The following is a 65,726-nucleotide window of genomic DNA, read 5'->3' on the forward strand; positions in this document are numbered from 1 at the left end:
ATGCATTGTAACCCCTGTAGTTCGTTGATAGACATGATAACATACGACATCCTTATAGCAAAAATCCGTAGAATATGTAACAAAACATTGCACCAACATTGCTTTGTGTTAAGCGCACATGGAAATCCAAGATTGGAACTTTGATGGTTGCATCAATGTGAAGGCTTGAATGTTCTTCATTTGAAACTTCAAAGATTAAATCTTTATCCTTAGGAAAAGAAAAAGTTTCAATCTTTTTGTCATCTTGAACAATAATAATCAAATCTGAAAATTCGTCCTCTATAGTGCAAGGAACACCTTCCAAATAACTATTAAGCTTTTCATCCAAAAGAATATTGATTCAAGTCATATATCCAATCCCACTTTGGTCGTAGACGTATGGACAATTCCCAAGAATTTCATCGGTTGTCAACTCATCATAAGAATGGAAACGACAATTCATAGTTGGTTTATTATGCAGAAACTGCCCAGAAATTTTGAATAAAAGTTTGAGATCTTAAACCTAAGTAAAACACCTCTAAATTTCATGAAATTTGTCACAACATACCCCTTTGTCTCTAAACACTCGACCAAATTTCATCAAAAAATAATAAGCCAATCGAATGCAGTTTTTATTTTACTACAGTATGTAATCTGTCAGAAAATAGAATTTTGCATCAAATGTTTGCGTTCTCTGTGACTTCGTTACTAATCGGATTGCACTGAAATTTTGACACGACGTAGCCCTGTATGTTAGCTTTCCATAGAACCAAAACAATCACGATTTGGACACCGAACACGCCCTCACGCACCGTCGCAAGGCACCCTGCTCTGATACCACTTGATGTGATTTTTGTTGGCGGTTCGAATCTTTTTGTGTTTTTATGATTTATGGAACAACAACAATAATAAAAGGGATAGGCTCTTAAATCGCAGTTTAAGAGGTTCTCTTGTGAGTCTCGGCTCCAAGATCACACAAAGTCGCGGTTTGTGTATTTGAACTCTCAGTTCTATGCAAGCACAACAAGCTTAACACTTTATTTCTAAACTCAAAATCTGATTTTTATTAATGAATGAAATAGCCTTTATATATACAAGATTCCTAACTTATCTAGTAAAGCTTAAAGGATAAACAAAAATAACCAACAAACTTACCTATCTTTATCTTAAAGGATAAAGATAAATAACAAGCTAATCTATCTAATTATTCTACACGCCTACTTTAAGATAATTATAAAAATAAAACTCCTAATTAGACTCAATGACAAAGGAATTAGACTCCTAAGTATAATAGGATCCTTTATCACTTAAATACTTAAATTAAAGCAATTAAAATTAATTAAACTACATAGTTTCCTAACAGAACTAGGACTTTCGCACAGTGGTTGGCATTGTCTTGCGTACCGTGACCTACGTTTTCGTACTTGATGCTCCTCATATGCATCAGTAACTAAGAGAACAGGTTAATGACTATATGTGGTTATGAAATGAATGGTTAATATTAAATTGAATTGTGGCAATATCTTGTAGCTGGACTCCCTACAAGTGATGAACAATGGGGGGAGTGTGGGACTTGTCCTACGCTCCAACGCAGGCCTACTGTGACGATAGTAGTGTCCTTATATTTTTGACACTCAAGTAGGCGGAAGGTTCCGTTCGATCTTGAGGGTATGCATACTAAGGTGATGTGTGTGAGACGGAACAAAACCGTATTTGCATTTCATCTAACAGACCTAGTGTCTGTTAAGGATTCAGTAGCCCGTATGATTCTAGTAAGATGACGGTGCCCGTTCGATGCCAATTAAAGATTAAAGATATAAAGGTTAAAGGATGTAACATAATGTAGCATCATGCTTAAGATCGTTCATGTGTGCATCATTTATGCTTATATGTATTCAATGGTTCATTACGTACTCAGCATAGTTGATTGTGTGTTATTATGTGTTTGATGAACTGCGATGAACCATTGATGCTGCAGTGGGGAGCAGACTAGGTGTGCTGGTGTTGCTGCATATTCTCGAGCATACGGGGACTAGGCTTTGGTATTTACATTAAAGCATTTTTAAATAAGTATTATTGGTTTTTCTAAGACTTATATAAATGGTTTGTGGTTTGAAGGAAAGGGGTCATTGATGATTCCCGAGTTGTATTTATATTTTAATTCCGCTGCATTTTGGTTTTCGAGAGAATGTTTTAAGTTACCATTAGCTCTTATTATGCCTTGCGTTCCACCGCGGCGGTAACACCCCCAAGCTCGACGCGACGTAGCAGTGGTAGATGCGTGTGGATTTTGGGGGTGTTACACGCTCACTCTCTCTCCTCCTCGCGCTCTCTCTCTCGCCCCTCTTCTTCTTCGTGTGCTACAGCACCGGGCTTATCACCGACGACCCACGCGCGCCCATCGCCAGAGATTGACGCTGCTGCTCAACGCCGTTCACCGAAGCCGGCATCCCACCCCTGCCGGAATTTTCGTCCTCCCTGCTCCTAGTAGCAGAGGTGATGATATTCTTCTTTTAAATTTCTAATTTCTTTAGTTTATTTTAATACAAGCCCAAATTACTACCTAGTGTTAATTAGTTTAAGTTGGGCCTAAAGGAAACAGACTTACATTAATCAAACCATTTCAATTTAATTGTTGCATGTACAATAGCTGGGCTCAAATCTGACTTTTTATTGTATTAGCTAAGCTACTTATATTAGATGGGCTAATTGAGTTAAACTAAAGCTGATTTAGTATTTTATTAAGTTATGTTAGTTTATTTATTAAGTTAATCATAATAATGGGCTTACAATCTGATTTACTTAGCTAAGTCACTTAAGTTAATCTTTTTGCTTTAATATATTGAGCTTTAGTGGACTGATTTAGTTAGTTTCACTAAACAACCTAGCTTATATACTAAAACTATGTTTGGGCTATGATTCCTAAATAACTAAGTTGCTTGAGATAACTAAAAACTAATTAAAAACTAAATCGTTAAGCTCATTGTTTATAATTAAGATTAAGTAGGAGTTAGTTACTTGACTTGTTAGTTTTAAATGACTAAATAATATTAAAATAATGTTAATGGCTCTATTATAACTTTAAGCTTAACTAATTTATTAATGGACGACTAATTAGTTATTAACTATGAACTAGAATAATGATACGTTTTCGAAAGGTTATATAATATGTAGTAATATAACTTTTAATTTTTCGATAATTCTAAAAGTGTAACTGAATGAGTTATTTCATTAATTAATTGTTAAAGACTCACCTTAATTAAAAAGTTATTAATGACCTTTAAGGAGACCTTTACGACGTTATAATAACCGCTATGACCTTAATAAGCGCTAACTAATATTTAGACTTAAAAGCTAAATAACGAAACATTCATTAATAGAAATATTCTTGAATAGATTAAGGAAGATAAAGGATATTACAAGCCTCCCCCGGCTATCAAGGTTATTAAGCAGGAACTCAGGTAACGTCTACTGCTAACACCCGCATTCCCCTTCGAATTATGTTTTATGATCATGATTAATATTATGTTTTATGTATGGATTGTGGGAAATGAAATGTTTTATAATGGTTATGATGATACGATGCTATGAAATAATGATGGTGATGTTATGATATGAAATCAAAGTAATATAACTATTCACGATGATGATGATATGCTTAAAAGCAATGAAACATGATAAATTCAAGTGAAAGACGGTTCTTGGCAAGTATTCTGTTATCCGGGTCGTGCACGTACCTTCCAGCCGGTTAACCACCTTCCGTTTAGTGCGGGTTATTGTCCTTGGGTGGCACCGCGCAAATCTGGGTAAATGACGCCACCTTCCGTCTAGTGAGGGCTTTTGTCCTCGGGTGGCTGCCTTCCATTTACGATTTTACTATGTTCTACGGAGACGTCCCTTCCGTTGTACTAGCCAAGTTACCAAAGTAAAAGATATATGATGATGAACATGATAAAGAAAATAATGTAACCTACTATGATATGTTTGTGAAATGTTTTACTTATTCTCTCCTTCCTGTTTTTAACTAAAATGATGTGAAATGAATTTACGATGTTAGAGTACTATGTTACTGAGCCTCGGCTCACGACGTTTTGTTTTATGTTTTAGGTACCGATGGTGATAACGGGATGGCGTAGCAGTGAGGATTTAATTAATATCTAGATTATATAGACTCCCATGGTTTTTATTTATGTTTATGTCAAAACTCTGATTAGTAACTAATTTCTATTAATCAAGACTAATGTTGGATCTATATTATGCTTCATGTTATAAGATGTTTAAGTTTATGATTTTATGTCGCCTTGTATTTTCCTTATGGAAAGTACGGCGGTAACGCGCCGACTATCTAGGTTTCGCTGCTAATAATCGATTAATTAACTTAACAATGATGATTAGAGGTCGGGGTCTTACAAAATCAGACTCTCTCTTAGTCACCAGCCAAATTAAAGGAGATTATGAATGCAAAGAAGCATCAATAAGCAAATATATGCGTCTGATAAAGGATGAGATTGAGCGCGTAAAGCGGTTTTGTTCTAGACCAAGTACCAAGGTCAGAAAACCATCAGGCTGATGATCTCTCATAGTTGGCTAGCTCAACCAACGGTGATGTACCAAGGATAATATTTTGGGATGTTAAGCCAAAAAAGAGTATTGATCAAGAACAAGTCATGTTTCTTAGTCGAGGGAGAGTATGGATGGAGCCCATTATAAACTTCAAGAAGATAGGCCAGTTACCTTCAGACCATGTGGAGGCCAAGTATGTCAAGACGAGAGACAAGTAGTTTGAGTTGTGGGATGAAACCTTGAACAAGAAATTGTTCAATCGTCCTCTTCTGAAGTGTATTACTAGGGAGGTTGGGCTGGAAGTGCTTAAAGATCTCCATGAAGGAGCATGCGCATCTCACAGTAGGGGAAGAGCCTTAGGAGAAAAGGCCTTGAGAACCGGGTATTATTGGCCCACATTAAAAGAAGATGCTCTTGCTTATTTAAAGAAGTGTGACAGTTGTCAGAAACATGGAAACTTGAATCGGGACTCGTCCAATTATCTATCTCCCATTGTTCCTGCTTCCCTTTGTCAAATGGCGCATGGACATTGTAGGACCTCTCCCTGTGGCCGTTGGACAGAAGAAGTTTGTAATTGTGGGTGCTGACAACTTTAATAAGTAGGTAGAAGCTGAGGCAGTGCGAGGCATAACTACGAACGACGACGTCAAGAGCTTTATTTGGAAGAATATCATAACTCGATTCGACATGCATCAGTCAATCGTCTTTGACAATGGTCCACAATTTGAAACGCCAAATTTGGAAGATTGGTTAGCAGAAAGAGAGATCAAGGCTCACTTTGATGCAGTAGCCCACCCACAAGCCAATGGGAAAGTAGAATCCTTCAACAAGATCCTGTCAAACGACATAAAAAGGAAGCTGGACAATGCCAAGGGACTATAGATTGAAGAACTACAACTGGTGTTATGGTCAATTAGAATCACGACCAAGAACTCTATAGGAGAAACACCTTTCATGTTAGTCTATGGGACTGAGGTTGTCTTACCCATTGAGATTGAAGAACCCACACTATATATGAAAAGATTCAAAATAGGAACAACATATTGAAATTTCCTAATGAATAATACAGGAACAACAAAAGAAAACGGAGGGGTACTTACTTTTCATATCTATTTCTTATTTAACTTCATGTATGAGCAAATCAATTAAGAATAGGTAAGAGTTTGTGTCTAAATTAGTTTTAAAAAAGTTATCTTGAAATAAAATATGTGAAAATCGTTTTTATAAAATTATGCATGATATATACTTACTTTCATATCTATTACTAATTGAATGAGACAAACAAAATTGATAAAGAAATAAATTCAATATGTAATAACCAGAATTTTAAGTAAAATGCTAAAAAAATTGCATACTATTAGAACCTTTTAAAAAGTACCTATATAAATTCCCCATAACATTTGAAACTTATTCAAGCCGACAACCAATTCTCTTAGTTTTAAGACCTTTTCTTTTAACTAAAAGTTTATATCCATTTTTTGATTATTTCCGCTGATTTAGGTCTTCTAAACACAAGTGAGAAGGTCCTAATTTCGCATCATATGGAACATTACATTGCATATGGAAGGGTTAAAATAGCACAATTTCACCCGCCATTTGTCTTCCATTTTTATGTTGCTTTTATTTACGAGCTGTTTTGCATTAAGAAAAAAAATATGGCGACTGAAGATCTTAATTGTGATTATAATAGGAAAGTTGTGTCAAACTTTTTCTATATAATTACAACATATATAACCTTAAACACTCAAAATAAAAGGGTGGTTACACATATTTTTCTACACTCGTTGAAATTCGACAATAATTGTTAGCACTCAAAAGATAAAGGAAAAGTTGTCAAGAATAAGTCAACCTTTGCGTTGACCGCTTTTAACAAGTCAACCTTCATTTATTCCAGTAGCAAGTAAAGCTTGTACATGAATTAGCTTTTAACAAGTTTTTTTACTTATGACCTGAACAACCCCTACAATTTTGATCAGTTTTAATAGGTTTGTATTCTAGAACTCATTAAATTGTTCTCTAGAACATATTTGCACTGCTTGAATTTTATAAAAGCTCAGTGAGAAACTTAAAACCGAACAAAATTATAGGGGTTGTTCAGGTCATAAGTAAAAAAAACTCGTTAAAAGCTAATTCATGTACAAGCTTTATTTGCTACTGGAATAAATGAAGGTTGACTTGTCAAAAGCGGTCAATGCAAAGGTTGACTTATTCTTAACAATTTTTCCAAAGATAAAATCATCATTAAAAGGATATATTGCCCTAAACAAAATTTCTTTAACCGTCTGCCTAATGAGATCGCATTAGACATACTCGGGTGCGTTGGTTCTAATGATCCTTTCGATTTATTAAATTTCAAATTAAGGCATGTCAATTATTATCATTTTTTGTCTTATTAATATCTTCCAATGATAATAATTCTGACTAGTTGAAAAAATTCTTCGTTAGTTGCAAATTACTATGTAGTCTTTTAAATGACGAACATGTCATCAAGAGAATTTATAATGAGAGGATAATCGAGCGAGTATGGCTATTGGATGATACCGCTAAAAGGTTTTTCCTTTTATTCTCTATTTTGCATATTAAAAGCTTCTTAGTACTCGATTCTTGAATCTGTAATTGAGATAGTTCAGATGTAGCTTCCAACATTTGTTCCCCCTCACGTGCCCTATTTTTTGTGTTATTTGACTCAAAGATGATTCACTATCACACATATATCCTACATCAAAAAATTATTATACAAAATAAGAAACATTAGTCCAAAAAACTATTAATATAATTAGTTATATGAATTTCATATTATCAAAAAAATTTATTTTGAAATTTGATTTAAAGTCAATTATCTTCTCTCTGGTGTTTTTTACACTATCTTCCCCAATGTATTTCATCATGTTGTTTAAAGAAATCGTGAATTTAAAACCCTTTATGTCATAGTAAATAAATTATTTATAATTCATATGAATCAATAATGTGAATAAGAAGGAGAAAGATATAACATACTATTAATTTTACATACATGCTCATCCACTTGTCAATAACACTAATTTCGGCTAGGAAGGTCACCACTGTGAAAATTGCATTTTGCTCAATGCAATTATTGTGCAGAACATTAATTTTAAAGAGATTTTTTATTTCCTAAAAGTACTCTGAACTCTCGAGAATTGCATCATGTTGACCAATCTAAAATATCAAAATTTGAAATATAAATAATGCACTTGAATTTGCACATTATACATTAATTTTAAATAACCTCATTTGTAGCATATTCACGTATTAATATACCTGTTGTTGATATTGAAGTAGTTCTTGGGCAGTTGCATGTATTGGTTAACTTTTTTACCTATTTGTCAAAATGTAAGAACGATCATCACCACTTCTATCGAAAACAATCACCTTTATCTTGAACCTAAAACCAAATACATAAGATAATATTATTATTTTCTTTTAACATAAAATTACTTATATCAATTTATATATATATATTATATTATATATATTATATATATATATATATATATATATATATATATATATATAATATATATATATATATATGCAAGTGCTTAATAAGTTAGAATATTTTACCTTGGGATTGTAGATTTCAAAACAATATTTTCTTTTCGACACTGATAATGTCACCTTCTCTTATAACTCCACTAAACATCCTTACATGAATCATAATACCAATTGTAAGTCGTGTCTAGATCTTCAAGTGTTTCTAGGGTCACACATACACCCGCTTGATGTCACTAAAATTAGAATAGCAAATATGAGGATTTTGAAACAAACGTATTTATTTATCTAATTATTTTTCGTTAGTATATTGTTTATATCATTTACCTTCTCCATAGAAAGCAAATTAGATATGTCTAATGGTAACCTCAATTTTGCTATCCATTCGCCTTTCCTTTTAGTAAAATTATCCTTTGAAAACCTCAAAATGGTACTTTTCTTAAGAAAAAATAATGTAAAAAATCATCTCTATAAATACAGAATTACTCACCAACCAACTAAATTTTTTGCATATTAAATAAAAGGGTTCACGTATAGTTTTGTGTATCATACAATAACTAATAGCATTCCTACATTAAAAATAAGAGAAGTCAATAATAAATCAAAAGGGACTAATCATTAACATATTCAAAGTGTTATCTTTAACATTTTGCACATGCACACCACAAACAAGTACGATATTATGCTCTTTAACATTGTCTTGGTATTGATTTTCAAAATCAGATATAAGCTCATTCATGATTGTTAACCTAACTGTCACACAACTATTTTTTCCCAAATGAAAATTAATAGAGCTAATATCATTAACTAACCACACCAACAATCAATGGTAGTTTTATTAACTCCTATCTAAAATGACAATACATTGCATATGTGTCATCGCCTCATTGAATAGTTACGGATAGTCTATATGTACTATGATTCCTAAGACATCTGCAATAAAAAATATAAGTTAACAAATTTATATATTAAAGAACAATTCACTTAGATGGCTTGTTGTAAAAAATTTGATATAATTCAATGCATTGTAGTCCAATCAAATTAGAATCAATTATTGGTTAGAGTTCACAGTTTGAAACGTCTTTATGTATTATTGAGCCCGTCATTATTTGGAGCCTATACTAATTAGGGAAAATTATATTGTTTACATCAATATCAATCACCTTGATATTTTTAAAGCAATAAATTTTCCCTTCATATAGAAAACCAATAACTATTGAATGTTACTTGCTCAATTATACATTCAATCGGTTCACCCTTAAACAAAATTCAGTAAAACATGTTAGATTATTATATAGTAACTCAATAGCATGTAAGAGAAATGAAATGAATGAGTTCACCAAATCAATGAAATCAAACATACTAACATAAGAATCAATTAGGATCATTTGTAGTTGCAAACCCATTTCACCACTTTTGTAGGTACTATCAAATACTTCTAGTAACGGTCCTTTGACATTTTAACTGTTGCAATATGAATGCAAATACATGAATGGAGCATATAGGATGTTTTGACTCATTTTTTTCCAAAAATTTTGTGTAATAAGAGTAAGAGTTGGAAGAGACTCTTTTGTGTAACTAACATTTTATTAAAGGGTTGATCATTTTAATTCTTTTATATATATATAACTTATGACATATATAACAAGATTTCTCCTTAGCCGAAAGTATAATGTATACTCCCTCCATTTCCTAAAGATCTTTCCTCCTTCCGTTTAAGCGTGTTTCCAAAAGATCTTCCCTCTTTTACTTTATTCCTTATTTCAAAAAAATTTCCCTTTTTACCCTCTCATGTCCTTATCATAGGATCCACCATTACATTATTAATTCAATTTTACTCATTTTCCTCTCTCATACTTTACCAACCCCACACCACACACAAATGGATCCTCCTTGGTATCTGTAGGAACAGTAACAAGGAAGAGTTTTAGGAGATAGAAGGAGTATTTGACATAATAGTAACAAAATCGTAGTCTATAATATATATATATATATATATATATAGTTAATAAAAAAAATTATAGGACAAAATTAAAGTGATTCTCCGTATATTAGATAGTCAATAATTTTTAGGATTGTTATCATATATAAATAGATATGCGTGAATTTTAGGTAATTATAATCAATTAAGCAAATCTCTTAAATCTAATATTTTTCCATATTATTATAATTGATCTTTCATGAAATTTGGGTGCAATTTTAGGCACAATTGATCTCCACTTCATTCCCTTAATGTCACAATTTTAGGTATAATCTTATACCTAATTATTATATTATTTAATCTTTTTCAGTATCAAAGTGGACTAAGAAAATGGCAAAATTAATGGCATTATGAAATCACATTAATAAAAGAAATAAAATTATTATTCTTCATGAGTAAAAAGTCATCTATTATATATATATCCACCATTACATTATATTATTAATTTCAAATTTTTAATAAAATTATTAATTTTAAGTAAAATAAAGTCGTTTATATTTCTTACAATAAAATTAATGATAATTAAAATCAATGATAATAAATATGAGTATCAATATATTACAATAAAATGTAAAACAAATATATGAGATGTATTAGTTAAGATAAGAAATCAAAAGAGATGATTTTTGTTGATGATGATAAAGCATTAAAGATTACATAACATTAACATTTGTCTATGAACATGTAGTAATTATTGATCAAAAGTTGTTCTCGTTCCCCCATAATTTCATTTGACACGTCTAAGGCTTTCCTAATAACATTAAGAGCATGGAGTATTTGTATATAAAATCCAAGACCATCTCTTTCATTTTCTTTGTATAGATGCCATAATCTACTAATTGAATCACTAGCTCTCTCTTCAATAATCGACCACGTTCTTACTATATAATTCATGGTCTCCATAATTTTTCTTGCTTGCTCACCAACTTTTGGATCATTAACATTCATTTCAAACAATAGGAAAATATTGATTTAAAAGAATGAAAGTTTGAATAAGAAAAAATGAACCTTTGATAGTTTTATGGAAAAAGTGAAAAGAGAGGTAGACCTTTATAAGGTAATGAATATATCTAGGGTTTTAAGGGGGATAATTTTAATATTAGGTCAAATTAATCCATTCATACTTGATGGCTGTAATAAATAAGTCAAAGTTGGTAAGTGCTATTGACAACTACACATTTCGATTTCACCTTAGTTTATCGATTTTCTAGGCATTAAATGACTTGAAAAATAAGTTCATAAATTTAACAAATAAATAATTTTCTTTAAAAAATGCTCAAATCTATTATGTTTAGGAAAGTTTGATTAAAACAGAAATTAACAGTTTCAATACGGTTTGATAAAACAAAATAGTAAGGTGTAGATTATACAGTTTGAATACGATGAAATGCTAAAAGGTATAATTAACAAATTCGAAAAATGAAAAAAATGTTGGGATTAAAATAAAATAATTTGGCTATTTAGGTGATTGAGTTGAATTGAGCTCCACTAACTCATGTTTTAAATCTTTTATAATTCAACTCAAACCAAATAAATTATTATATAACTTTCAAATTCCGACCTAATAAAATATTTGATTATTTAACAATATTGAAGAATCTTTTATGAGAAATTAATTATTAAATATTTATAAATAAATTTGTGGGGATTACAATCAGACCATGGCTAACAAGCACCATAAATAACATGCTTTGAAGGTCGATGACTTGGTATGGTTGCACCTTAGGATGGAGAAGTTTCCTAACCTTCTTAAGAACAACCTCTTGCCACACTTTGAGCTACCATACAAGATCATGGAGAAGATTTATGATAACGCTTTCAAGCTTGAACTTCCTAGAGAGTATTGAGTAAGTACCATGTTCAATGTTGGAGATTTCGCACCTTATGTACATGATGATGATATGGCTCAATTGAGGTCCATTGTTTCGGAAGAAGAGGAGGATGATACAGAAGTAGTAGAGAAAGATTTGATATATAGCTACAACATCATATATGATGTGAATCTTAATGAAAATTCACTAAGTTAGGCTCTTTTAGGTAGTTTAGTGGATTGATCGAAAACAAGTTTGTATTTTTTTGTTGTTTTTGTTTAATTAGTAACAAGATATGGAGAACTCAGGCGTATTTCGACTCACAGTTCAACTAAGGGTTTTAGATGCACTTGTAAACACAAGGATTTTGGATTCTCTCCTGAAATTCAAATAACTCAAAACTCAATCTCTATTATTGAGCTCGAAAATCTCTTATATAGAGTACAAGATTTTCCTAAACCTAATTGAATTAGAAAAACAATCTAAACTTATTTATCTTTATCTTAAGGATCAAGATAAATAATCATCCTATCTTTATCTAACTACTTCACACGCCTAAATAGAATATACTTAGGAAATACTTTGACTCAATGATAAGGAATTAGACTCCTAAATATAATAGGATTCCTTTATCATTTTAAACACTTAATTAAAATTAACAGAAATTAAAACCCTAAATTACATAGAATCCTAACAGAACTAGAATTCCATATAATTATTATTATTTCTATATCAAACTCCCCCTCTAGAAAAAAACTTGTCCACAAGTTTTAGTCTGGGAAGCATGGAACCAAATCACAGGATGGAAATGTTGCACATATGCCATTTCCTAGGAGCACTTTGAATGTCTCAAAGCCAACTTTTTCCACAATCTCAAATGGTCCTTCATCCATAGGTTCTCCATCTTTATGATTCACATGAAGCTTTTGAGCAGCAAGTGACAACCATACTTTGTCTCCCAAATCCATCTTAGAACCTTGGCGCATTTGTAGAAGTTGTTGTCTCCCTTCCTTTTTGTTTTGTGCAGTTTTTAAAACTTCATGATGACATGAACTTATGCATACATGAGCTTTGTCTTGGCTTTCCTTTTCTTTCTCCTTGGGGCGCCTATTAGGTGGTAATGATTGCAAAATCATTCTTTTATCCCCCATTAAAACTGAATAAGCATTTGTTTTTCCATTATGCATCACATGTCTATCACTTTGCCATGGTCTTCCAAGTAATAAAGAACATGCAGTCATAGGTAAAGCATCACACCAAAGTTGATCCATGTATTCACCAACACGAAAACCAACTAAAGCTTGTTTACGTACCCAAATGCCATCATCATTCAACCAGCTTAGTTTATAAGGTTGTGGATGCTTGCGTATTTGCAGATTTAAAGTTTCAGCCATAGACAAATCACAAACATTAGTACATGAACCACTATCAATGATAAAAGAACAAACTGTACCCTTGATTATGCAGTTTGAATGGAATAAATTGTTACGTTGCTCATCCACAGAATCATCATGAGAAGAAAATAAAGAGCGACGAATTAGCAAGGAAGGATGCTCTTGTTCCGGGGCACAGATAGGTTGACTTGACCAAAATTCATCCTCATCTATGGAAGGAGACGGAGGGTGGGGTTCGTCGGCCAAGAAAAGGACCAATTCATCACGTGTGGTGAGGGTAGTGTTAGGACAATTGCGGGCAATGTGGCCGAGACCTTGGCACCGAAAACATTGAGTTTTCTTTGGCTTAGTCGGATCATGAGGAGTCTTAGCACTTGCGGATTGTAGTGGCGAGGATGTGTCGGCAGTGGAAGCTTGAGGACTCGACGAGTCAAGTGAAACCGAGGCAGACGAAGGCTGGCTGGGCGTGGCCGAAGGTGGAGGCGACGGTAGAGCAGCCCATGGAGTGCGTGGGCGAGGGTCCTTTAATTGTCGTTCAATTTTTGTAGCCAAAATACATACATCATCAAACGTGACGTATGGTTGTAATTCAAGGAGGTTAGCAATGGACCGATTTAGACCAACAAGAAAACGTGCGTTTTTTTGTTCCTCATCCTCTTGAATGTCGCATGCCATATGTAAGCGTTCGAACTCCTTAAGGTATTGCGCCACGGACAGATTAGTTTGACGTAACGAGTTGAGCCGCAGAAAGAGCTCTTGTCGGTAGGTGCGAGGCACAAATCTTTTGCGCATCTTAGCCTTTAGGGAAGACCAACTATCAATGGGAGGCTTGTCTTCTCGTGCACGTCGAGTGCGGGTAGACTCATACCAAAGTGAGGCATATTTTGTGAGTTTGAGAAGAGCGTAAGAGAACCGAGACCCGTCACTTAGGTTCTTGTGATCAAAGAGGCGTTCCAGCCTTTGTTCCCACTCCAAGTAGGCTTCGGGATCCAGGTCTCCCTCGAAGGTCGGCAAATCAGCCAAGCGGAGATCATCATCACGTCGTGGGTGATGAGGAGGGGGACGGGGTAAACTAGAGTCCCGCTCGACGTTGTTGACCTGCGTGGCCAAGGCAGTGAACTGGGTCATCAAAGCTTCGAGCTTTTCGTTCGTGGCCTGGATGGCAGCGAACATCGCTGCTTTGTCTTCGGTATCGGACATGGCTGGCGAGGGGGATGCGAGCTGTGTGTGCGAGGTATAGGCGGGGCTGGACTAGCTGGATGGGCGGGGAAGTGCGAGGGAGTGCGTGGGAATGGTGGAAGAGCAGCCACACCAAATTGATGTGAATCTTAATGAAAATTCACTAAGTTAGGCTCTTTTAGGTAGTTTAGTGGATTGATCGAAAACAAGTTTGTATTTTTTTGTTGTTTTTGTTTAATTAGTAACAAGATATGGAGAACTCAGGCGTATTTCGACTCACAGTTCAACTAAGGGTTTTAGATGCACTTGTAAACACAAGGATTTTGGATTCTCTCCTGAAATTCAAATAACTCAAAACTCAACTCTCTATTATTGATACTCGAAAATCTCTTATATAGAGTACAAGATTTTCCTAAACCTAATTGAATTAGAAAAACAATCTAAACTTATTTATCTTTATCTTAAGGATCAAGATAAATAATCATCCTATCTTTAACTAACTACTTCACACGCCTAAATAGAATATACTTAGGAAATACTTTGACTCAATGATAAGGAATTAGACTCCTAAATATAATAGGATTCCTTTATCATTTTAAACACTTAATTAAAATTAACAGAAATTAAAAACCCTAAATTACATAGAATCCTACCAGAACTAGAATTCCATATAATTATTATTATTTCTATATCAATATAGTACTTCATCCTTAAATTTGCTAATTTCAAACGAGATGAGTGCTTGTTTTGTTACCTTGACATCTCTATCGTCGCTTGGCCAATAAAGTTTGCAAGGCTTGGGGTGAGGAGTGATCGACCACTGGAGCTTGTCTATCAATAATTAGGTCACACAATCTTTCTTTCACAAGACAACGAGTGAAGAAAATTTTGTCACTTTAAGTTTCCAAGAGGTTGATTTGGAGTGAAGAGTATGCATGATGAGGGCCCTTTTCTCCTTATCTGGTTCTTCATCCGAAAGTACTACATAGGCTACCTCCTCTTTATCCTCATACTCCTCTTCTTGATGGCTTGGATCCTCCTTTGAAGCACAGGCCTCGTCAATCTCTTAGACATCTCTTAATGTCATCACTCAATTATTTGGACAATCCCTAATTACATGGCCATATCCTCTGCACTTGAAGCAAATTCTCCTCTCCTTTGTGGCTAAGGGTTGAGAAGTCTTGCTTGAACTTATCGAACTTAGGACCCTAAACTTAGATTACATGGCGATAGTCTTGCTTGAAAATAGATTCGATGAGCTGTAAAGCGCCTTACCCCTAATGGTCAAATGAAAACTATTTTTTTTTTTTTTTTTGAATTTCAGATTGCAAGTATCTGATCTAGTTCATCTAGAAACCAGATCTGTTTGCTAGCCATTTTAAGATTTGCACTTCAACTGATTCGATGTTGAAGGGAAACTGGATCAGTTGATATGATTACTAGATCCGATTTTCCTTCAAAATCGGATCAGTAATTGATTAATTAATCCGGTTTAGGACCGAATTAGTTAATTATGGTAGACTGCTGTGAGCACGCCCGATCCGGACCAAAATCAGATTAGTAAGCCCGATTTTGACCGGATCCGATGGGCTTTTTATATAGTGATTAGGAAGAACTTTTTATGACTCGTTAAGTCTTTGCGACTAGTTAAGTCTTCAAATTTGATCAATTACAAAATGTGCCAAACTACACTAACGACAGTTAAGTCTCGCGGCCTGGCTAGTTACTAAAGGTGTCGAGTTAGCTATAAATCACTTTTCAGCTATTACATATATGCCTCTATAGCAAGTAACGATCACTACATATATAATCTTTTTAGGTTGTATGCATTCAAGGGTCGGGCCAGGGGTACACTTTCCGGGGATTCCAGTCGGAATGTGTCGAGTTTGACTATTCTTTTACTTTTTAAGGACCATCCCAGTTTGGTATTAACTTCCCCTTGAGATGTTAAAGTCTTGTAGCCTTGACTTCCTGAGCCACCCAGTTGTCGAGCTGGATTGATTTGGTTTTGACTCGACGGTTGAACAGCCGAGTGATCTGTTGTTTGTACCATATGGACCTTAGCAACGTGTTCCCCTGATTCCCTGCAGCAGGTCCAAGTTAATAGGTTTCTCCTCTTCATTCTGGTTGAACTCATAGAATGTCATTCGAGGTGAGGGATGCTTACCTCCATCGGGATGACGACCTCACTCCCGTGTACTAGGTTGAAGGGAGAATGTCTCATGCTGACCTCCTTTCTTCCCTTTCAGCCACCAAAACGGCGTTGAGCGTGTATTCTAATATGACCAATTATTTAAACAAGGTTTTCCTCGGCAAGGGAGAGATTAACTTAGGGAGAGTTGATAGGTGTGTTTTGAGGGAGGTGAAGGTTTGTTCTTCATCCCACATGAACTCTTTTCTTTTCAGAGTCTTGAAGAAGTAAAGGTTTTTGTCAGCCGACTGCAAGAGGAAGCGTCCGAGAGCTGTCAGAGAAGTGGTTAGGCGTTGCACTTCTCTTATCGCCTTGATCTTATCGAGGTTGGCCTCGATTCCTTTTTCAACCACCAGGAATCCGAGGCACTTTCTTCCCTTTACTCCGAAGATGCACTTCTTTGGATTCGACATCATGTTGTATTGTCTCAAGGTTCTGAGGGTTTATTTTAATTTTGAGGGATAATCCCCTTGGGCTTCGCTTTTGACGATCATGTCATCAACATACACTTCAATATTGTGACTGAGTTGATCGTCGAATATTTTGTTAACTGTTTGCTGGTTCATAACCCCTACGTTCTTAAGTCCGAATGGAATGCATTTCATAACAATGCACGCCTTGATTTGTGATGAAGGCGTCATGTACAGGTCGTGTTCAGCCACCGGGATTTGAGATACTTGGAATTTGCATCGATGAAGCTTAAGAGAGCGTACCCGATAGTTGAATTGACCAACCCCTCGATTTTGGGTAGGGGATGGTTGTCTTTTGGGCAGGCCATATTTAGATCTATGAAGTCTACACACATCCTCCATGACCCCCTTGACTTCTTGACCAGTACCACATTGGCCAATTACTCCGAATACTAACATTCTTTAATGAAGACTGCCTCAAGCAACTTCTTAACCTCGGCTGCTACAGAAGCGTTTCGCTCGGGATCTTAGTGTCTCAATTATTGCTTGATTCCTCGGGACCCCTCTTTGATGTTGAGTTCATGGCACATGATTTTGGGGTCTAGGTCGGGTCATTTCTGAGGCCTCATAGGTGAAGACGTCTCTGTATTTAGTGAGTACTCGGATGATTTCTTTCATTATTTGAGGGTCCATATTTTTGCCTACCCTCAAGGTCTGACTGAGTTCTTTGTCTATGACCACCTCTTCATCGTCTTCAGCTGGTTGGGGTCGCTCGTATGGCTTATGATTTTCAATGATATACACCCTTAGACCACTTGTCGGCTAGTTCTCTTCTCGCTTTCTCTTTTTCGAGTCCCCTTGGACGTCGACTTTGTTTTTTAGATTGTTGACATAACATTCCCTTTCTACTTCCTGATCCCCTTGAATCATTTCGACCTTACCCTCGTCGGTTTAGAATTGCATGAGGAGCTGGTAGATCGAACATGCAGCTTTGACTTTGTTGAGAGTAGGCCTTCCCATTACAATATTTTATGGTAGAGACATATCTATTACTAAGAAGTCGATCAGTAGGCTTCTTCCCTTGCCTTTTTCCCCAATCTGAGTGGGTAACTTTGTAGATCGGACTAGGCACCGAGATTCCCCCGAAGCCTATTAGCGGCTGATTCAGGGGAGTGACATCCCTCTCCCTGCACTTCAATTTCTTGAGGCACTCGAAGGTGATTATCTCGGCCAACGGCCCCACTATCTGCCAACATTCTCTTGACCCTTGTGTTAGACACCTTTAGTTCGATGACTAGTGTAGGCATGTTTTTATTTCGCCCAACCGGGATGAGCGTGTATTTGTATTTGACTACCCCATTATAAAGGTTTTATTTGAAAATATGTTTTGAAGTCGCCAACAATTCATTAAAGGAAGAATCATAAACCTATTTGGATTTTGGGAAACCGTAGGAAAAAAATTAGGGAGTTATCCAATGTAGATTTCCCTATCTAGACTTCATTAATGGTCAGCAACCATAAATTGAGTTTGGGGGTGAGGGTACAAACATAGTCTAGAACCATGTTTTCCATTGCTGGTCTCTATTAGATATCGATTCATCTCAATGTTTATGCAATAGATTAACCAAATAATGTTTTAAGCACCCATAAAATAATTAGTCTAGGTTGGTTCTGGAAACACATAAAAGACTATTTTTTAGCGATATGTTATTTGGTAATCAGATTACAGGGAACCTAGCAGGTTGTCTAAATTAATCTGATTAATACTATAATAGTTCTTTAGGTCTTGATTAGCAAAAATAACATCACACGATATGCCTATTTATAGGGAAAACGACATTGAGCTTCACACAACAATTGTTCTAATATTAATATTAATCTGTACGAAAATCAGGCCTATATATATGGAAAATGACATTGAGCTTCACACGGCAGCTGCGTCGGGCACAAGCTGACGTGTGAAGCGCATGATACAACATGCCTAGTATAAAGCTCACACGTGGTACGCATTTTTGACAAAGATAAGAAACAGAACTCGCGTCTCACGCAGAGAAGTGCACTAGGCGCAGGACTCTACATGACACACAAGTTTATGTGGCATTTTTGCGCTTGGCATAAGCTCTGAGCTATGCGCATACATACGTGGTAGTATATGTGTCAGGACATGCACGCTCGGCGCAGGCAGGTGCACTCAGCGCAACGCCTTGTCTTTGACATGTTATGACAGTTTTTGATAAAAACGCGTTTTAAAGATTTCTTTTTATTTGAACTCCGGAAGTTTGATTATACGGGATAAAATTCGATAATAAAATTATGTTTAAAAATATTTATTTTATTTAAATGAAACAGTTAATTATTATTAAACAATTAATTAGGCTTTTGAAAGGATTGGGGTCAAGATACAATTAATCCTCATGAATAATTAATTGGACTTTGAATGGACTTTAACACTTTTTGAAATATTTTTACAATGGTTCTTTAGGCTGCTCTACGCTTGGGTCGGGCTAATTAAAACCACGGTATGTTCCATCATAGGATCCTTAAATGGAAAGACACGATTATGTGTTTATAAGGATCATCATGCGGCTTGTGGAGTGTCCGACTGGATTATCCAAATGTCATCATAGGGAAGTTGGGTCGAGGGTAGTGAACGTCAAACACCAAGTTCTTGAGACTTTATAGGTGGGATTTGCGGGATCGGCTGATTAGGTCTCCCGACGTAAAGCCACCTACTATGACCCCGATGAATCCTTCTGTGTACCCACTGTTCCACTGACCCACCTAGTGATGATGATACTTCATATAAATTCTTGGACTTGTTTGTCGGTTATTGAGGAGAGTGGCTCGGCCTCCGGCCACTTAGTAAAATAGTCAATTGCAACTATCAAGAACTTCTGTTGTCCTGAGGCTGGGGGGAATGATACGATGAGGTCCATCCCACACTTTTCAAATGGCAAAACGGCATGGATTGTGGTTAGAGTGGTAGTTGCTGCTCTGGGAATATTCGAGTGGAGTTGACAAGAGGGACACCTCTTCACTAATTCGTGTGCATCCGCTTTCAGAGTTAGCAAGTAGTAACCGGCTCTAAGGGCCTTTCCCGTTATGGTTCATCTCCCTTGATGACTCCCGCATGCTCACTGATGGATTTCCCATAGTAAGTAATCTCCCTCTTCAAGAGACACGCTCTTGAGCAATGGGTGAGTAAAGGACTTCTTGTAGATCTGGTCTTCATGCCACAAAAATCATCCTGACTTGTACCTAATCCGCTCGGCTTTCTTTTGAACCTCGGGTAATTTCCCGTCCCTCATATGCTTCACTACTTCTTATCCATGTGGATGACCAGTTCAACGCTAACTGTTCTTTGGCGTTGATGCTTGGCTGACACAATACCTCCCACATGATGTTCCGAGGGGCGGACCCTTCTGCTGACCTCGTCATCCGAGCTAGTGCATCTGCTTGTTGGTTTTCTGACCCGAGGATGTGAGTAATGCTGAATTGAGCCAGCTGCTTGATGAACTCTTGGGTCTTTGCAAAGTACATCGTCATATATTCTTCCTTGGCCTCATACTCACCCGACACTTGCCCACTATGTGTTATGAGTTGGATTTGGCTTTGATGAATGTGGCTCTAGCCATAATTCAGAGTTGGAGATCGAGTATAAGGGATTCATACTTATCCTCGTTGTTTGATCCCAAAAATTCAAACTTTATGGTAGACTCCATTTTTTCTCAGACCGGAGGTTTGATTACTAGCCCCCCTCCGCACCCCATCTTGGTCGATGACCCATCTTGCTCGCTGGCTGGGGGCTTGGTGGTGCATTCTATTATGAAATTTTGTAAGGCTTGTGCTTTGATGGCCCTATTGAGCTCGTATTGTATCTTGAAGTCGGCTAGCTGATTTCCTTAATCGGTTATACGAGTGGAGTGATTCTTGAGCGGTTCTCCGGTGAGGACTTTCATTTGGTGGGATTTGAAGAATTGTTTTAGCTTCCGACTCGCCATTACAAGAGCCAAGACCACCTTTTCTACTTCAGTGTACATAGCTTCTGCCCCTCGGAAGGCATGGCTTATGAAGTTTACCGGGTGTTGCTTTTCTTCCCTTTCAGCCACCAAAACGGCATTGAGCGTGTATTCTGATATGACCAAATATGTAAACAAGGTTTCCCCTGGCAAGGGGGAGATCAACTTAGGGGGAGATCAACTTAGTTGATAGGTGTGTTTTTAGGGAGGTGAAGGTTTGTTTTGATTCTTCATCCTATGTGAACTCTTTTCCATTCAAAGTCTTTGAGAAGTAAAGGCTTTTTGTCAACCAACCGGAAGAGGAAGCGTCAGAGAGCTGTCAGAGAACCGGTTAGGTGTTCCACTTCTGTTACGTTAAGAGGGGATTTCATTTCTCTTATCGCCTTGATCTTATCGAGGTTGGCCTCGATTCCTTTTTCATCCACCAGGAATCTGAGGCACTTTCTTCCCTTTACTCCAAAGATGCATTCTTTGGATTCGACATCATGTTGTATTGTCTCAAGGTTTTGAGGGTCTATTTTAATTTTGAGGGATAATCCCCTTGGGTCTTGCTTTTGACGATCATGTCATAAACATACACTTCAATATTCTGATCGAGTTAATTGTCGAATATTTTGTTAACTGTTTGCTGGTACATAACCCCTACGTTCTTAAGTCCGAATGGCATCATTATTTTATAATAATGCACGCCTTGATTTGTGACGAAGTCGTCATGTACCGGTCGTGTTCAGCCACCGGGATTTGTGATACCCGGAATTTGCATCGATGAAGCTTAAAGAGTGTACCCGATAGTTGAATCGACCAACCCGTCGATTTTGGATAGGGGATGGTTGTCTTTTGGGCTGGCCATGTTTAGATCTATGAAGTCTACACACATCCTCCATGCCCCGCTTGCCTACATAACCAGTTCCACATTGGCCAATTACTCTGAATACTAACATTCTTTTATGAAGCCTGCCTCTTCATCGTCTTCAGCTGGTTGGGGTCACTCTTACTGCTTATGATTTTCAATGATGTACACCCTTAGGCCACTTGTCGGCTGATTCCCTTCTTGCTTTCTCTTTTTCGAGTCCCTTTGGACGTCGACTTTGTTTTTTAGAATGTTGACATAACATTTCCTTTCTATTTCCTGATCACGTTGAATCATTTCAACCTTATCCTCTTCGGTTTCAAATTGCATGAGGAGCTGGTTGATCGAAAATGCAGCTTTGACTTATTTTAGAGTAGGCCTTCCCATTATAACATTTTATGTTAGAGAGATGCCTGTCCCTAAGAAGTCAATCAGTAGGCTTCTTCACTTACCTTTCTCCCCAATTCGAGTAGGTAACTTTATAGATCCGACAAGGCACCGAGTTTCTCCCGAAGCCTATTAGCGGCTGATTCAGGGAGTGACTTATGTGAATCAAAAACACCTTCCAAAGAGGACGATGATTTTGAACTCAAGAACAAGGACACTCACAATAACACTTTGTAACTCACGAATTTAGGATAGTGACTAAATCACAAGACAAACTCAATGATTTGGGATCTTAGGCTAGAGACAAGACTCACTCAATCTCCCCTAATCTTATCACTCAAGACGCACTCAAAATAATAAGGGTTAGTTTCAAACTTGAGACAAACTCAAAGCACAGAACTATAAACACAAAGGTTTTTTTATATCACTCAAAATCTGAATTTCTCCTATCATAAGCACTCCTTATATAACATATAGGAGCAGAAAAATAAAGCCTAAAAACCCTTGAAAACCATCCACCTTTAGAGAGGTTTTAGGAGTTACAAAACTCCTTGATTCAAGCCTCTTAAGAAGCTCATTTAAGGGGTTGTTACAATCAGCAACTAAGGAGCCTAAATAACTCCTAATTACATGCCTAACACAAGCCTAATCAGTAGTAAACACACATGTCTAATCATGGATTACTTTATGAGTAATCTCATGGTTTATTATAACCCAAAAACAAAAGCAAATAGAAACCTATACATCACTTGGGCTTCCTTTACCACCATACTAAAAACCCAGACATAACTCAGGCCCTTCAATGTTGCACGACACTTTCAATCCACCATCCAAGTTAAGCAAGTAAAAACACCCACAAAAAAAGCTCAACATGTTCAACTTCAAGCAGCAACTCCTTGGGCCTTTAATCAACATCCCATGTAATGCAACACTTGAATTTAGCCTAAAACATATCTAAATTAAGTGTTTGACCACATTTTCCGTAAGTTCAGAATGTGAACTTATTGATGGACCTATTAAAGTCCACGAAATGACACTACAAAAAAAATTGGTTATAGAGGCACGTTGTTTGGCCGAGTTGCCTCTAAAAGCCCTTTTTAGCATCGCATAAACATGGTTGCCCCTAAATTATATGGTGTTTAGCGTCAACTATATTCTGGTGCCTCTAAAGATACATTTCACCATCAAATGAATGTTGGTTGCCTCTAAAACCATGTTTTTAGCATCACATGAATATTGGTTGTCTCTAAATCCATATTTTTAGCATCACATGAATTTAATTGTCTCTAAAGCCATTTTTTTAGCATCAACTATAGTTAGTTGTCTCTAAAGCCATGTATTTAGCGTCACATGACTTAAATTATCTCTAAAGCCTTTTTTTTTCAGCATCAACTGTAGTTAGTTTTCTCTAAAGCCATGTATTTAGCGTCACATTAATTTAGTTGTCTCTAAAGCCATTTTTTAGCATCAAATGTAGTTAGTTGTTTCTAAAGCCATGTATCTAGCGTCATATAAATTTAGTTGTCTTGATAGCCATTTTTTCCATCATCACATAGATTATTGTTGCATCTAAAGATATTTTTTGGTGTAACTTGAATTGTGGTTGCAGCGGAACAACAAGGTGCAAAAGTTGTATGATTTAAGTCATAATACAATATTATGGGGTGAATGACACATCCATTTCCTTAGCTAAAATTTGGACCTAAATGCACTCAAATAGCTTCCGCACTTCTATAATTAGATGATGCCATGAAAAACTATTTTTATATCAAACTATTTCTTATACTAGTAGAAAAAATCTCAAATGCTCCGGTTGTTTAGGCCCCAAATGCTCCGTATTTAACGCGTAGCAGACGTCATACGAGCATTTGAGCATTTTACAAATGCTCTGTTTTACAACCGGAGCATTTTGTTTTAAATGCTTCGGTTTTTAAGGAAAAACCGGAGCATTTGTTATAACAAATGCTCCGGTTTTTCCTTAACAACCGGAGCATTTGAGCTTTTCTTATAAAAAAAAATTCAGACCTGCTACCCCTGCTGGCCAGCAGCATGAGTAACAGGTCTCCAAGCCAAGAAACTAACGAGTAATTTCTACTATTCAAAACCAGATCTTATGAAAACTTTCAGAATTAGTCTAATCTTCACACAGGCTTGGAGAGCGACTCTATAGTAATTTCAAATGAAAGAACTTGGCATAGTAGCTGGGAGAAATTTCTTATCTTTTAAATATTGCCTTTACTGCCTACGCTAATACATTAAAGAAACACCTGATAGTTAAAATTTGGTTAACTTAAGAAAACAGAGTGTTAGTCCTCGCACCAAATTCCCCCACAAACTCACGTTTCTGAAATTTACTTGGCTAAAATTTTGTAATTAAACCATCCTTAGAATGTTATGGTTCACATGTAACATGTCGACCACAACTTAGATATGTACAGTGACTCTTCTTTTGACCACAATACAATGTCATTTCATTCTAAAAGGTACAGCAACTGTTTATGTGCCCTTACGAAGCTTCTCACACTTGCATTATATTTCCGCAATTATTCCCTTTCTTAGTAATACAACACAGATAATAAAAACTGTCCATTACCTATTGAGTTATAAACAACCCTTTCCCAGTACAATAATTTTTTTCCTCATAATATAAATAACTTAATAATAATAGACTTTTCATCATTAATATATTCTCTTCCTGATCTATGTTTTTTCACATATTCTTAAAAGAGGGAGGAAGATTTTCAGGGGTCAGCTGCTCAAGTTTGGAAAAAGCATGTAAACACATTCAAATAATGAAGGATCATAAGGCTCAATCAGATCTTTCAGAAAGAGTGACAAGTATCTGAAACATCCACAACAAAAAGAGAGATATCTGAAACATCCACAGAGCACAAAGAGAGATCTGAAACATCTAAATCATTTTTACATCTTCGAAACAAGGTAACTAAAAGCTATTATTTAATATCTCCAATCATATCAGTCAAACACCCAAAAGTGCAACTGAGAGTGAGCAGAAAATTAAGAAAATAATACTTAAAAAAGATCCTAAAATCACTGGTTGTTGATGAACACAACTAACCGCTTTAACTGTGTTCCCTCCAAGACAATACAAGGCCAATAGAGATACATAGACTGCAACTCGGGTTACTGATTCATTAATGGATTTTTAAGTGCCCAGTTGAATGCCGCTAGCCTTATATGCGAAAATCTGCCATATCAAACAGCATACATATCAAAAAAACAAAAAGCAAATAATCTGATTCACTTTATCAGATGATGCATACTCAAGGGCATGACATATATTACCTGATTACCGAATGCTGACATTTGGCGCTTTTCCCCACCAAAGGACCTCACCTGAGAGGTATTGTATTTAGTGTTCAGTACAGCAACTATCTGGGTCGGACCTTGAAGCCCATAGCCCAGAAGCAAAAGTTATAGCTTATGGCTAAGAATTTCACCCTTAAAGGAGCTTATGCTAGCAAAGAATGCTAAAATGCCATATTGCACTGGCACAACTTGCTGAAACTCACCGTGCGAATAGCAGATATTATTTCTGACACACAATCAGACATTGACGACTTTGCCAACCCATAAGCTTTAAAGATAGGCATAGTTGACAAGAGGATAGATATAAATCAAAAAAATAGTGCGTGCGTGCTAGAGACGATGACGACTGTGGCAATGCTGAACTTGAGACGATGGTGGTAGCCTAGATTACCTGGTAGGAGAAACTTGAAAGTAGTGCGTGCTAGAGTGAAACGTAAGTGGAAATCAAAGTCCTAAAGGATCACGGGGGAATCAAGAATGCAATTAGGGTAGACTACTTCATCAAAAATAAAGATACGGATCCATAAAGAAAAAAGAAAATGAACCAAACACCAATAAAGGGAAATGAGGTGAACAATTTCCTTTCTCATTCATGAAGACCCGAATTCAAATAATCTCTAATTTATTAACGACACGTTCATGAAATTAACATCAAATCGAGAAATTGTGAAATTTCGGACAAATCCTTATCTTTCAAATTGGTATAGCAAGGTCAATGTTGATGTTTTGTTCCACTTGTAAGCAAGGAATTGCCATATGTTACACGACGAACAGAATAATACAAATAAAAGAAGGATGTAAACAGTCTATACTAACTAAAATGGAGACAACAAGCATGAGCAAACCCAATATTGGTGCGAGTTGTGGCGAAAGAGTAAACAGGATGCACATAGTTCCAACAATCTGAAAGCATAAAAATACCGAGTATTCTTTGAGGGACATTAAGCAAAATGAATCCAACAGAAAGTTGCAGGAACATGCAAGAATAAGTTTCTAAAATTCACACAATTAGTTTCTATTTTTTAAAATTTATAGTTAAGAATGTGGAGAGAGAAAAGGGGTGTACCTATGTTGGAGATACCAGTGATGTAAATGAGAATGATTGACAACCCAGAATTACAGAATCAGACAGCAAAAGATTCTTCACCATACATTCAGCATACCGAAGCCCTCAACTTCTTCAGCTTGCCAACATTTGTTTTACTTGACATCTTAATAATATCATCTGCACAACACAGACAATAAAGACATTAAAAATCCCAACAAATGGTCCATTACTGTCTCTAACCTACATAATTTATAAATCCAGTCATAGACGTTACCTAAACTCATATCCATTTTTTTCTCCGTGAGAGCTATAGCCTCGGTTGTAAGAGGTTTAGTAGCCATCTGGACAAGAACACAATAGTCAGTACTGTAAAAGAAGTCACTTTCTAAAACCAAAATACTTCAAGTTAAAAGCACACAAAGAGGTCCAACAATTTTCATTCTTTTCATATACATTTCGATGATAGATTACTATAACCATACATTCAGCATCACAATAGAATTCCAGCAACGCATATCAATTATAATGGCAACATAAAATAAAGAATATCACAAGGAAACAACAGAATGTCGTTAAAGAAGCAAAGAACACCATAGATACATTAAAAAGCCATAAATAATCGTAAATTGGAAAAAAGATTCAAGATTTAGTTTCAACTCTATTAATGTTTACGATCGCTAGCAAAATAGATGATGATACGATGGTAGCTACTTTGAAGCCATGCGTTCTTGATCTGTTGTACCTTCATTATTTTCGAGTACCTTCAAAAGGAGAAAAAGAAAAGACAAAAAAAATATAATCAGTAGTAATAATATAAAAGTTTGGAGTTCGTCAAATCGAGAACTATATAATGTGCCTCATATTCTAAAGTAATCTTGTCCATAATATTTGATAACAAAATTATCCGACTTCATAATTTTACATTTTAATATATAGCACTAACAATTTAAACCTAAAAGCATCCAAAGCATCCAAAGCATATACTATAGTATAACGTAAACCTTAAACTTACAAATTATAGAAGAGAAAAGGATTACAATGAATCCCATAAAAGAGCAGAATCCTAAGAAAGTTGACAGCAAGAAGGAGAAAAGAGGAGCACTAAGTTTTATATTGATCAAACAAGAAACATACAGTATGCTCAAGAACCATATAGATCTCGTTCTACACAAGTCCAAGAACAGGAAAACAACAATCAAGCATCCAATTTACAAAGCAAAAACCCTGCCACCACTACTGAAATGAAAGCAAGCATAACCAGACAGCAATACACTGCAACAATCTTCCATACTTTCAGCCTTAGAGACCTACTTCATGACATCTTATAAGACATATTTTGAGCATTTATCAGCAATTGAACTTCATTGCACAGCTCGTCAATGATAAAATGCAACCAACCACTATCAGACTCCAATACAATAATAATAAAAACTTCCAATCAAAAGAATATTAAGCAGAAATTTCAAGATAATGCTTCCTATATGGTTGAAGGAAAGAGTGAGATATTTCAAATAGATTCACAAAAAAAACATCTTATGCTCCTATTAGATGACAACTTTCAATTCTACAACATACACCTGAAAACCCAACTCTAGCATGAAATGAGTAGCAAAGTATTAAATACCAGCTATATAGTAGAGAGAATGAGGGCTAACATTTCTAACATATTATGTTGTATAAGAATTATTGTCTACTTATTGCTTTTCTTGCAACTTCCTACTGAGTTTTTGTGAATGAAAGAGGTGCCTTGAAATAGAAATTGCATTAATCAAGGCTTCTTTATTTCGAATAAATAAAAAAGAAATAGAAATTGCAGAAGGTTAGAATAAACTAAACAATCATTTTCAACACCATTGCTAACACCAACTAAGAATCAAACTTATTTTAACAATCTAGCGATGGAAAAGTCAACACCAGTGAGAGAAGTTATTGGAAAATCATAACCATCTTATGTAATTTGTTGTAGCTACCTGACAATTCTCATCAATGAAACTACTCCATCTTCACGATTGTTGCATCAACATTATCCCCACCTAACCAAGAAGAAATATAAAGTAAAATTACTTAGCAATAACTTCTTAAATTATACTTAACACATACATCCCATACACACACAGGTAAATAATATTATCCCACTTGTGAACCTCACACACTAATCTTAATAGGAAGCTCACTGGTATCCTAGTCCCACAAACCCAGCAGCACCAAAATCTCCACTATAACACAAAACAATACAACTCAATGTCAACCACGCAAATTTAGACAAAGTAGAATTTCAACACAAACAGACCAAATTGGATTCAAAAACTAAAGGCAAACAAGACCTTAAAAACCACGAAAACTCCATAAGTTGAAGTTATACTATTATTTGATATTTACAACTCCTCTTGCCATACTAAGTGAAGGGTTAATTAAGCAACGTCAAACTAATAATGCAAATTTATAATAATCGAAGGCTTAATTGAGCAATGATAGACCAAGTAAGACGAACCCAAACCCCTAGAAATTACTACCCCAAAACAAAAATGCAAAGCCCAAAACCCCTGCAAAATCGAAGCAAAACGAAAACCTATAAATCGAACAAATTTGCACAAAAAACAAACAGAATTTCAAACGAAAAGCCTGAAAAATCGAGAATCCGAACCAATAAAATCCCCAAAATATAAACACCAAAAATCGAAATTACAAGGTTAAAAACTTACAGGAGGAACGAAATTCGCCGCTGCTTGGAGATGAGTTCGAAAAAAGGAGGTGAATTGAGATAGAGATTGAGAGAGACGAGGAACAGAGAGGAGGGAGAGGGGAAACGTATGAGAGGGATTGAGAGTGGCTAATGAGGGAAAGAAAGAAGTTTTAGAAATTTAGTGAAAATAAAGCGCTTGAACTCCCGCTTGTTCTTTTTTTAATTTATTTAGATGATGAAATTCGTCATCTTCACGATTGTTGCATCAACATTATCCCCACCTAACCAAGAAGAAAAATAAAGTAAAATTACTTAGCAATGACACTCCCAGTTTTGTTTTAGTATATGATGATATATACATATCAACATAATACCCATGCAATGCACAATTTATTAATTTAAATATAGGGTGTGTTCTCTTCATCTTATTTTCATATCTTATTTTTCAGATCAGATCTCATCAGATCTTATTCCTCTAATAGTGTCAGCTCTTATCAGATCTCACCAGATCAGATTAGGCAAAGAGAACGCACCCATAGTTTTTGACCCATATATGTTCGATATATTGTTTCTAAGAAACTTTATTTAATCACTACTAAAGATATATGTTTAGATAACTCATTCAAAATTTGAATATAAGGATAGTTGATCATCAAAATTTAGAAAGATTAGCTAAAATTTTAGATTAGTTTCCAATTAGTTTTGGAAAGTAGTTGTTGAGAATGGAAGATTTCTATTATATAATTACAATTATTCTTTTAATGAAATAAAAAAAAACTACCATTTTTGGAGGGAATTTTTTAAGTGGAGTTGACATATGTCAGCTCTCGGAATTATTTTAGTAGTAAGTAATAGATTTGTTGAATAAAATTGATTAATACTTATTGTTACTAGTTAAAAATGTTTTACCAAGTTTGATAAGAATTACTAAACCTAAATCCCACTATAGGGGAACTGGCTATTATTGACCATAAAAGTGAAAGTAAAAAGAATGAAAAATAAATTAAAGAAGCGATTTGGGGCTTATCATGGAGGAATAATTCATGGCTGCCCCGAAGTTTAGGGTTTTTAAGGGTGTTGTTTTGGTTTTGATTTTAGAGAGAGGAGTTGTCAACTACAGAAAGAGAGATGCGTACAACATTATAAAAGTCATTCTATGAATTTCTCCGATCTTATTTGATATAATTTGAATTTTTCTTATATGATCTAAATATTTTTTATTTACTCTGAATTTTTCTTATTATAGTTGGTTTTAAAGATAATTTTTCTAATTCCATGTGATTTGATATGAATTTTTCTTATCTGAACTAAATATTTTTATCTGATTTCAATTTTAGAAAATGTCGCAGCTTTTGATAGCAAAAGCAACGCCATTTACATGTGGTGACATGGTTGTTTTTCACTTTCTTTAAACATTTTTGGGGTTCATTTGACTAACTCCCATATGTATTCTGTTTCACTCGCTCTTCTTCCTTTGTACGCAACCATCTCTCTCAGTTTCTCTCTCTTCCTGTGTTCTTCGCCCAAACCAAAATATAGAAAATTCTTGTGCATTAATCTACATTCTTTTTCAAATCTTCAACTAAAATGATAATCTCATCTCGATCTAGTCATTGATATGTGTTTTTCCTTTTTTCCAGTGATTAAAAAGCTTTACTCAAAAACCCTAAAAATTGGAGTCTAGATGAATTCATACACTGGTTTTGCTCTATCTCAATTATCATCCTTATTCTTGCCGATTTATATGGTCTAATTAATAAAATTTGGGGGTCTGAAAGATCAAAGTAAAAGTCCCCTTTTTGTTTGCACCAACATCCTCCCAACTAGTTGTAAGAAACCCCGTTCATCAAATCAATCCCAAATCCCATATTCAAAATATGTAATTATTCCTCTTTAAGCCTGCTGCTACTAACGTGAATAAAGAACATCGAAGCAAATTCTATGCGGTTCTTACTTGATGACACCATTTTGCTAACCTCCACATAATATTGCTCTTTCATCCATACTCATTTCTACTATCTCTCTCCCCTCTCTCCTCTCAATCACTCTCTCTCTCTCTGTAACACCCCATATTTTTATGCTATTTATTTACTAATTATTTATATTGAATATTTTTATGAAATTAAATTAAGTTATTCTTTATTTAAAAATACTATTTTTTTTATCACTTCGACTTTACATTAAGAGGGCCAAATAGGTCTTATACTCTTAAATAATAGGAATATTCTACATAGTAGTCCACAATTAGGTTTTCTAAATGGTAGCACTTTCTTAAATATTTCTATACATGGCAACCCCGAACTTTTAGTTTTCTACATGGTATCTTAAGCGAATTCCGTTAAGTTGTCATTATTGTTGGACTGCCATTCTAGATCTTAGGGGGGCTATTTTGTCCTTACTCCTTAAAGGATCCATTAAAGGTCGGAATTGTCAAAAACTAATAAAAACTACTCGTTTTGGGTGTCGAAAAAGTCTCGATCTCCGTGCCAGACTAATAAATGTCAAAACTAACGCCAACTTAACAAAATTCACTTAAGAAGTACTACCTTGTAGAAAACGTAAATAAAAAAACTAATATGAACCCGGTGCACACTAATTAGTGTGCACCCGATCCATATCACTTAAGAAGTGCTACCTTGTAGAAAACGTAAAGGGCGATTTTTCGGGTCTTTTCTTGGGGAAAATTGTACAATTTGAGAAAAATTCATATGCACAATTGATAAATTTAGGTTAGTTATTTCATTGTTCATGTCCAATAGATTCGACATAATATCAGAATCTTGAGTCGGCTTAATTTTTTTTATCAAAATAACAAGGTTTCATTAACAATTTGTATTAGATTCATGGACTAACAACAAGTTGGAGGAAGATGAGCTCGTTCGATATATATTCAACATAAACCGAAAATCAGAGGTATAATTTTTTTTTTATCTAGTTCTTATTTTTTTCTACTTGCTCGAAATTTCAAATTTATTTGAAAATTTCTGTATGTTTTCGTGGGTTTTAGATATGTGGTGGCGGAGCCACGTACTGTTTTTTTTTTTAAAAAAAAAAAATTGAAAAAATAAAAAAATAACCTAAACAAACATGCGCCTTTTTCTTCACTCTCTCAACTCTCAAACAAATCTCAGAAGTCAGATCTCTCACTCAGCACTCGTCGCCTCCTCTCCGTTCGTCGCCTCTTCTCCGTCGTCGCTTCTTCTCAGTCGTCAGTCGTCACCTCCTCAAAGTCGTGGGCTTTTCGCCTCCTCTCAGTGGTCGCCTCCTCTCAGTCGTCGTCGTCGGTCGTCGCGTCGTCGGAGTCTCAGAGAAAATCAGAAAAAATGGTGAGTTACTGAGTTTCTGTAATTTCGTGAATGATTCCTTAATTTTCTTAGGGTTTAGCCGTTTAGGCCGTTAGAATTAGGGTTAACTTTCTTTCTCTTTCCTCTCATCCTCTCTAATGGCAGTTTGAACTTTGAATAAACCGGACGAGTACTCCGACGCCGAGCCTCCGACAGTCCGACTCCGACAGGCCGACAAGCAGTTTACAGAGAATCACAGTTGTTCAGGTAACCATTGAAATTTGAAGTTTCCTTAATTTGCTTAACTATTGAGGCTATAATTAAAGAGCAAAATTGAGAAAAAGGAGTATAGTTTAGGGTGTGATAATGTAATAGTATAAATCAATTTTTGATAGTATACAAACCTGATTGTCAAATGGTGTAGATTAAACTGACAGTCATACATTTGTGGTTTCTCTCCGGGGAATGGCGACATCTGGTTTTGGGCGGCGTCAAGCAACTGTAACATCTTCTCTGTTTACTCTAGTGAGCATTCCCTCCTCCCGCTATCTCTCTTTCAGTCTTTGATTTCTATTTGTTTGCTTGGATCTTTACAGACACCTCACATTTTCTTATTTCAAATACTAACTAATATTTTGTCATTTTCTTCTAATTTAATCCCTAACTTTCAGACTTTATTAGACATTGTTATTAAAGCGGCTTTAATAGCAATGGTAAGTCAACTAATTTCATATAGATTTTGTAGTTTTTTTTTTTTACTTATATGCGGCTAAAGATATGATGAAGATTTGTATGAACTCGGATTACTTTCATTGCACTTAAAGAAATTAGAATGCTAGAATCAAGTTACAGGACAATTAACGTGATTCGTTAGTTAGTGAATTACTTGTTAAATGAACTAGCTGTTGATTTAGTTGCCTGTTATTGTGCCTAGTTTCACGGTACATTGGTGATGTTAATGCCACATGGAATTGAAAATCGAAGATTTGCATTGGTCTTAACCTAACGCAGGTTTAATTGTGGGCAGAGGTGGTTTTGTGGCGTGGTGGAGACGAAGGACAATATGACAAAACACAAATCAAAGCAAAAGAAATGAAGGATATAACAAAAAAGAAACAGAAACTTTGTAAGCAAATAGTTATATGTGGTATGCTAACCTTAATTGCCAGTTCATGATTTCCTTCATACCTGTTCTGTTTTGACGGTTTTTGCGATGCCTTTGATATGACAAATTTGGATTCCAACTGCTACAACGAAGGTTGTATCCTTTTCTTTTTCACTTTCTATTTTAACTCATTTTATTTTGCGTAATGCCCTATTTGGATTTAAGAATTTCATTTGAAATTCTGGACTTTGTGCAAATCCCCTGTTTGAATGATAAAGAATTTAGAACCTGGAATTACACCAAGCTACTTTCACTCCACCTTTACTTCTATCTTTTATTACACGTGTTGCAGTAGCTTAAGTCTTATTATCTTTCACTTCTATCCTTTCTCTCTCCTGTGATGCTCCTCATCTCTCTTTCCACCATATTCATCAAAGAGATGCAAGATTTTAATCACTGTTTAACATGCCTTATTATTCTTCTGGCATCATCACTTGTTGCGTGGTAATGCATATTATACTATTTGCTTTTTCCTCACTAAAATTTTCCCCATTTTTTTGATCGGCGATTGAAGATGCGAAAACCTTTGTCTTTTTGTTCAATGCTACAGTATGTTGTGCTCACACATTTTTGTTTCTTTTTTTCGGTTATATTTGTTTCCATTGTTAATTATTCAAAGAACTTTCTAATTTCTGTTGTAGCTGCTACAGTGAAATGGAGATCTTATGGGGTTTGAAGATTATGTTTTGGGTAATGTTTAGGGTGATGTTGTTGCTATATTTAGAGTCAAATTATAGTAGGACTTTTGTGGATTTATAAGGTGACTTCAATGATTTGATTGTTTTGGTTTTTTGTAGGTGTTTTGTTCTAACAGGAATATTGGCAGTTAACATGGTAAATTATCAATTAACCTCATTACAATGGGTATCAATTTTATGCATCCATTTTGATACTAAAGTATTTTTATGTTTTTTCTATTTGTAGATTTTTTGGAAGATGTATAGCAGTTTGGAAGATGTACAACAGTTGCAGCTTTTGGAGATCTTTTATGCACAGAGTTTTGGGAACAGATTGCCAGACATGATGCATTGACTATCTGGCTTACATTACGATTCAGTTAGGCTTCGATTTTGCTATTGTCATAGTTGGTCAGGCTTAGTTTTTTGTAAGTAGGGGTCGCTCGCACATGATAGGCCTATCCATTGTGAACCCTTCCTATAAGGTGTCACATGAGAAAGGCGTTTATGCATATTATGCTTTATTGCCAGGATTGGTTATGTTAAAACCTTTTAGGTTATTATGTTTGGGGGATGGGAATTATTGTTGGCCATCTGTGGATAATATTTTGGATTGTGTACAGTTGTCATACGATCATATAAATAAATATATCTTTCATGAATAAATTTATAATTTTTTATTTTATTTATCTTAATTTTCTTGTATTATTATGCAAAATAAATAAATAAATAAATAATATTAAAAAGTACGTTTCATTATTAAAAGTCATTATATGATTCGGTGCATCTAAAAACCTATTTTATAAAATTTGACAGTTGCATCTAAATATAATTAGGAGCAACATGTATTAATGTCCCTAAATATGTTTAAAACCTACGAATGTAATCGCCTCTAAATATATTTAGATGCAACAGAAGTGGTTGCCTTAATTAATAATCTGCGGCAAAATTTATAGTTGCATCTAAAAGTTAGAGGCAACCTATAATTAGTGACTGGCTTATGGCTGCCTCTAAATGTGAGTGGCATTAGCAGCACTTAAAGTTTTGTGCCTCAAAAAGATAGCATTAGGGGCAACTAACAATTAGCAACAGGCATATGGTTGCTTCTAAACATAAGTGTCTTCAACAACACCATAACATGTCTGCCTCTAAAAGGTGGCATTAGGGGCAACCACCAATTAGCGATAGGCATATGGTTGCCTCTAAACATAAGTGTCTTCAACGACACCATAACATGTCTGCCTCTAAAAGGTGACAGGCATATGGTTGCCTCTAAAGATAAGTGTCTTCAACGACACTATAACGTATCTGCCTCTAAAAGGTGGCATTAGGGGCAACCACCAATTAGCGACGGACTAATTAGAGGCAGCGATAAAATTGCTTCTAAACACCTTTAGAGGCTATAAACATACATTTAGATGCAACTTTTGATTGCCTCTATATGTAACTTTTGTTGTAGTGTGAGCAAAATTGACCGAATTATGGCTGTTGGAAATATAAGTATCAACACTAATGCATGGGCTTTTCTTCTGGACCTTGGGCTTGCATCAGTGACATCCCTCTCACCGTACTTCAATTTCTTAAGGCACTCCAGGGTGATTATGTCGGCCAACGGCCCCGCTATCTATCAACACTCTCTTGACCCTTGTGTTAAACACCTTTAGCTTAATCACTAGTGTAGGCATGTTTTTATTTGGCCTACGCGGGATGAGCGTGTATTTGTATCTGAATACCCCATTATAAAGGTTTTATTTGAAAATATGTTTTGAAGTCGCCAAAAATTCTTTAAAGGAAGAATCATAAACCTAATTAGACTTTGGGAAAATGTAGGAAAAAATTAGGGAGTTATCCAATGCAGATTTCCCTATATAGACTCCATTGATGGTCAGGAACCTTAGATTGAGTTCGGGGGTGAGAGTACAAACATAGTCAAGAACCATGTTTTCCATTGTTGTCCTCTATTAAAAAATTGATTCATCTCAATGTTTGTGCAATAGAATAACCAAATAATGTTTTAAGCACCCTAAATAATAATTAGTCCAGGTTTGTTCAGGATACACATAAAAGACTATTTTTTTAGTGATATGTTATTCGACAATCAAATTACAGGGAACCTAGCAGGTTGTCCAACTTAATCTGATAAATATTAGAACAGTTCTTTAGGTCTTGGTTAGCAAAATTAACATGACACGACATGCCCATTTATTGGGAAAACGACATTGAGCTTCACACATCAGCTGTTCTAATATTAATATTAATCTGTACGAAAATCAAACCTATTTATAGGAAAAACAACACTGAGCTTCACACGGCAGCTGCGTCGGGCATAGGCTGACGTGTCAAGTGCATGACACGACATGCCTAGTATAAAGCGTACACGTGGTACACATTTTGAAAAATATAAGAAAGAAAACTCGCGCCTCACATAGAGAAGTGCGCTTGGTGCAGTACTTTACATAACACACAAGTTTATGTGGCATTTTTGTGCGCTTGGCATGAACTTACGTGGCAGTCTATGTGTCAGGACACGTGCGCTCGGCGCAAGCAGGTGCACTCAGCGCAACGCCTTGTTTTTGACATGTTATGACAGATTTTTTGATAAAAAAGCATTTTAAAGATTGTTTTTTCTTTTAACTCCATAAATGTGATTACAGGGGATAAAATTCTATTATAAAATTATCTTTGAAAATATTTATTCGATTTAAATAAAATAGTTAATTATTATTAAACAATTAATTGGGGTTTTCAAAGAATTAGGCTCAAGATACCATTAATCCACATGAATAATAAATTGGGCTTTTAATGGACTTTAACACTTTTCAAAATATTGTTAGAATGACTTTTTAGACTGCTCTACCTTTGGGTCGGGCCAATTAAAACCACGATATGGTTTCATCATCGGATCCTTAAATGGGAAGACACGATTATGAATTTATAGGGATCATCATGCGGCGTGTGGAGAGTCCGACTGGATTATCCAAATGTCATCATAGGGTAGTCGGGTCGGGGTGGTGGACGTCAAACACCAATAGCTTGAGACTTTATAGGTGGGATTTGCGGGATCGGCCGATTAGGCCTCCCGACGACGCAAAGCCACCTACTATGACCCTGATGAATCCTTGTGTGTACCCACTGTTCAACTGACCCACCTTTTGTTTGCCCTTTTCCTCACTCGAGTATTTTAGGTAGGGGTTCATCTTCCTCTGATCTGCTATCTTAACGAGGGATTTATTCATCTCTCTACGACTTTAATGGTGTGCCAACACTCCGTGTGGCACTCATACCATTGAGTTTTGTCTCTCCGAGCGGATGAAGTTCAAATGGGGTGTGGATGGGGGAGCATGGACTTATCCTTTATGTCCAAGTAAGTTTCTCTTATGTTTTTGCTGAAACTGGGGTCATTGTCATGATCACTAAACTTGTCTGAACGACCTCCTGTTTTCTGGTGTTTCTATTGGTCCTTGTGATTCCCTTCTTCTTTCGTCTTCTTATTCCTATCGTCTAAGTGACGACATATGTCTATCGTTTGGATAAATTGCTGATCCCTGTTCATTGCCTCGGCAAAGATTTTTCACTTCATTCTCAGCTCAGGACCATTAAAACAGATCGGGTTAGAGTCCGGACGTCAGGGTGGCGAACGATACTGCATCTTGCAAGTCTAAGACTTTCAATGATTCATCATTGAACCTTTTGACGTAGTCAACCAGACTTTCATTCTTTTCTTGTCTAACCGCCATTAGATGAAGCCTTGTATTCCTCTACCTCTTCCCCATAACGAACTGATGGGTGAATATGTATTATAGTAGGATGGGCCTTTCTTCGTATAAATGACAATGTTTTGTTTTCAGGCAATCATCCTTTCCAGCCCTTTTGTGAAGTCTTAGACACCCAGAGTTAGGTCAACTCCTAGGTTGGACCTACAACTGTCACATGTCTATTCATTGTGATGACTTAGTGAAGATATTGAGCTGGTCATTTATTGATCCCCAACAACTATTATTATTATTATTATTATTATTATTATTATTATTATTATTATTATTATTATTATTATTTATTATTATTATTATTATTATTATTATTATTATTATTATTATTATTATTATTATTATTATTATTATTATTATTATTATTATTATTATTATTATTATTATTATTATTATTATTATTATTATTTTTATTATTATTATTGAGCCCAATCAACTATTATTACTGTTACGTAGTGTTAGACTCGTAAATACACTATTATTCTCACAACAGGCTCTTCAATTAGAGACTTGTGCAACAATGCCCTAATCAAACGATCCCAAACCTGAACTCCGTTCCCGAACCTGCAATAAGGACCCACCCTAGAGGTTTGGGTGGTATTTCTCCCTCCGAAGCTTAACTCAGGTATTAGGAGTGGTAAAAGGAACGTTTAGAGAGAGAAAGTAGAGAAAGCGAGAGAAAGTAGAGAGAGAATTATCATTATGATTATCATTATCATTATGATTATCATTATCATTATCATTATCATTATCATTATCATTATCATTATCATTATTTATTTATGATCATTATCATTATTATTTATTATTATTATTATTATTATTATTATTATTATTATTATTATTATTATTATTATTATTATTATTATTATTATTATTATTATTATTATTATTATTATTATTATTATTATTATTATTACTATTATTATTATTATTATTATTATTATCATTATCATTATCATTATCATTATCATTATCATTATCATTATCATTAAATCCCAGAAAGACGATCAAAGGGTAAGCTCTACTATGAAGTCAGCCAAAGCTTGCCCTTTGATCACCTTTCTGGGCTCAAACGTCAAGTCGAACATGTTCAATTGTACTGCCCTTTTGAGCATTCGTCCTGAGGCGTCCATCTTTTGCAGAACCTGTTTTAGAGGTTGGTCATTATAGACTAGTATACTGTGGGCCAGAAAATACGGCCTTAACTTTATGTTGGCCATGGGGAGTGCCAGGCCGAACTTCTCTACTAATGAATACCAGCATTGTGCATCCTTCAGTAGATGACTCACAAAATAAACGGGAACTTGCATTGATTCCCTTTCGGCCAACAGAACCGCACTCATAGCTTGAGGCGAAACGACCAAGTATACAAATAATTTTTCCCCCTCGGTAGGACTGACCAACCGAGGTAGTTAACGAAGGTGCTCTTTTACTTGCTGGAGTGCTTGCTCAACTTCCTCTGTCCATTCAAATTTTCCTTTCTTCTTAATGGCCGAAAAGAAATGATAACATTTGTCAACTGATTTAGAAAGAAATCATCCTAGGGCTGCTAAGCACCCTGTCAGACGCTGAACTTCCATGATCTTAGACCGTGATGTCATGCTTAAGATTGCTTGAATTTTTTCAGGACTTGTATCTACTCCTCTTTAATCGACCAAAAACTCCAAGAATTTTCCAGCTACAACTCCGAAGAAATATTTATGAGGATTCGGCTTCAACTTATATTTTCGAAGAGTCTTACAAGTCTCTCGGAGATCGCCAATGTGACTATGCTCCTCCCGGCTTTTAACAATCATATCATCAATGTAGGCCTCCATGTTACGCCCCAGTTGTGGGTGAAAAACAGTATTGATGAGCCGCTGGAAGGTAGCCGGAGCACTTTGGAGGCCAAATGGCATCCTCAACCAACCATAGAGCCCTTTCTCCATGATGGATGATGTTTTATCTTGGTCTTCTAGCCACATTGGGATTTGGTGGAAACCAGAGTAAACATCCAGAAGAATCAGCAAGGCATGGCCGGTCGTGGAGTCTACTAACCAATCTAATTCGGCAAGGGGAAGCTGTCCTTAGGACAGACTTTGTTAAGATCAGTGTAGTTCACACACATCCTTCATGTGCCATTGGGCTTAAGAACCATAACTACATTAGCGATCTTGTCTGGGTAATAGGTCTCTCGAATGAATTTTAACTTTCACAATTTCTGCACTTCTTGGTCAACGACCAGATTCCTGGCCAGACCAAGGTGCCTTTTCTTCTCACGAACATGATTTTGACTTAGATCTATACTCAGTTTATGAACAACCACTTCAGGATCAATTCCTAGATCTTCGAATTCTTTCAACAAACCAACTAGCTAGCTCGTCCTTTAGCCTAGGCTATAGAACGGACCCAACCTTCAGCGTCCTTTCTGGACGTTTATCATCCAAACAAATTTCCACATGCGCTTCTACAGACTCTGGCCGTTCAAGTACAACACCCATAATATCCATCATTCTTCTGATGAGGCTACTTCTTCTTTGATATCCATGCATTTCCTTTTCTCGCTCGGCAAGAGGTTGGACGGTTTGCTGGCTAGACGAGCTTGAGCCTGAGATCTTTCAACCACCGACCTCAGAGCGTCCACTTGGTCTTTAACAAACTCGGTCGTCTTGCCTTCAGCGGTTATCTTTGGTTGTTCTGACTTTTCTCCTCTCCACGATGAAGGTCTCAGGGTGGTGAAATAACATTCTCTAGCCGCTTGTTGATCTCCATATAGAGATCCAAATGTTACGTAGTGTTATACTCGTACATACACTGCTATTCTCACAACAGGCTCTTCAATTAGAGACTTCTGCAACAATGCCCTGATCAAACGATCCCGAAGCTGAGGTCTGTTCCCAAACCTGCAATAAGGGAACCACCCTGGAGGTTTTGATGGTATTTCTCCCTCCGAAGCTCAAGTCAGGTATTAAGAGTGGTAAAGGAAACGTTTATATAGAGAAAGTAGATTGAGCGAGAGAAAGTGTAGAGAGAATTAGGACAGAGTAACAATACACTTCTCTGAAAACGTACCTTTAACCTGATTTCAAGGACTATTATAGTGTTTGGGATAATTGATGTACCCTGACGTCATCCTAATTTGGGAGCACCTGATTGGGTAAGCAATGAAATCATGACACATGGCAAGCATTTATCGGAGAGCACACATCATCCAACTTTATACAAGTGCCTTTTTGGGACTCTGGGTCCAAATACAAACTAGGCAAGAAAGGTGGGCTGGTATTTCTCCAAATTGGGATTTGTACTTCAGCAATCCTCCTTTAATTTTGGCCCTGTACTTTCTTCAACAAGCAAGGGACACGTGGGCGACCCAGGTGAATCCACGTGTCCTACTTAAAGTCGCCGATCTTTAGGTTACAACAATTATCATTATTATTATTATTATTATTATTATTATTATTATTATTATTATTATTATTATTATTATTATTATTATTATTATTATTATTATTATTATTATTATATCTGTTAGTATTATATTTATTGTTATTATTATTATTATTATTATTATTATTATTATTATTATTATCATCATTATTATTATTATTATTATTATTATTATTATTATTATTATTATTATTATTATTATTATTATTATTATTATTATTATTATTATTATTATTATTACAATGAGATGAACTAAACTGTATTGTATAAACTAAATGAACTTATTTTAAGTTAAGTCTTGGTGTGTAAGTGTATTTCCAAAAGTCTGGAGTGTAATTCAGTTCAGTCCAAATTTGTCGGACTGTACAGGACTGAAAAATGTTTAGACTGGACTCGGACACATATTTTCGATTCTAAATATTTCAAACTGGATTTAAACTCGCCACTTTCGTGTGCAATCTAATCCAAAAAATATTTTAGCATATAATATATATACATATACATATACATATACTTTATATTATAAGAATTCTTAATTTCTGTTGAAATTTTGGACCTTTTAAAATTGTCGCCCTATATTTTTTTTACCTGGCGCTAAAATTTTCAATTACCCTCCAAAAGTCTAAAGTTATAAATGAAAAAGCAAAAGTTACTTTAACTATTTTTGTCCTTTTGTGTTTTGCAATTCACATTTTTATAATAATTCAAATATGTATGTAACTTAGTATGTGTAATGAATGTAACGAATCCACTTTGTCAAATTTCAATGACTCAATGATGAGAAATTGTAAATCTAGTAGTACTCGTCTAGTGGTTTGATTTGTATCTCACAACCTTGAGATTGTGGGATCAAACCCTACTAAAGGCACCTTGGGGATGGGGATTTCCCCGTATCATTCCCCCTTCTCCCAAGGGGCCTTGCCTGCAAATCCGGGCTAGGTTGACCTGTGCGGGTTTTTGGTCCAGTTAGGCCGCCTTATCCTTATCTTAAAAAAATTATATAATTAAAAAAATTAATATATTATATAATAATCAAATTGAACGAAATTCGTACTTTAAGAAAACTTCTTTTGGACTGGATTTAGATTTGATAAAAATCCAATCCGATCCACTTACACCCTAAAGTTAACATAACTCAACTGTATTGAATTAAGCTCAAAGAAAGGCCTACATATAGGATATTCTTCGCCTAGAGGCACCCTCTGCTGACGCAGCATTTTTCTGATCCCAAAGGCAGGATTGTACATGGAGGATAAGTGGGACCTTAATATGACAATAACTCATTAGCAGCCTTACAATTCCCTCCAACTAACTATGTGCACACATTCCAACATCCCAAGTATCCCTTCAAATTCCCCTATTCTCATACTCAACACCCAAGTCTGTTACATTTTCTCACCCAGAGGCAAGAACAAAGAAAAGCACAGTAAGAATATCCATGGCATCAATAGGACCTGCAACAACAACAGCAGTTAAACTGCGCAGCTCAACTTTGAACCCCCACTCATCAACTCTCTCTCCATCTCAACAATGCATCACTTTTACAAAGTCTCTTCACTCATTTCCCTACTTAGGTAGCACCAGCAGCACCAGCAGAAGGGGCCACGTTGCAGACAGCAGCAGGTGTATGGCTGCAGGAGCAGCAGCAGCAGAGGCCACAGAAGCAAAGAAGAAAAGTAGGAGCAAGTTTGAGATTCAGACGCTCACCAACTGGCTGCTTAAACAGGAACAAGCTGGGATCATTGACGCCGAGCTAACTATCGTCCTCTCCAGCATCTCCATGGCTTGTAAACAAATCGCTTCCTTAGTTCAACGAGCTGGTATTTCTGACCTCACTGGAGGTCAAGGTGCGGTCAACATCCAAGGAGAGGATCAAAAGAAGCTTGATGTTGTCTCCAATGAGGTCATTTGTTGATTATATTTCAATATAATTTATTGGAAATTGATACACTTAGCCAACCCTTACTCCTGCGTATAAGGAATAACAAGTAGATTAACTAATAGCTAAGCATTAATTGCGTTGATCTATTTCCATTTTAGAACATATATTTCCAGTATTGGCCTATTTGGTAGTTGGTACTGATAGCAGTAAGGTAATTATATTATTTGTAATTTCACCTACTCATTATAATGGTAATAAAATCTAATCCCCATACAAATACAAATTTTCACTTTCACTCAATACCACCCCTATAAAATTAGCGAAATGTTTTGACAAAAACTCACAAGTTTAGCTGTGACCAAACATTACTAAAGCGACATTAGGATTTAGGACCATTGACATAATACATATGATACAAAGCGACAACTGAATAGATTACCATTGCCAGTTTGCCACTATATGTGAAACGGACCGTTTATGATTATTGTAAGAAATTAGGACTGCAGCTGTACATATCGACCCCTTGTTTTCTTGTTCTTACAACATTGCATTTCAATTTTGAAGTTTAAAAATACCTAATGAAATATTCAAGTAAGCTTATCGTTACTAATTTAATCTTGAAATTTTTTAAACAGGTGTTTTCGAACTGCTTAAGATCGAGTGGCCGGACAGGGATAATTGCTTCAGAGGAAGAGGACGTACCAGTTGCAGTGGAAGAAAGCTACTCTGGCAACTACATTGTTGTTTTTGATCCACTTGACGGCTCATCAAACATTGATGCAGCTGTCTCCACTGGTTCAATCTTTGGCATTTATAGCCCCAATGATGAGTGTATTGTTGACACTGATGACGATGCTGAGGTAACTTTCTTTCGTACCTTCTCTCTGCCATACTCTGTTTCAAGCACAGAGTTCCATAATCTCAAGGCATGTTCGACAATAACACTGGAAGTACTCGTCGGTGTTTGGACTAAGTCAAAAAACTAATAATGGTAAAATATAGTGTTTGGTGAATTAGTGTTTGAAGTAGCTTTTAGGATTTAAACTATTCCTTTGAAAAATATAAATATTAGCTTTTAGGTTGAGGTAATTGTTAAAGTAGCTTTTGAAGATTAAATATATTCATGCTAATCATACATAACAAGAAAAAAAAAATTGTGACCGATACCTTTGTTGAATTATATTATTCAGAATTTAGTTCTATTAAAATTAATTCATTTTTGTTAATAATAACTTATAAGTGTTGAATTTAGCTTATTTTTAATTTAATTACTCTTATTTTTGCTAATTGTTTTATGTTTTTTTGACTTATTGCCACTAGTCACTACAACTTATTGCCACTAGTCGCCATTTGGTTTGGGAAAAAAAAAAACAGGAAAAAGTGAAAATGGATACAAATGCCCTTAATTACTGTGAGTAAGTTGGATAATTTTTTTAAAGAGAAAGGGCAAGTTGGATAAGTAAATAAGTTGGATGTGTAAGTTAAGAGAGGGTAAAAAGCTAAAATTGTTAGATAAAGTTTATCATAATAACAAGGTGCAATTAAAAACAAACACCTATCTACACTAGGAAGTGGTGCAATTTTCAAAAGTACAAACAAATTATTTAAATAGAACAACTTTTAACTAACCTATATTGATCCAACTACAGCTGTCAATTTAGTTACTCGAGTCGGGTTCAGGTTGGGTCATCTCGGGTTTCAGGTCATGCTCGATCAGGTCATTAAATTAAACGGGTTGGGTACAACTCGGGAACGGTCATAATCCGGTCATATCTTTCTCGGTTCAATTTTGCTTCCAGGTTCGGTTGGGTTCAACATGGTCAATTTCGAGATATGTCATCTTTCGTGATCATGTGGTGTCGGATCGGGCTTATTGCAGGTTTGTAGCAGGTGCTTTAAGTTTAGGTTATGCGTGGGTCGAATACTTATCAGGTCAGGACCATAGCGGTTTGGGTCGGGTTCGAGTCGGGTTCAGGTTGGTAGTTATCGGGTTGTATTATACTTGGTTTTAGGTCACTTTCTGGTCGCTTCAAGCACGGAATAGGTCATGGATTTTGTGTGGCGCTGCTTAAAATTTGTATCATTATTTAAGATTTTATTGAAAATAATACTTGAATAGTTCATCTAGCTATATGACTTTTTATAATAGTGTTAGTTTATGATTTATGTTTCTATGTCGTGAAGTCAATGCCAAGTCGAGTTATTAACAATCAACAAGTCCAGTAAAATCTGATATCATGCATGTAGTAACAAGTCGGGTAAAATAATGTACCAGGTCGCAACAGGACTGATACAATTAGGTAACCGGTCATAACATGTCGGGTTAATGACAAGTTACGTCGAGTTATAATCAGTTTCAAGTCCTACTCAGGTCAGGCTTCGAATCGGGTTCAGATCGTTGTTCGGTCGTCGAATCATTTTAGTTATCGGTATTTTTCGGACGGGTATTAGTTCAGGTTCAGGTCATAGAGTATCGGGTCCAGAGCAAGTATCAGTTATAATCATGTCGGGTACATGTGAGGTTACATGTGACCTGTTTTGCAAAAATTTCAGGTGCAAGTCAATTACAGGTCATTATAGATTCAAGTAGGATTATGAGATCAGGTCATTTTTTGACAGCTCTAGTTCCAACGATACCTTACCTAAGTTTTTTAAGCCGCGTAAAAATACTTGACGACGGGAAGAAATTGATAATGGAAAATATTGAATAATTTTTATGATTGCAAAATCTTTAATTATGATAAATGATAGTTTGAACAATGTAATGCAGCTAAGCGCAGAAGAGCAGAGGTGCGTAGTTAATGTTTGCCAGCCAGGGGATAATCTTTTAGCTGCTGGATATTGTATGTACTCGAGCTCGGTGATCTTTGTATTGACAATAGGAAGAGGGGTCTATGCATTCACATTAGATCCCATGTATGGTGAATTTGTATTAACCACAGAAGACATCAAGATACCCAAAGCTGGAAAAATATATTCTTTTAATGAAGGTAATTACCAAATGTGGGATGACAAATTGAAGAAGTACATTGATGACCTTAAAGATCCTGGACCAAGTGGAAAGCCTTACTCTGCTCGATACATTGGAAGTTTAGTCGGGGATTTTCATCGGACACTCCTATATGGCGGCATTTATGGCTACCCGAGAGATCGAAAGAGCAAGAATGGAAAATTAAGGCTCTTATATGAATGTGCACCAATGAGCTTTATAGTGGAGCAAGCCGGTGGGAAAGGGTCTGATGGCCATCAAAGAATTCTGGACATTCAACCAAATGAGGTAATTTTATTGCACATCACATCCAAAGATATTTTTTTGCTCATTTGGAGCTTCCACCATTGTACAATTTTGTTCATTTGTAATTATTCAAATGAACAATAAACATACAAAATAGTCTTAGTTGTATCATGTTCACAATACAACCAAATGTAATAAAAGTTGTATTGTCTATAAGTTTCTAATATTGTGCTATTCCAACAGATACATCAGCGGGTACCACTCTACATTGGGAGTCAGGAGGAAGTAGATAAGTTAGAGAAATATTTAGCATAATTGTGCATTTGATAAACAAACATGGGAAGTTTGCTTACAAAATGGTTGCTCTTGAGTCAATGATTTTGTTTGGGAAAATATATAATGTCTAGTTGATAGAAGCTTGGCAGGGCAAAGAAAAGTCACATTTGTAATTTACATTCGAATTGTATTTTGACTTCGTTCCATCATCAGTGTTGTGTTGCCTATGTTGTCGTCACTCTTTCAAATATGTGTATAACTGTTTAATATTAGAAAAGTTTGTTAGAAATTATCTAATAAGAACCACCTTTTTTCAAAAAGAGCTCGTCAATCGACACCCCAAGCCACTAGATAGGAAATTAAATTTATATATAACTACTTTAATTATATTTGTGGGTGGTGTATGTGGAAAAGCATAATTATCTCAAAGTATTAGTTTTGTTAGGATTCTCTATGTAGTTCTCTAGTTCTGTTAGAAAACTATGTATTTTAATTGCTTTATAACTCTTTATTTTAGGCGTGTAAATGATAAAAGAATACTATTATGTTTAGGAGTCTAATTCCCTTATTGGAGTCTTGTTAGTTGCTTGGATTGTTTAGGAGTCTTTAAATTCTATCCTAGTATGTCGTGTGATATAGTTATCACAAAGGCGGATTTGTTAAGTTATTTAGCTTAGCTAGGATTTTTAATATTTTATCTTCTTAAGCTAATTTAGTGTGCTTAGTATTTCTTTAGGTTGTTCTACATATTTCGAACAACAACAATCATAATAGTAACGTGTGTTTTGAGTTTAAGAAAAGTTGAATGCTTGTGCATTGATTATTGGTTGTCATACCAAGAACATACGAATTGAGTTTTATGTAAATCTCCTAGTCATCGTGAGAGATCCTCTAATTCTCGAGGGAACAATAGAGCCTATCCAATATAAGATCTAATCTTTATAAACTTTCAATAATTACAAGTGAGATTTGAGTGTTTTGAGACTTGTTCTTGATTTTACTATCCGCAAACCCATCATCTGGTATCAGACCAAAGGCATCTAAGTCCCTTTGGTCCTTAGAGGTTCTTGGTAAAGAAGAACGAAGGAAGAAGAAGATCGCCCGTTACAGCCAGTTCTTGAGTTTTAGAGAAAAATAAACTGTGAACTACTAGTTTCGAAATTTTGCATGAAACTTTGGTCGATTGTTTAATACATATAGGGCTAGATCCTGTAAAAATTTTGTGTGGTTTGGAGACATAACATTATCACAGTAAGCAATTGCTTTCGATGCTAAATTGCGGCAGATTGCGTCAGTTTGAGTTCATAGAGTTTAAAGGAGTGTCACTTGATTACTTAGAGGCTTATCAAAGACTTGAATGGGTAACCCAAGAATTACAAGAGGAAATACACGATCTTACATGTCCAGCCATCCTTGAAGAAAGATTAGCACAAATTCAAATTAAAGGAGATTTGCGAAGCTTCAAGATTTCGTTCAACTACTAAACGAGAGACAACATCATGAAGAAAAACAACAACATCCTATTGTTGAGGATGAATAAAAGATTGAAACTTTATATTGTTCCAAGGATGAAGATTTGATTTTTACGGTTCCTCCTTATGAAGAAGTGATTCATGTTTCATTTTCATTGGTTCTAAGGGTTGTTGATGATAATATTTCTCAAAGGGGCGTACATATTGTTTCTTTTAGGAGGGATAATATGCATCTAACTTTGACATGGGGTTTGGAAAGATTATATTTTCATGGAGCAAAGGATGATCTTGACCGAAAGAAAGTGTTAGTTGAGTACAATGTTGTGCGCTTAATATGTGGTGCTAGTGATTTTCATGAGATTATTCCATGGACTTGAAAACTTGAGACAATTTTTTTAAAATAAGGGGAGGAGGAGGTATGTGAAAAAGCATTATTCTCTCAAAGTTCTAGTTCTGTTAGGATTCTCTATGTAGTACCATAGTTCTATTAGTAAACTATGTACTTCCTCCGTTTTTTTTACATGTTACACTTTTTCTAAAACGGAATGGTTCAAAAATACATGTTACACTTTTTTTCTTTCCTAAATTAGTAAGTTTTGGCCTGTAACATGACCAACTTACCTTAGTTACTACAATTTAGAAAATTTAAACCCACTTAATCTATCGTATTAAAATAAAACTTAATCTAATCAGATGTTAACTATACCCACCAAAATCTAAACCCCTAACTACCTTTTCATCTTCCCCATCAATAAATGAAACCTCCTCGACTACATTACATTGATTCATCCCCCCCATTAATGTTCTTCCCCAATTCCCATAACCCTGAAACTGCGAACTGACCTTCCCCCTTGAATACTTCATCTTCTCTCTCCACTACAAAAAAAGCTACATATAGAGGCAATCTAAAATTGCATCTAAATATATATTTGTAGCCTCTAATGGTGATTAGAAGCAATTTTCTCGCTGCCTCTAATTAGTCCGTTGCTAATTATAGGTTGCCCCTAATGCCACCTTTTAGAGGCAGACAAGTTATGGTGCTGCTAAAGACACTTCTGTTTAGATGCAACCATATGCCCGTCGCTAATTGTTGGTTTCCCTCTAATGCCACCTTTTTTAGGCACGGAACTTATAGTGCTGCTAAAGCCACTTACATTTAGAGGCGACCATAAGCTAGTCGGTGATTATAGGTTGCCCCTAATGCCACCTTTTTGGGGCACACATGTTACATTCATGATAAGGCCATTTATATTTAGAGGTAACCATAAGTTCGTCTCTAATTTTAAGGTGCATCTAATGCAACTATAAGTCTGTCGCTAAAGGATGTTTTTAGATGCAACAACTAGAATTTCCACATTTTCGACATTTTTTTTGGGATTTTTTGACGTTTATAAGCATCGAAATAAAAAATTATCAACTCCCTAAAGGAGCAGCGAACATTTAGCCACTGATAATTAACGACACTGATAGGCTTCGAAAATGTTGAGGCTTTTTAGCATTATTGCAATTGAAGATGTCGCAATTTGAAGCTACTATATAGACACTTGTAAGCGTCTACATTGTGTTATTAGTACAGCAACAGTTACAAGCACATTCTTACATCAACAAAAAAAAATTATAAATTAATAAAGGAAACTAGAAATATAATCTTATTACTAACAATTTTGACGAATTGATACAAACATTCAGAAGAGGAAATAAAAAAAATAAAAAAAATGTAGAAATTCAATCTTCAACCGACATTCAACCTTCAGTGAATCTTCAACATAAAACTTCAACTTGAACGCAATTCAATCTGCAAATTCAATCCTAAAAAAAGATCAATAATTGCAAAATAAAAAAGAACATAAATCTGGAAATTGCAAAACTATACCAAAAATCTTTGAGGCCCTTTTCTGCTCTCAATATCCTGCATTTTTTCAGAAACACACACATCTGAAACAAGATTTTAAAAAAAAAGTCATATATATACAAAGAATAGATGCTGATGAGCAGCGTTTCACAGATTCAACACCTGTGAACTGGTATCCTTCACGTTATTTAAGAGATCCTTAAGAATGCTGATGAAGGGAGTTGCTCCAATGTCGAGTTCAATGAGCAATAGAATGTCATACTTCTTGTAATCTCAGGCCACAGAGCTGAGTAGCCAAGATTGAACCTTTAGCACTACTCTAAACACAACATTCTGAAAAGTACCCGAGTGAAGCAAAATGAGCAACTATATTAAACAACTAATGTGAAATTACCTGAGGCTCTAGAGAGGAAACTTATTGGCCAAAACGAAATACGCTGCTTTGCGCACTAATTCCTTAACATCAAGAGTACAACTAATGATCACTAATGATGTAGCATTTCAGGGGAGTAATGATAGCAGAATGGTCTTTCTTACATCCTGCATAGTAAGAGTTAAGTAAGCAAGCAAGGAGAGGCAAAGAAAGCCCGGAAAAATCTAAAAAAGCTCTTACAGAATTGAAATAGACTAGGTTACCAAAGTAAATCGCTAGTATTTTAAACTTCATCCCCTAAGCATACTACTGCAAAACAGCATATATACATACATCATTTTGCTCTGAATCCAGTGTTTGAACGAATAAATCAAGAATGTCACTGTTCTCAGAATCATTCACAAAACGTGAAAGAGCTCTAATTGAAAAGCCTGGGGGATGGAAGTTCATTAACATGATGCAGCCTCTTTTTCACCCCACCAGCCTTCTGATTGTTCGCTTTAAACCAACACTTGGATTTTTTTTCTCCCTCCCTTTATGACGCTAATTGCAACTTATCTATATTTCATTCAGTCCGCCTCACCATACCAGATATAGAGATTATTTAGAATGAGAAACTTTAAATTGAGAAAAACACCTATAAGCTGACATGTGGCCTATATAGTGTTAGGATGTTTGGCTCACAAATTGCTGAATCACACAGTATTATAACATGGAAAAAATAAGATAGGAAATAAGAAGAACTTCAATGAAAAAACACAAGGAGATTTCACCGGGGACCCAAGTTCCTTGAGTAAAACCACCAACTCAGCACTAGGAATTTGTACCATGTATGAGATTATGATACAAGCATCTCAAAATCTCTCAATCTAAGCCTTAATGTGTTTGATCCTATACAACTGTCATAATTTAAACATTTACGTTCTTTCATGGCCAAACAATGTACTTACACTAGGGTTACAAAAGCATTATTAAGTATGTTGTTTTCTGTGCTGTAGTCAACATTGGCAATCCGTTTAATTAACTGGGCACACAGGCAGACGCATGAAGAAGATAGGAATACCGGGCCTTTTGTTTGAGCACTTGAGCAATCTGCCGATTTTCTTTTCTTCTCCTTGCCACTTCTAGCCTTCAGTTATGTAATCTTATGACCTCTATGTGTAACCATCTCCTCATAAGTCCACATATATAACACAAAATCACAACCTCCATTGCTTTTCTTCTGGCTTTGTTACGGCCAAGAGACAGAGTTCTATTTATCATGTCGGACTGTTGGAGAATAGAAACAGAGATTTTTTGTAAGATTAGATAATAATTCGCTTAATTGAAGGGTCACAGAACTAAATGTTCATCTTTTTAGTTGGATGTGTAACCTTTTGATCTAACTAGTACTTGTACTCTTCTGAACAAATGTGTTTATCATCTCCATTTTTCAATTTTTTTTTATATGAAATTCAGCTTAAGAAAAGTACATATCTTTTGTACTTGCTGCACATGATCCTTTTCATTTTAAGTGCCTACTCATTGGATCCCTATGTGACAAAATATAACTATCATTAGCTCACCCATTTGCCAATATAGTAAACTTGAGATTACTTGGAGTTCTTACAGGATTTTGATGTTGGTCCAAACTCTGGACCATTCATGTCGAGGTTTACAAATGAAAAGAACTTGTATTTAACAAAGATGTACAGAATAATAATTTATTTCAAAAGTGTTGCACCTTTTGTAGCTGAAAAAAAAAAAGCTTATTCACTTATAAAAGTACGTTTGAGTATCCTTACATGATCACTTCCTTTTCTTATTAAGCCCCCTTCCCGTTGACCTCTCTCTCTCTGCTGCTTGCTCTCTGTCCCTATATATATATATATATATATACACACACACATATATTACACAAGCCCACACAAGTTTTTCTGTCACGTGAATGAAATTGACTTACAACCTCCTCTAAAAGAAGTTATCTTACCAGAGGAGCATTCAATTTGCTTCTTGCGCTATGCTCTTGCTCTTGAAAGCAAACATCCTCTAGACGATACATAAGTTCGCGTGGGTGATTTTTAAGAAAAGGACTTTCATGTTTTGGATAGTTGTCACGATTGACAGTCGCAAAGACTAAGGCTTTAAACCAATTGGTTCCGGTTTTCCGATGGCCAGCGACGATGAGATCGGAAGCTCGAGCACAAAAGTTTAAAGTATGATATGGAGGATGTTACCCCAAAATTAACCTCCGAATTCGATTTATTCCAAAAATTTTGAACAAAAGTATGAAACCCTGGCCCCACAAAAATTCGAACTAGTTTATGAACCCAAATCCCCTAATCCACCCGAATAACCTACCCAAATTCGAGATTTCCACCCCAAATTCAGATCGAAACAACAACCCCAAAATTGAAACCAAGATCTTCAACTTATTAAGCAAAAAATCCCAATTTAATCGAAAAAAGAAAAACAGAAAAAATACCTGTGCAGATGAGGAAAAGAGTGAAGGACCGTCGGTGAGTGAGTAGAGGAGGCGGCAGTCGCGGTGGTAAAAAGCGGCAGCATCAGCAGCAGCAACAGTTCTTCAGAGATAGATAGTGAAGAAGAAATGAGAAGGAAATGAGGGGGGAGAGAAAACCTAGGAGAGAGAGATGAAGAAATGAGAGTTAAATGAAAACCAGAATGATATGAGGGCGGAGCTTTAAACTTTTGACAAAAATTTTTAGAACATTGAAGGGCGGGGGATTTAAACATTTTTAATGAAAATTTATAACTTCAAAAAATTAAATCAGATCTCATTAAATCCTTTAAAAATAATAAGTTTTAAAAATTATTATACTTTGACCAAAGAAGTCAACTTAAATATGTAATAGGGCACAAAGGAAGTACTACTATAATTTTGTTTGACTCAAAAATTGTTTTAATTTAATTTTTAGCTTTGATGTCTTTGTTTTCCTTATTGATAGTACAAGAGTTTCCAATGAACTAGGGGCTGGACGACCACATTTAGCTCGATTAGCGGTATGCGTATCGACAATCATGGTGGGAATTAGAGCTATAATTAATTATTTTATTCAAAACTCAAATTATTTATATTTTTATTATGAAATTACTCAATAATTTAGATGTTATTAGATTATGGGAAAAAACAACACAAATTTCTCTTTTTGTTTTTAACGCCCAACAATAAAACTATCATCAGGGAGTCAGGGGCAAGAGATTCTGCCAAAATATATAATTCTTCTGTATCTAAATCACTACAACAGATTGACTTTCATGTTTGCCAATACACAATTTTAACCATTAATATATCTAATTAGGTAATTTGTAAAAGTTATACAAAATTGATATTATGAATATATTTATTAAAACAAACCGAGCAACTTTATATCATATTTTTATATTTTATATTTTAAGAAAAAAAAATAGAGTCAAAGTATATATGTGAATAGTAGCTAGCAAAATCAAAGTATTACACTTAAAAAGAAACAAATGTGGTAGTTGTCACTTGCAGAAATGGTAGTTATCACTGTTGGTGTAGAAAAGGATAGTGTTTTTATTCCTAGCTAGTAAACATGCACACCCTCGTATATAAGAGCCTAAGAGGGCAATAGCCAACAAGTACTTGCTTTAATGGTTGAAAAGGCATATCTATCTCTGTACCAAGTACTCCGTTGATCAACCGGTAACGTAAAGATCTCTTTTATATTGATGTAGATATGGCCATATGGGTACAAGTGTAACTCTAAAAAGAAAAAGAATAATTGAAAGAGGAAAACAATTGTTGCATTGCTTAAGCTTTTTTTAATCATCGACCACCTTTAAATTAAATCTAAGTTGAGGTCATTAAGCTTTATGCATTTGAAAACTGAAAATATGTAATCGACGAAAATAAGTTAATAGTGGATTGGTTCAAGGTATATATCTATGTGAATCGATAAGTTAAATCAAGACAACAATACTCCATTTAAGTTAATCGTTAACAAGTTATATTCAATTTGAAACGCATGTATCACTAGTGGAAAAATGAAGAAGGGCTGCGCTGAAAAAGGCCTGTAGGGCTGCGCTTTTTGACAGCAGCCCTTTCAGTAGCAGCCCTTCACTTTTTAAGTAGGGCTGCGCTATTAAGCTAGAAGGGCTGCGCTAGTTAGGAAAAGCGCAGCCCTTCTAGCTAGAAGGCTGCGCTTTTTCCTAACTAGGCAGCCCTTCCTACCAAAAAAAAAAAAATTAACATTTTTTACTCATAATCTCACATTTTCTGAAATTAAACAGAAGAGAAGAGAAACGAAACGAAAATCTAAACAAACAAAAAAAAAAAGAATGAAACGAAAATGAAAAAAAGGAACAAAAACTAATATACAAGAAGAGAAGAAATTATAGATCTGAAATACAAGAACATTAATCAAAACAAAGATGAAAATACAAGAACATTAATCAAAACAAAGAGAAGTATACAAGAACATTAATCAAAACAAAGAGAAGTATACAAGAACATTAATCAAAATAAACAAAGAGAAGTATACAAGAACATTATAGATCTGAAAATACAAGAACTACCTCCAAACATTAACCTAATAATGTTTAAATACATAAAACAAAACCCTAATACATAATTTAAGGGAAAAAAAATTCGGAAAAACTTAAAATGCCTATTTGGAGGCTTAAACGAACTCGGATGGCTTAAAAACCTAAACATCACGCTAGCGGTGGTTTGACTCGTTGGCCCGTTCCGCTTCCGAAAAGGTATCACAATAGGCAATCGGACTCCGTCGGCATGTTTAGTGCAAATCATTTCAGGTTTTTGTCGCAAATGTTTATGGGAGTTTTTGAGAGAGAAGAGAGGATGAGAGGATGAGAGAGAAGGAGGAAAGGAATAATGAGGGACGTGAGAGAGGAGAGAGAATGAGGGATAATATATTTGACGAATCCCGCTTAATATTTGAAGCCCGCGAATGAATTTTTCAAATTTTTTTAAGAAGGGCTGCGCTTTCTTCAAAAGCGCAGCCCTACTTAGTCAGAAGGGTGGCCTTTTATAAAAGCGCAGCCCTACTAGTGAGGGCTGCGCTTTTATAAAAAAACGCAGCCCTTCTGTTGTGTAGGGCTACGCTTTTGTACAAAAGCGCAGCCCTTCCTCCGCAGCCCTTCCTTTTTTTCCCCTAGTGTATCTAAGTCAAATTGAAAGAAATTGATGTTACATTAGATGTATCAACATGTAAGGCGATAAACTATTTCAAGATAATAACATCAGTTTTCTACTTAAGTTAATCATCTTTAAGTTGCATTCATTTCGGAACGAAAGCATCTAATTCAATTGCAACAAATGTGGAACAATGTAACTTAGCAAATCTGTTCAATATAACAATACTCCGTTTAAGTTAGTCGTCTCTAAGTTGAATTTATATTGAAACTCAAAACAACTACTTTGACAGTAACCCTAAGTTTTATTCAAGATAAATAAAACAAATACCATACTTAAGTTAATCACTTTAAGTTAAATTCATCATGGAACCAAAAACATCTAATTCAGTTGCAACAGATATAGAACACTGTAACTCAATAGATTACTTCAACATAACAATTCTCCATTTAAGTTAATCATAACATATAAGGAGGTTTGTTAAATTCCTGTATCATTTTGCACATTAACAATATCTTAATTGATTAAATCTTATTGCTTATTAACAAGATCTTGATATGAAGCTTATAAGTATCGATCAAGAAAACCTATGGCTTAAACCTCATTGATACAATAACATCAATATAAGTATACTGTTATACTATATTTTACGTAAATGACTCAATTATTTGCTATATAAGTAAATCTCACTACTACAAAAAAGGCCAAGGAGACCATTTATAGGAGACATGTGAAGGTTCCAACACATTTCTTAAACATAGCAAACCATTTATTATCCAAAATCAGTCTCTTATGTTTTACTATTTGAGTTATTGTGAAAGCTTTTGTGAGATAGGAGATTGCTTCTCAGTAAAACCGATTTCCCTGACATATTTCAGTTTTTTATTGTTACAATTTCTTCAACATAATACTAGTGTACATGCTATGCACTCTACTTATTGTGAGATAAGAGACTATTTCCAACTAAAACTGATTTCCTTGAAATAATTTAATTCAATTTTTTTTTAACAAAATACTATATACTATAAGGGTGATGAAGATGATTACTATATGAATGATGAATCTTCTAGGCGTGTTGGGACACTTCCCAAAAGCAATATCCAACATACGTGCTATTCTTTTTTTTTTTAGAATTGTTTTCTCTCCTTGCGCGCAACAAATAAGGAGCATCCCTTTAAAAAAAACAATACCAGTTGTTTTCCCTCTCTTTAACTTCATTCTCGTTCTCTCTCTCTCCCTCTCTCTTGTTTTTGCCAAATTCTAGGGTTTTGCTGAGCTTCCAAAATTCTCTCATGGCGATCTCATAAAGATCCTCTAACTTCATGCAGTGCTGGTAAATTCTCTATTTCTCCTCCATTTTTCGTCTTTCCTTCATCTTCAAAGTTTTTCGCTTTTATCAATTCCATCTCAAATTCGATGAAATTCGTTCCCAATTTTAGGAGAATTAGTTAAATTGATTATTTAAACTTTGTTGTCGCTGCATTATCACTTCTAGTTATATGTGAAAAACAGGTTGAATTCATTATTGAAACTTTGTTGTTGCTGCATTATCACTTATAGTTTAATTGATTATATCTGTTTAAATGCAACAGATTTTGTTTATAAATTGTTGTCTTTGCATTGATTAGTGAAAGTGATAATCTTTTCACAATTTGTCGTACTTTTTATGCGAAACGTTCGACATTTTCACAGTGCATCTATACTTGCTCTTTCTGCCTTGTTACTTACTAGAAGAAAAATAAATAGGACACTTATATGTTTGTCTTGTATGTGAAAAGAATGTGTTGAATGGCGTCGAGAAAATATAAAAAGAATAGTTGAAGGAAATGTAGAGGAGTTAACATTGGTTCTGCCGCTCTGCGTTGCTTGTGCTGCATAGTTTAGTTTAAGGAAGAGTTCATTGTCGAATTTTCTGGGTAAACCTTTTTAATCCATGTGGTCTCCTATGTCACACTATAGCAATATATGTTCAGATTACTGAGCTTGGCGTGCATGTGTATCTTTCTTCTTGTGCTTGCTCTATTGCCTGATTTACTCCTTATCTGAAAAGGTTTGCTTATGCCTGCTTATACTGTCGACTGAGTGTGTCGTTTCCTTTTCACAGTGCTGGAGCATCTGTTGGCTAATTGAATTAGGAACACATTTTTGAGGCAATGTATTTGATTTCATATTGCTTCACAGGTAACTATATTCAAGCAGCGTGCTAGTAGATTGGCATCCCTCAATGCAAAGCTGATTGGTAGAGTTGGTGACTTTTGGTATATATATATATATATTGGGGTTGTTTTTCTCTCTTGAATCTACTTTAATATGCTTGTTTATAGGTAATGATACTTATATTTAACTTTTAGCTATGCCCAAGAAGGGCTTCAGCTTGGGTAGCTTTTTGGCAATAGATTCACAATAACTCTTAGGTAAGATGTCATTTACGGACTCCTTGTGTTATCTCGAAACTTGATTTTCAAAAATGTCCTGACATTCATGTCATGAAATGGTTTTTTCAGGGTCTATGAAGCCACCCAGTGGGTTATATCTATGGGAAGTTGTGTAAATGGAGGTGGATACTATCATTATTCCTACTCTGTTGTTCGAGGTTGTGACCGGATTGTTCCAATGGATATCTGTCCCTGGCTGCCCACCAACAGTTGAGGCCTTGCTTTATGGACTTCTGCAGCTACAAAAGAAAATTAGCAAGCGCAAGGATTTACTTCACTTGTGGACCAAGTGAGCACATTCTGCTTATATTCCTTTAACATGGCTACATTTTGGCGAGCGAGATACTAATCAGTGTAGTATATGCTGGCTTGTTATGGCCAAGGGTCATTCATGATATCTGAAGAAAGCCCCTTGAAATTACTCTAAACTGTAATGCCCAGTTGTGGTTTTTTATTGTATCTAATGAGAGGTTTATATGTTCTTTTAGTTTTCTCAGTTCCAGATTTTAAAAAAAAATTGAAACTCTATATGTTATTTTTCTTTCGGGCTGAAGTGAAGCTATCCTTTGGTTTTGTATCTGGGTTAAGGATGAAGAGAACCTTTGATGAAAATTCAGTCTTCTAATAAAATTCTGAAACTTTGCATGTTCAGTAGTATATTTTTAGGATACATTCGCTTGATCTCCTGTATTCAATAGTTTTTTCCCCTTCCTTTTTAAGGACTTAAATTTTTGAACTTTGGTAGTTTGACGAGAGTTTTAGATTGACAAGAGTAATTTCAACTATGGTCGGTATCCTTAAGGTATCCTCTACCTTTGTGCTAGTTAGTAATCTCTCCTGTATGTTCCTTTTGTTTTTTTAGGAGTTCTTTCAGAATTTTTTGTTTTGGTTTTCAGATTGTTTTATTTTTGGTTTTCAGATTTGTGAGGAGTTGTTTTAGATTGTTATTTGTCATTTCTTTTAAGTTTGTTGTATTTTTTGGTAATTATTGTAAGACTATGATGTTTATTGAATATATGAATTTAATGGACAGTTTATTGGAGTTATTTTTGTGTTGTAATTTTTGTTGAGAATTACTGTAATATTTAAATTTCAAAATAAAAAACTTAAGTAGTTCATCAAATGTCTGAAAAATTATATTCGAACTCAAATTAAAGTATGTGTAAGCAACAAAATTGAAATTTATAAACTTATAGTAGTGAAATTAGTCATTACCTAACCTTGAATTTTTAGGGAAGATTCAACTTTCTTCGATTTCTTTTCTCTGACTTTTGTAGTAGTGAAATTGTGAAAATTGTCTTTTATGAAAATTCAGTTTATGAGTTCTCAATTTTCTGTTCTCATAAACAATTATTTTCAACTCAATTTAGTTCAGTTCAATTTAATTAATCAGTTCAGATATTTTAATCTGAAACCAATCTGAATCAACTTGATATAATTCGAATAGTACCTACATCCGACATCTGATATAATCCGAATCCGCCGCAATCCGATATTGAAAGATCCGAAATCCGAGTTGCCAGAAAAAGACTATCCGAAATCAAAATAATATCAACCCGTAACAATCATCTATACAATAAGATCCGTCAATGTAAATGCGTCAATTTAACATATTTTTTTTTAACCTTACATTATTAATTTTTTTTTTAAAAAAACAGTAGATTATTATTGGAATTTTAATATCTAGAATAAACTATTATTTATTTGTGGAACTTGTGAGTGTGTCGCTATGAAATATTATATGACACTAAATACATGGCTTTAGAGACAACTAACTAAATTTGATGCTAAAAAAATTGGCTTTAGAGACAACTAACTAAATTTGATGCTAAAAAAATTGGCTTTAGAGACAACTAAATTCATGTGACGTTAAATACATCGCTTTAGAGACAACTAACTACAGTTGATGTTGAAAAAATAGCTTTAGAGACAACTAAATTCATGTGACACTAAATACATGGCTTTAAAGACAACTAAGTACAATTGCTGCTGAAAAGAAATGGCTTTAGATACAACTAAAGTCATGTGACGCTAAATACATGGCTTTAGAGACAACTAACTACAGTTGATGCTAAAAAAAATGGCTTTAGAGACAACTAAATTCATGTGATGCTAAAAATATGAATTTAGAGACAACCAATATTCATGTGATGCTAAAAACATGATTTTAGAGGCAACCAACATTCATCTAATGCTGAAATGTATCTTTAGAGGCACCAAAATATACTTGACACTAAAAACCATATACTTTAGAGGCAACCATGTTTATGTGATGGTAAAAGGGGGTTTTAGAGGCAAGTCGGCCAAATGATGTGCCTCTATAGCCAATTTTTTTTTGTAGTGCTCCCCACCTTAATTTTCCTTCTTCCCATCTCCTGTTTCTCTCTCCTCAACTCGAATTTCTCTTTCCTAATTTCTTTTGTTTCTCCTCGAAAGCCCTCTAAAAACATCGAATTCTCCTTTCATCACTTGAATTCGTCACTCTGATCCTTCTAAATTATCTTCAACTTCCGAAAAACCCTAGATCTGGTTTTATTTGCTACCAAAAAAAACCCTAAAATACGAAGAACATGTGTATTCCTAATCTGCAACCCCATGTGGATGCGCTATTTGAAACAAACGACGATGATGAGTCTGGTAGCATCCGCGAGTTGATGCATGCATTTGAATAAAATTCCTCTTGCCTTAGAAGGCTTTATGACAGTGAAGACGCGAAGAATTTGCTTTGCCCTTATGCCTTCAAGGCTTTGGGTGTTGTGGTCGATGAATTTTACCATATTACTGGGTTTCCAAGAGAGTTCCTTCCCTCCTCTTCCAATTCACAACCTATGACTCCCCCAACTCATTATATCTTGGCCCACAAACTACTTTCACAGAGGTTGAGGCCTAGATCCACTAAGGTTGAGCAAGGTGGGGAAATGGGTGACGGGACAAAAGGTAAGGGTCTTTTGAGGTCTACCCATGAAATCATCTGCACAATTACCACTCCTATTTTTTATTGTATCTCCAAGAAAGGTAAGGTTTAAGAGGTGAAGGCGAAGGAAAAGGAAGTCAAGGGGTCTAAGAGAAAGTTCAAAGTGGGTGAGACTGAGGTCCATGGGAAGGGGGACTGTGACTGTTTGGGTTGCACTGCTACGGGCTTCAACGTCAATGACAATGACGGCAAAACGTATGCAATGTATGTTGAGACTGATAGGGGTTTGAAGGTCTTCGATGTGGTTGAAGACATTTCGGGTTCGTTGCAGGCTGATGAGGATGAGCTGGATATCCCTATGAGACCCTGTACAAGCTTAGAACTGGACCCGAGTTCGTATTGCTTCCTTATTAGGAGTGAATCCAGTAACTTGAGTCCTTGAGGTACTATCATCCTAACTCAATTTAATTTAGTTTTACATTTATGTGCATGTTGCTCCTTAACATGAGTCCCCTTCAATGTTGTCTATGCTGTTTTGGCTGCCTATTTAATTGTTGTTGCCTATTCTGTTTGGTTGGATATTGGTTTCGGTTGGCTATTGTTTTTGGGTGCCTACTGGTTTGCTCTTAGTTGTGGCTATTATGTTTGGTTGCATATTGATTTTGGTCGGCATTAATTTTAGGTGCCTATATTTTTTGTTAATAATAAATTATAACTGTTGAATTTAGCTTATTTTTAATTTAATTACTCTTATTTTTGCTATTTAATGTTTGTTGACTTATTGCCACTAGTCGCTACAACTTATTGCCACTAGTCGCCATTTGGTTTGGGCCAAAAAAAAAAAAAAACTGGAATAAGTGAAAATGGATACAAATGCCCTTAATTACTGGGAGTAAGTTGGATAATTTTTTTAAAGAGAAAGGATAAGTTGGATAACTAAATAAGTTGGATGAGTAATTTAAGAGAGGGTAATAAGCTAAAATTGTTACATAAAGTTTATCATAACAAAAAGCTGCAATTAAAAACAAACACCTATCTATACTAGGAAAGTGGTGCAATTTTAAAAAATACAAACAAAGTATTTAAATATAACAACGTTTAACTAACCTCTATTGAGCCAACTACATCTGTCAATTTAGTTACTCGAGTCGGGTTTAGGTTGGGTCATCTCGGGTTTCAGGTCATGTTCAATCAGGTCATAAAATCAAACAGGTTGGGTACAGCTCGGGAACAGTCATAATTCGGTCAGGTCTTTCTCAGTTCATTTCTGCTTCCAGGTTCGGTTGGGTTCGGCATGGTCAATTTCGAGACACGTCATCTTTCGTGATCATCTGGTGTCAGATCGGGCTTATCGCAGGTTTATAGCAGGTGCTTTAAGTTCAGGTTATGCGTGGGGCGAATACTTATCAAGTCAGGACCATAGAGGTTTGGGTCGGGTTCGAGTCGGGTTCAGGTTGGTAGTTATCGGGTTGTACCATACTTGGTTTTAGGTCACTTTCTGGTCACTTCAAGCACGGAATAGGTCATGGATTTTGTGTGGCGCAGCTTAAAATTAGTATCACTATTAATGATTTTATTGAAAAAAATACTTGAATAGTTCATCTAGTTATATGACTTTTTTATAATAGTGTTAGTTTATGATTTATGTTTCTATGTCGTGAAGTCAATGCCAAGTCGAGTTACTAACAATCAACAAGTCGAGTAAAATCTGGTAACATGCAAGTAGTAATAAGTCGCGTAAAATAATGTACCAGGTCGCAACAGGTCTGATACATTCAGGTAACCGGTCATAACATGTCGGGTTAACCGTTAATGACAAGTTACGTCGAGTTATAATCAGTTTCAAGTCCTAATCAGGTCAGGTGTCGAATCTGGTTTAGATAGTTGTCAGGTCGAATCATTTTAAGTTTCAGTGTTTTTCGGACGAGTATTAGTTCAGGTTCAGGTCATAGAGTATCAGGTCCAAAGCTGGTATCAGTTATTATCATGTCGGGTACAGGTGAGGTTACAGGTGAGCTGTTTTGCCAAAATTTCAGGTGCAAGTCAGTTACAGGTCATTATAGATTCAACGCAGACTATGAGATCAAGTCATTTTTTGACAGCTCTAGTTCCAACTATACCTTACCTAAGTTTTTTAAGCCGCGTAAAAATACTTGACGATGGGAAGAAATTGATAATGGAAAAGATTGAATAATTTTTATGATTGCAAAAATCTTTAATTATGATAAATGATAGTTTGAACAATGTAATGCAGATAAGCGTAGAAGAGCTGAGGTGCGTAGTTAATGTTTGCCAGCCAGGGGATAATCTTTTAGCTGTTGGATATTGTATGTACTCGAGCTCGGTGATCTTTGTACTAACAATAGGAAGAGGGCCTATGCATTCACATTAGATCCTATGTATGGTGAATTTGTGTTAACCACAGAAGACATCAAGATACCCAAAGCCAGAAAAATATATTCTTTTTAATGAAGGTAATTACCAAATGTGGGTTGAAAAATTGAATAAGTACATTGATGACCTTGAAGAGCCTGGACCAAGTGGGAAGCCTTACTCTGCTCTGTATATTGGAAGTTTGGTCGGGGACTTTCCTCGGACACTCCTATATGGCGGCATTAATGGCTACCCGAGATATCGAAAGAGCAAGAATGGAAAATTAAGGCTCTTGTATGAATGTGCACCAATGAGATTTATAATGGAGCAAGCCGGTGGGAAAGGGTCTGACGATGGCCATCGAAGAATTCTCGACATTCAACCAAATGAGTAATTTTATTGCACATCACATCCAAAGATATTTTTTGCTCATTTGGAGCTTCCACCATTGTACAATTGTGTTCATTTGTAATTATTCAAATGAACAATAAACATACAAAATAATCTTACTTGTATCATGTTCACAATACAACCAGGTGTAATAAAAGTTGTATTGTCTATAAGTTTCTAATACTGTGCTATTCCAATAATAGATACATCAACGCGTACCAGTCTACATTTGGAGCCAGGAGGAAGTAGATAAGTTAGATAAATATTTAGCATAATTGTGCATTTGTAAACAAACTTAGGAAGTTTGCTTACAAAATGGACGCTTTGAGTCAATGATTTTGTTTGGGAAAATATATAATGTCTAGTTGATAGAAGCTTAGAAGGGCAAAGAAAAGTCACATTTGTAATTTACATTCGTATTGTATTTTGACTTCGTTCCATCATCAGTGTTGTGTTGCCTATGTTGTCGTCACTCTTTCAAATATGTGTATAACTGTTTAATACTAGAAAAGTTTGTTATAAATTATCTAATAAGAACCACCTTTTTTCAAAAAGAGCTCGTCAATCGACACCCCAAGCCACTAGATAGGAAATTAAATTTATATATAACTACTATAATTATATTTGTGGATGATGTATGTGGAAAAGCATAATTATCTCAAAGTCCTAGTTCTGTTAGGATTCTCTATGTAGTTTTCTAGTTCTGTAAGGAAACTATGTATTTCAATTGCTTTATAACTCTTTATTTTAGGCGTGTAAATGATAAAGGAATCCTATTATGTTTAGGAGTCTAATTCCCTTATTGGAATCTTATTAGTTGTTTGATTGTTTAGGAGTCTTTGAATTTTATCCTAGTATGTCATGTGATATAGTTATCACAAAGGCTGGTTTGTTAAGTTGTTTAGCTTAGCTAGTTTTAATATTTTATCTTCTTAAGCTCGTTTAGTGTGCTTAGGATTTGTTTAGGTTGTTCTATATATTTCGAACAACAACAATAATAATGGGAAGTTGTGTAAATGGAGGTGGATACTATCATTATTCCTCTCTGTTGTTCGAGGTTGTGACCGGATTGTTCCAATGGATATCTGTCCCTGGCTGCCCACCAACAGTTGAGCCTGCTTTATGGACTTCTGCAGCTACAAAAGAAAATTAGCAAGCGCAAGGATTTACTTCACTTGTGGACCAAGTGAGCACATTCTGCTTATATTCCTTTAACATGGCTACATTTTGGCGAGCGAGATACTAATCAGTGTAGATATGCTGGCTTGTTATGGCCAAGGGTCATTCATGATATCTGAAGAAAGCCCTTGAAATTACTCTAAACTGTAATGCCCAGTTGTGGTTTTTATTGTATCTAATGAGAGGTTTATATGTTCTTTTAGTTTTCTCAGTTCCAGTTTTAAAAAAAAATTGAAACTCTATATGTTATTTTTCTTTCGGGCTGAAGTGAAGCTATCCTTTGGTTTTGTATCTGGGTTAAGGATGAAGAGAACCTTTGATGAAAATTCAGTCTTCTAATAAAATTCTGAAACTTTGCATGTTCAGTAGTATTTTTAGGATACATTCGCTTGATCTCCTGTATTCAATAGTTTTTTCCCCTTCCTTTTTAAGGACTTAAATTTTTGAACTTTGGTAGTTTGACGAGAGTTTTAGATTGACAAGAGTAATTTCAACTATGGTCGGTATCCTTAAGGTATCCTCTACCTTTGTGCTAGTTAGTAATCTCTCCTGTATGTTCCTTTTGTTTT

The 65,726-nt window shown here is 35.3% G+C and overlaps 1 protein-coding gene and 3 long non-coding RNA genes across 9 annotated transcripts; 2 read left to right on the forward strand and 2 right to left on the reverse strand.

The window, feature by feature from the left end:
• Window positions 1-25,220: 25,220 nt before the first annotated feature.
• LOC104893631 (uncharacterized) lies at window positions 25,221-25,895 on the reverse strand. Its single transcript, XR_790099.3, has 3 exons — window positions 25,808-25,895; window positions 25,581-25,631; window positions 25,221-25,482 (listed from the first exon to the last, which is right to left on the reverse strand). It is a non-coding gene; the product is annotated as an uncharacterized LOC104893631 (long non-coding RNA).
• Window positions 25,896-32,349: 6,454 nt separating this feature from the next.
• Window positions 32,350-35,141, forward strand: LOC104893632 (uncharacterized). Of its 6 annotated transcripts, none has more exons than XR_007274322.2 (6): window positions 32,350-32,661; window positions 32,785-32,886; window positions 33,044-33,144; window positions 33,291-33,332; window positions 33,631-34,618; window positions 34,709-35,141. It is a non-coding gene; the product is annotated as an uncharacterized LOC104893632 (long non-coding RNA). The 6 variants fall into 6 exon arrangements; XR_007274320.2 differs by having other exon boundaries at window positions 32,351-32,661; window positions 33,647-34,618; XR_007274323.2 differs by lacking the exon at window positions 33,291-33,332 and having other exon boundaries at window positions 32,351-32,661; window positions 33,647-33,877; window positions 34,426-34,618.
• Window positions 35,142-42,967: 7,826 nt separating this feature from the next.
• On the forward strand, window positions 42,968-47,277 carry LOC104893633 (fructose-1,6-bisphosphatase, chloroplastic). The gene is made up of 4 exons (XM_010679762.4): window positions 42,968-43,560; window positions 44,175-44,399; window positions 46,310-46,816; window positions 47,018-47,277. Exons 1-4 carry the CDS (start codon window positions 43,096-43,098, stop codon window positions 47,087-47,089), a joined length of 1,269 nt encoding a protein of 422 aa, XP_010678064.1. The 5' UTR covers window positions 42,968-43,095; the 3' UTR covers window positions 47,090-47,277.
• Window positions 47,278-50,036: 2,759 nt separating this feature from the next.
• LOC104893634 (uncharacterized) lies at window positions 50,037-50,636 on the reverse strand. The gene is made up of 2 exons (XR_008969259.1): window positions 50,396-50,636; window positions 50,037-50,317 (listed from the first exon to the last, which is right to left on the reverse strand). It is a non-coding gene; the product is annotated as an uncharacterized LOC104893634 (long non-coding RNA).
• Between the last annotated feature and the right edge of the window lie 15,090 nt (window positions 50,637-65,726).

The sequence above is a fragment of the Beta vulgaris genome, chromosome 5 (assembly GCF_026745355.1).
Source record: "Beta vulgaris subsp. vulgaris cultivar EL10 chromosome 5, EL10.2, whole genome shotgun sequence".
Lineage (NCBI taxonomy): Eukaryota > Viridiplantae > Streptophyta > Magnoliopsida > Caryophyllales > Amaranthaceae > Beta > Beta vulgaris.

Excerpts from the sequence above, each read along its gene's own strand:
- LOC104893633 (XM_010679762.4), top strand. The coding sequence starts at position 43,096 with ATGGCATCAATAGGACCTGCAACAACAACAGCAGTTAAACTGCGCAGC. Across the intron at positions 44,400-46,309 it reads ACACTGATGACGATGCTGAG|CTAAGCGCAGAAGAGCAGAG; the intron begins GTAACTTTCTTT and ends AATGTAATGCAG. Across the intron at positions 46,817-47,017 it reads TGGACATTCAACCAAATGAG|ATACATCAGCGGGTACCACT; the intron begins GTAATTTTATTG and ends CTATTCCAACAG.